Source organism: Pseudophryne corroboree, chromosome 5 (genome assembly GCF_028390025.1).
Source record: "Pseudophryne corroboree isolate aPseCor3 chromosome 5, aPseCor3.hap2, whole genome shotgun sequence".
NCBI lineage: Eukaryota > Metazoa > Chordata > Amphibia > Anura > Myobatrachidae > Pseudophryne > Pseudophryne corroboree.
The window spans coordinates 443750569-443822657 of record NC_086448.1 but is presented as its reverse complement, the minus strand read 5'-3'; the positions used below and the strand labels follow the sequence as shown (position 1 = coordinate 443822657).

The 72089-nt window shown below is 44.7% G+C and overlaps 1 long non-coding RNA gene across 1 annotated transcript; it reads left to right on the top strand.

Moving 5' to 3' along the window:
- Positions 1-31938: 31938 nt before the first annotated feature.
- Positions 31939-66845, top strand: LOC134929116 (uncharacterized). The gene is made up of 3 exons (XR_010178294.1): positions 31939-32059; positions 50313-50350; positions 66765-66845. It is a non-coding gene; the product is annotated as an uncharacterized LOC134929116 (long non-coding RNA).
- Positions 66846-72089: the final 5244 nt, after the last annotated feature.

Here is a 72089-nt window from a genome sequence, read left to right as displayed (position 1 = left end):
TCCTTAGCAAAAACCAAGTTCCTACAGTTCTGAAAAGGATCCGACGAGTGGTACTTCCCGTAATCCCTCTCCAGAGCCAAGGAATCATACCGGTTGTATTGTAACTCTTTCATCTTCGCTTTCACCCGGGAGATTTCCCCACCATCTCCCTGCCCAGAAATCAGGAAGTCCACTTTCTTTCTCAAGACTTGGTAGGTACGCTGTTTTAACAAGTTACGCTTGGCTACGAGGTTGCGGAAAAAAACCCGGGTCCGCTTCTTACATACCTCCCACCACTCGGACCTACTCCAGCCTGCCTCCAACAGTGACTCCTGACATTCAAAGAAGTCTCTGAAAGACTGTCTGTTCCCCTCCTCCAAGAGCCGAGAATTCAAACGCCACAGGCCCCGTCCCTTCTGAGGGGACTCTGAGGCATTCAAGGATACATACAGACAAACGTCGTCAGATAATTCTACTGGCCTCAACACAGGTGCCAAGGTTTTCAAATTCTCCTTAACAAAAAAACTATCTATCCTAGACCTACACCTATCTCTATAAAAATGGAAACCCGTGAGGTCTGGTGAATGTCTAATGTGCACATCCACCATCCCCGCCTGTCTAACCATGCTATTTCAAAAAACTGAGTCATAGCCCAGGGTCGTCTTTGAGCCTCCCCTGTCCTTTGGCCTAGTAATGGTGTTAAAATCACCACCAAAGATGACTTGCCGAGCTGAAAAAAAGATATGGTTTTATCTCTCTGAAAAGGCACTTCCTGTCCCACTTGGACTGGGGATCATAAATGTTAATTAGGCGCAGGTCGTGCCCCCTCAGATTGACATCCAAAACCATACATCTGCCTACCTGGAGATCAATAACCCGCTGGACAGTTACCATGCTGGTAAAAAGAACTGTCAACCCACCGTACGGCTCAGCCGCAAGAGACCAATAGGGGCCACGTCTCCACTCTTAGCCTTAGCCTTGTGAAGATCCGTGAGCCTGCCTACCCTAGTCTCCTGCAAAAATAAAAAATCAACCTCAAGCGTGTTGAAAAAAATCAAAGGCCAAATAACGAGCTCGTTCGGACAGAATTGATGCCACATTAATGTTGGCACCCCTAATAGGCTGGAGAGCCATCCTTCAGGGTTCTAGTAGGCACACTATTATTGGCCCTCATTCCGAGTTGTTCGCTCGCTTGCTGCTTTTAGCAGCATTGCACACGCTAAGCCGCCGCCCTCTGGGAGTGTATCTTAGCTTAGCAGAATTGCGAACGAAAGATTAGCAAAATAGCGAATAGAAATTTCTTAGCAGGTTCTGAGTAGTTCGACACTTACTCTGCCACTGCGATCAGTTCAGTCAGTTTTGTTCCTGGTTTGACGTCACAAACACACCCAGCGTTCGCCCAGGCACTCCCCCGTTTCTCCAGCCACTCCCGCGTTTTTCCCAGAAACGGCAGCGTTTTTTCACACACACCCATAAAACGTCCAGTTTCCGCCCAGAAACACCCACTTCCTGTCAATCACACTCCGATCACCAGAACGAAGAAAAATCCTCGTAATGCCGTGAGTAAAATACCTAACTTTTGAGTAAAATAAATAAGCGCATGCGCTCTGCGAACACTGCGCATGCGCAGTAAGCGACTAATCGCAATATAGCGAAATTCGGCAATGAGCGAACAACTCGGAATGAGGGCCATTGTTCCAAACACTCACTTATGTGTTACTTACTCATATGCACACACCATCACCAACAATGACAGCAACAGATGCCTCCCCAGAACCACCGCCCCCTGACATGGGCGAGATAGAAGGTGGATTTAAACAAACTAGACCTGTACTCCCATCCCCTATATCGGGAGGGATTGGGACCACTACCAGGGCAGAACCCCCAAAGGGAACCGATCCAGATGGGGGGCCCAGGATTGGACCAAGAAGGGGAGAAGGGTCAGACCCACACACCCCGGGAGCCATCGAAAGCTCAGGCAGCTGGTCATCCTGGGCCTGAACCCCCTCCACCCGAACAACCTCCCAAGGCATAGGCACCTGAGCCTCCACCAAACCCCGTCTACGACCCCTATATCCACTCTCAACTAGAAAATCCTCCATGGCCACAGCTGGAACACCTACACTACTCATCCCCTTAGATTTGTCCTTTGACTTGAGCGACACCTTTAATTGTCCCAAAGATGGGGACACAGCCCTAGATTTTTTCTTTTTCCTTTGCTCTTTAGGCCTAAGGACCAATTCTCCATTATCTTGCCGGATAATATCCACTTTATCCTCATCCATCTCCTCAAGATCAAAAAAACTATTGGTGAAGGTTATGGGCCGGCTCTCTATATTTTTCTCTTTCATCCTCCTCTTCCCTCCTTTACCCCCTACTACTATAAAGGGATCTTCTACACACCCAGGTACCTGTACCGACTCCAGACCTTGAGCACCCTCCCTACTGGGCCCTGGAACACATAACTCAGGCCCCTGGGGAACCTCCTTAACCACCCCATCTCCCAATACCTCAACCTCCACTCTAGCCGCCACCCTTACCATGTCTTCATCTAAGCTTTTATTGTGGAATGCTTCTGGGCACTTATAATTGGGATGACCCTCCACCACACAGAGGTTACATTTGATGGTATTACATTCTCTTGAACATGACCCACTTTATCACACCTGGTACACTTAACTATTGTACAATCACGGCTTACATGGCGAAAATCGCCGCACTTGTGGCACATTTGGGGCTGACCGGGGTAAAAGCACTGTATCCTGTCAGCCCCAATATATGCTGCAGAAGGAATATGCACATTGTGCCTCAATTTAACAACTGCTGACCAGGCTCCAGCCCATACCCCCATTGACCCAGGAACCTTGGTCAATGGCGTTTCCATTGACTGTACAAACCTCTGAAGCCAAAAGGAGATATCAGCCGGGTCCAGAGATTAATTCCTTACCAGGACATTTATTTTAACAGTCTCCTTACACGTGATGGCTAAGGCTTTATAATTAGCCCAAGGACCCTGGGTCTTTGCTGACCCCCATACAGACCAAAACGCCTGCAAACCATTGTATGAAATAAAACTGATGTCATATTCAGGGGAATTAACCGGATGAATACAGGCATAGAGGTCTGAGGCAACACACCCCAAACTGAGAAACTGCATTAAAAAATCTTCCCTAGAAGGGGGAGGGTCACTGCTCTGCCACTTTAACTGTACCGCATTCCTTCTCTTAACAGGCTGCGCCCCCATCATCCAACCTCCACCAGGGGCTCTGCTGTTACCTCCTGAACCACCTGCCAACACGGTAGATGCTAGAATCAAGTGGGCTAAGGGACCTTTTCCGTCTGGGGGAGGAGTCACGACACAAGGGGGAGGAGCTAGGCCAGCGGGATAGTTCCTCTACTATCCACGCCACCAACTATTACCTTTAGTAATAAGGTGGTGAGCGAAGCGAGCCACCGAGCCCGCGAGCGTACTTTTCGGGTACCCTGTTCGCCCGTAGCTCCTCCCCCTGGTGACGTGTCTCCTCCCCTAGATACGTCACAAGGTCCCTTTTGCCACTCCGATATAGACTCAACCCTGCCAACACCCTGGAATAAGAGGTCACACCCGAGTGCACAGGAAGCGAACCTACTGCACAAGGGACAACTGCAGCACCTCCTGCTGGCCCAGGAGCAGACCCGCCAGATACCTGAGTGATATTTTTAGCTGTTGCTTGCCTAATAACTTCAGTTAGCTCATCAATTAAAGCATCAGTTTCTTTACCCTCTTTACTAGGTGTTTTTTTTTTCTCTTTCTTTGCCTCTCTAGCAGCATATCTTTGCCACATTCCTAATTCAAAGGCTTTATTAGTCAGAGACTCTTTCCACTTGCACACTTGTCCCAACTACAGCCTCAGCTGAATAAGAGGCCACCTGTCTTTTATCAGTGTTATTAGAGACACCTGAGGGCAGTTCCACAATAGCATCTTGAACAACACTGCATGATCCAGGCCCTTCATCCTCTTCTAGTGTGCGAATGTGTTTCAAAACAGGGTTAGAATCACCAGAAACATCACTGCAATTAACCAGAGGATTTGATGGAAGCTGGCATTCATTCATCAACTCCTCTCCCTCAGGTATTAATGCTGCATTTTAGCTTGCAAACCAGCCTGTAAAAACTGTTTTTCTTCCAACTCTCTCTCCAATTGCTCCAATTCCATTTTCAACTGTGGCCTTTGGCTGCTAAAGGCTCTATTGCGCTTCTGCCTTTTAGCTACCACACTTTTTTTTTTTGCCTTATATCTCTTTTTCAACCTGCAGCAATTCCTCAGAGAAGTTCATAGGAACACTGCAGCTACTGCAGAACCTCCCACAAGTGTGCATCCCATTTCAGCAACCAGATCACCATTACTAGGAAATGCAGTTTGCAAATTCATAGATGACACCTGGGTTCTGCTCTCCTATTTTATTCATGCCAGCCGCAGCAGGCTCACCAATACACATTAAGTTAGTAGAACACTGCAGATCAGTAGAAAGGTGCTCACAGTCACTAACTACAGGCTTTATTTCGCTTGTCACTGTAGTTTCCAAACATTATCCACCGTTATAGGCAGCTCTTCCACCTCCATAGAGACACTCGCCGGGATTACAGGCTCCACACTCCCTGTAGCTTCCACAATGCTTATAGTGGGCTCAACAGGCATCCCCAACTTGCTAGGGAAAATCAGCGGCCGCTCTCCCGACAGAGCCACAGGAGTTTCACAAACATTTGCTTCTTTATCCACTTACTGAGCATGATTTCCCACAGTCACTGACCTTTCTCCTGCAGTTATTGTTTCTTCCACGTCTAGCAGTGCTTCCAATAAATCTGCAGCTGGTATAGTACTTTCCATATCACTACTACACGATTTTCCCCTTCTGCCGCTGCCTTCAGGGGAAAGGCCAGGGCCAGGCCCGGAAGGCAGGGGACTCTCCTGGAAAGCAGCCCCAGGAGGCTCCATATTTCTGGGTAAATTCCCCTAGGAAAGTCCCAGGCTTTGGCCTAGTCACGGATCTCTGCAGAACAGCAAACACTCTCCTCACACTGTGGCTGCTGGCACCAGACTTGCCCTCCAATTGGTCTTCGATAAAGGATTTAAAGTGTACTCATTCCAATTACAGGGCCTCTAAAGAGTCCTGTATTGTTATTTTTCGTCACTACCTCCTCGAGTCGGGAGTGGGTAATTTGCGCGCCTGCTGCCTTCTTCAGATGTGGTAGCCGTTTCTCAGGCTCCCTCTCCGGAATCGAACTCTGATTCCCCGGAATCGAACTGTCAAAGTCAAAAATATTACATAGAGAGAACATACAAACTGCACACATTTAAGTCGCTATACTTGCAAATATGCGCAGCGAGCACAGCAATATATAGTAACACACGCATTTGCTCAGACATGGCACGGAGATGGATTCGGCGCTTGTTTCATACAGTACATGGTTATAATAATGTCGGGCACCAGACATCATGGAGATTTAGAATTGGCTGATGAATTGATGTCATGAATGTGTATTATTTGAACAGAACCAGATGCGCCCGTCATGTTTGGTATTGAAGCAAGCAGAATGATGTGTGGGTTAGTTTGATGCTTGTTGTGAAGTTGTGGGACATTGCAGCAGATAGATATGTTTATATGCATAAAAGCTAAGATCACTTAGTTAGAACAATGAATGATCAAGCCAACCATTTACTAAGTTTTCAGGGCTGAACCTGATCAGCATATACAAAGAGAATAGTGACTCAATCATAAAGGAGAGAGACCCCTCCCCCAGGAACAGACACACAGGAGAATAGTTCCTGTCGGGGTCAGTTGTGGGGGCCTCTGAGGACAGATATACTGTAACTCACTCACACAGCTACCTTACACACAGCAAGCATGGCTGGATCATCACCAGGCTCCTTACGAAAGGCTAAGTATCATAATCTCAATATCTCATGGCTGATTGGCATAGATTAGTTAGTTTGGAGATACAAATGGCTTAAGGTTAACGAGGTTTGGGCAGTTGTGTGATTGTTGGGTGTTTCTGTTGATACTCTGTGAAGTCTGTGATGAATTGGAACAGTAGACAATCTGTAGCATAGTATTTGTGGTATTTGTTTGCCTATGGTGATTTAAAATAGATTGTGCTGGTTTGTTATAATATATCTTGTTAATCATGAATAAGACCATGCAGTACTCTTGAATATGTGCTTGTAGCAATGGCAGGCTGATACTTGTGGGTACCTGGTGGTCTGGTCTTGTGATAGCTCATATGCTCTGGTTATTGAGATACTGTGTTTGCTTGAAATTGTGAAAGGTGATTTAGATGGTTTGGAATTGTAAAATCAGAACATATGCATTGTTTTGAGGCTTGGACATTTTGGAATAAAATGGAGTCTTGTGTCTTCTGCTATGTGATTGTGGTGTAGCAGAGAGTGCCATGTGTTTGGACCTGCAAATCTACAAATGGCTGCTGCCGGGGGTTTTCCCCTCCCCCTTTCAACCATGTGTTGCAGTCTTTGGAATCATGGGAGTTTTCTCAAAATGGAGTCTAGCTTCCATCCCATGCGGTATTCAGCATTGACTAACTGCGCAGCGATTGTCTCTCACATGTGTAGTTTTATCTGCAACCATATTGTCTTATTGTTATTGTTAGCCATTCTCTCTCTCTCTCTCTCTCTTCTCCCCTTTTCTCTCTCTTTTCCTCTTAAAGTATTATTGTACCATTATTGTATTTTATGTGTAGTAATCTGGTTAGTTAGTCTATGTTATATTGTAGTGTATGACTTGTATTGTATTAATTCTTTTGCAAGTATAACATTCATAATATATATTGTCAAAGTCTGAAAAATATCTCTACACACACTGCCATATTTGCACCTCATACTGGTCCGCGCTGCGCATGCGTACGCTCTCCCGTACGTGCACATACTCACAGTCGCGGGCACCCGCAGGCGCACGGTATGCGTATTTATGGTAGAGTTTATGTAATCGTAGCGTGCGACTCATTCGTTACATATTTTCACTAATAATGTATTTTGTAGATCATGGTCCCTTTGATAGATTCTGAAAGTTTAGTTAACATAGCATGTTCCTGAACAGAGAGATCCCTCTTTGTATTGTACGAAGGGTCTAACAGGGGTCATACAGTAGTGTTTGGTACCCATCGGAAGAGTATTTAAATAGCAATATTCCGGTGTTGGTTTGGAGCGGATTAGTCGCTCGTGCGAATAGTTATGGACATAAGAAGTTTATGTCCATTTACTATTATTTGTTCTTACTTAGTCATGCGGCGGGAAACCCAGTATCCCACCCACCTGAACAGTTGGAAACAGTCACAGCCCACCTGTATGAATCAACCTATGACCTTTTGTTATAATGCGAAGCCGAATTCCTGTGTCCAATGAACAATGAGATTGTAGGGACCATTGAATTGTATTGTGTGTGGGGCATAAATAGGCAGGCCGACCATATCCAGTTCACTCTCTTCAACGGTTCTCATTGCTGATAATCGGGAGCTGGATATCGAGGCGCATGCGATCGTTTCCCCTTGTGCGTAAGTTTTCTCCGCAGTCATATTGTCTTGATGTTATTATGAGCCATCTCTCTCTCCTCTCTTTTTCCCTTATTTTCCCTTGATTATATTGTATTGTATTGTATGGTATTTCCTGTGTAATTATCTGGTTAGTTAGTCTATGTTATATTGTAGTGTATGCTTTGTACTGTGATTCTTTTGCAAGTATAATAGTCATAATACATATAATAGGTTTTGGACCCTAAGCCCAGGTATCTGTGTATTTCTTATAGTGTTAAGTATTCCCTGAGCGTCGGTGACGCCCAAGCAGCTTTGTAGTTAATCAGGTTACACCAGGTTGCATTTACACTCTATCACCACACTAAGGTTTACTGTATATTTCGTTGTTAATGGTATAGATATAAAGGTTTAACGTCGTAAGCGTCTGCACAGCTGGAGATCTCCTCGTGGTCCCAAGCGTCCGCTACGCTATAGCGAATCATTACGTTAGTCGGCAGCCAATAGCGTGCCTGCCTGTGATCTCTGGGCCGTAAGCGAACGTGACGCTTGAGCGTCTCGACTACGGTTGAGCGATCGTTACGCAACTGGCGTACCCTTACGGTATTTCTTACATAGATAGCGTACAGTGTTCTTAGACCTCTTAAAGTGTTTTATATACGATAAATATTTAGCTTTATCAATTGGGGGCCGTCCAGTCCTTCACATATCTGCACTAGGTAATATCAGCAGACCTTATCCATCAGCAAAGGGCGGGAGGTTGTATCCCTCGTAGTGCTGACGGGATAAGCGTCTGCTTCGCTTAGGTAAAGGGTGCTGAAGGAATCCGGGAACCGGAGGTAAGAGCAAAACGCTAGTGTCTTTTAAAACTGTTTATTTTTCTGTCTTGCGTACACACGCACACACACATATATATCTGCATTTCTTTTTCATTTATGTATTTTCGTATATCACTCTCCTGTCTGCCAGTTTTTTAGTTGATAAACGTGCTGAGAGAGATTTGCCGCTATTTCAATAGTTTGAGTAAAGGTAATATAGTTAAAGTGTAGACAAACACACAGTTTTTGCCTGGGAGATAAGGCGAAGTCAGTGTGGTGTGTGGTAGATGATCAAGGATCATCTACATTGATAAAAGTATAAATTGTGTTACGGTGGATCTTTGCTTTGCGTACACGTGTCTCTGACAAAGACTTGCGTACGCAATCCAAAGGCCGACGCACGCAGCGTATATTACGCAACGGAGCGTCTGGGTACGCCCACGTAACTCAAACAACAGGCGATAAGTAGCGCAACGCGGTAAATAACGCAAAGCGATAAATAGCACAAATTGATTTCAGCTTTCCAAAACTTAGTTTAAATACCTTACTTTACTGCAACACCTCTGGGGAGAGCTATCAGACTACGGGAAATGATTTTTTTCTGATCAGAAAACTATAAGAATGATAGTGGGTTGAAAACGGTATGAGTGTATTGAATCCCGCTTTGTGAACTGAGTGATCTGGGTGATCTTTGGTGGAACGTGATGAGCACGGTCTGAGTGAAAACGTGCAACAGAGTGTGATAAAGTTTTCGTTGTATTACGCTCTGGCTGTTTTGGAGCACAGTAGGGAGACTCCAATGATCCTACCATTTATGGGCAACAAGTGTCTATAAGTGGTACGATTGGACCGCACGGTTGTATGTGTGACCAATAACGCAACGTGATATGAGGTAGTATATCCATGCGTAAATCTTGCCCTCATACGTGTTGTAGGGAGCACATGCAAGCGTGATTTGTGTAAAGAAAAAGGAAGGGAATTTTCTCAGGAAAATCTCTAAAGATAGGGCCTGCAACGGCTACACGTGTCTGCTAGAAGGCGGACCGGAGATACCCGGAGCAGAAGAAGTTCAGTGGAAGAGCTTTAAGGATTTCCAACGTAAATTTCTGTGTTTGGTGCATTTTAGGAAGTTTTTTCTGTGTAAGGTCCACAATGGCAGCCAAGTGCACAACACAGAGACGTTCAGCAGTCAGGATTCAGACTCCAGAGGCTTGCAGACCCCGAGGGTCTGCTCGGTTAGTAATGTGGGGGAAATATGGTCCCCACACTGAGACCTTTTGTGATGAATGGACACGAATGACTGCGGGGGATAAGGCACCATTTCCCGGGATAGGTAGTTTTGACTCAGAGGTGTTGCATAATTTAAGGAGAAGGATATGTCTCATTAAATCAGCAAAGAGACGAATCAAGCATTATGATTGTTTACAGTTATGGCAACAGGAGGGTGAAATGCAAAGAAATGTAACTCACATACCTAACTTTCATCTTGAGAGGAGAGACATGGCAATGGAGGGGATTATGGTTGCGGAGAAAAGCACAAGGGTGAACAATAAAAACGCTCTTAGCAACTGTAGTATAGATGATAAGAATAAGTGTAATAAATGTAACAAAGATAATTGTAATACTGTTGAATGTACAACTATTAACCCATGCAAGTCGCACCCCATGTTAAACTTTCCTCAGGAACACCAACAAGAAAGTGAGCCCAGAACGATGTCGGCACCTCTTCCAGAAGCCATCACACAAGACATCCAGGTGGACGCGACCCAATCGGTAAAGACTGTAATCAAACCCCCTAATGGAGGGTCAGGTGAGGTCGTGTCCACAGGTACGTATGGTATTATACATTACGCACAAACAAATGTACCTCATATTGTAGAATCAATTCAGAATGACGTTACTGGACTTAATCCTGTCAGGGTAATTGCAGTACCAAATGGGAAAACTGACTCTTCAGGAGTCACCCCCGTCAGGAAAATCGCCATGTACTGCCCCTTTTCCCGAACAGAATTAAGAACAATTCTGTCTGAATTTCCTGATCCCAGGAAAGACTTAGTTGCTTGTCAAAGATACATTAGAGTGCTAGGACATACTGCAGAGCCAAATAACAAAGATTGGAGGACAGTTTTGAGGGCATGTTTACCCCCCGATGTTGATTCATTGAAATTTATCGCTGATTGTAAGCTAGATGAGGAAGTACCACTAACAGACAAGTATAACCAAGATAATGTAAAAAGAATCAATCTACAGTTAGGAGTATATTTTCCTACAGTAGTAAAGTGGAATAAAATCTTTACAATAAAACAAAAAGAAGGTGAATCCGCATCAGAGTATTTTCACCGGGCTCTGCAGGATATGGCTAGGTACACTGGTATAGATGACATTGAAACTAACGTACACCACAGAGAGGTAGTTGTGTCTGTATTAATGGACAGCTTAAAAGACACACTAAAAATTAGGGTACAAACCTCTATACCTCATTGGAGAGGTATCTCGGTGGCTGCATTAAGAGAGTCCGCTATCGAGCATGACCAAAATATCCAAAGAACCAGGGAAGCACAGGGAGAGCGGTTGATGGTACTGAGCATCCAAGCACTAGAGGAGGCATCAAGTCGACCGGAACCCCAGGCCCCTAGCACATGGAGAAAGCCAAGGATTTGTTATCATTGTAGAAGAGAAGGGCATTATGCCAGCAACTGTAATAACCCACATAAAGTTAGACCCCCTAGACCAAGAAATGAGCAAAGTTATAACACACAAAATTATAATCAGGGATCATATAGGAAAAATTTTGGCCCACACCCATAATGTGCAGTCAGGAAAGGTGATCATTAGGACTGATGGTAAGCCTGAGGTTATAGTTAATAAATTGGGAGGTCATTCCCTGAAAACACAGGAATGACCGGGTGAAACGTTGTAAATGTATCTGTGAAATGTTTCGTTTTCTCTCTCCCCATCTCTGACGATTATTGGTAGGATTCAAACATTGCATACATACTTGGTCTTTGCAGAAGTCTACCAAACCCCAGCATGACCTATCCGCACCAATGTATTCTGGCCAGATACAGACAGTGGAGTAATGGAAGTGCTGGGGGGAGGGACTGCGCAAGGAAACCATTGGACATGTAGATATGACAGCCTGATGATCTGACAGTGTTTTGAAATGTTTGAAAAATGTTTTTTTTTTTTTTTTTTTTTCTCTTTTCCTATTGATGGCTATTGTTGATTTAAGTAATATACACATGCACATAAATTGTTCTCTCTCTTTGTTTTTTTTGCTGTTGTTGTTTTTTCTCTCTTCTCACTCATGCTTTCATGTTTTAAAGATGGTATGTCACCCCTCAGTTGGACCAATGGTAATGCCAGATTTTTGCTCCTTACAGAAAGATCGCTGGTTAGGAAGGAATATTGCATCACCAGAATGTTCGTTTGGAAGACTGAGAGATAGCACCTTTTGAGAGGACAGCAGAACAAGAAGAACAACAAGACGAGAGAACTTATTATCGTAACAAGTTCTCTCCCCCACAAACTGTTTTCTTATACCCCCATTACAAATTTCTTCTTTTCTCCTCCTGTAAGATGGACTTGCCCCAAGAGACTGTGATCTGGATTTTCATGTTGACCCTGATGTTGACCAGAGCAGTCTGTTTCGGTGAGAGTACCAGTGAGGTCGAGAAAGGATCCAGAAAGGTTCTGATGACTGAGACGGAGGTGTAAATTTCCAATAGCAACCCAATCACCAAGCAAAGGCGAGTACCGGACACGATCTAACAACCTTGTTATTTGTAAACATTTTGAAGGATTGTTAGCTGAAAAGAAAACTGTATCTGTAGGCTCTGTAACAATGTCATTGAGGATGGGTGCATTAAGAAATGCCAATCCAGTTTTAATATCCATATGGACCGGCATCCATTGAGTGACTATCACTCCTTAGTGGGTAATGTGTTAAATAAAACAGATTGTTGGGTATGCTCTCAAGTACCTCAAGGTCACAGAAAATCAGGGCTAGTACCATTTCCTTTAACGTTAGGGGAGGTACTTGAGTTAAATGGTGGGAGACCGGTGGACCGGAGGTTTAATATCTCCAGCCCTCCTAGTTTGAAGCTCCACCAATACCATGTGGATAGGTCCCTATTATGTTTCAACATCTCCAATCCCCGAAAGCCGGGAAATTGGGAAGTGTCATGGAGTAACCACACCATGACCTTTTCGCATAGAGCAGATAGAATGCCTACAGATACAGAGCTTGTACGCCACATAGCCAGTAGAGGAAAATCTTTCCGGTATAGGTACACCTTAGGAAATAGAATTACTAGAGTTGGAGAAGTATCACCAGGATACTGTGCACATATCGTACAACCTGATACGTGTACTAAGCAGATGGAAGAATTAGGGTCAGGAGATTTCACATGGAAGGTGTGTAATATGGTTATGTCCTACTCCGTCCCATATGTTCTCCCCGATGATGCATATTTCATATGCGGGAGAAAGGCGTACAAGTGGCTTGCCCCAAACTCTGAAGGATTGTGTTATATTGGAAAAGTATTGCCTGAAGTAATGACTGTGTCACATGACAAAATGAGAGACATACACCGTGGTGCCCAAGCTCCTTATACTCACACCCATTACGAGCACGTTGTTAAAAGGCACCTGATAGAGAAGACAGAGCATCCGGCCTCTGATCTGATAAGTGAATCCATCGGGATTCAATTCTTAATCGCGTTAGATTTCACCCGCACCGCTAGAGGAGTGCTGAATTATAAATACATATCGGCGCTCGCAAATTTGTTAGATAATATCACTGAAATGTATGATGACACGTTTAGATATACTGGAAGGGAACTTCAAGCTTATAAAACAGAACTGGTGCAGCATAGAATGGTTCTTAATTACCTCACAGCAGTGACAGGTGGATATTGTGTTACATTGGCAACACAGTACGGCGTGAAATGTTGCACATATATTACGAATAGCACCGAGGATCCGGTCGAGGTCATAGACCAAAAGATGGACGATATTCTCCAATTGAAGTGGGAATTTCGCAGGAGACACAATCTCACTCTTGCTGCTGTAGGTAATGAGCTGACTGGTTGGGTGTCATGGTTGAACCCGCGAAATTGGTTTTCTGGTTTAGGAGACTGGGCTCAAGGAGTCATAATGGATGTTGGGAAGTTTCTCCTATGTATCTTAGGTGTTGTCATATCAATTGGCTTGATATTTAGATGCGGTCAGGCTTTAATGAAGTGCAAACAAAGTACAAGAGTAATGAGTTTGAGGAGTGAGGAAACTGTAATTAACCTGGATTTGATTTATGACCCAACAATAGAAACAATGATGTAATGAAAATGCGATTATACGGTCCGTTTCTTTCACCTGTTTTTCTGGGTTTTTTTTTCTCCAAGATAAAAAGACCCACTTGGACAAGGAAGTTGACGAGACGCTATACAGACAACGGATTGACCAAAGAAGAAGTTTTGACCACTGTAGATACGGACATTTGATGAACTTTGCCATGGATCCCCAGTTTCCCTAGAATTCTTAAACTTACGCTAGCCCAACATTTTTTTTTGTAAATCTAATGGCATTGACAAAGCTTTTTGCTCGCACCTAATGGGCAAAACAGCGCAAAGAAGACGACTTTCAACTGATACCGAACAAAACTTCAACCGACAGATGTACATTAACCTGACATAGAATACCACTGCATTTTCCATAAGTGTTCTTTATCTTCATCTCTACAACCCTCAGGTAATAACACACATAGTCGATAGGGAATACAGGCACAGATATCAGCAACCACATACCTCCCCTATTCATGTATCATCAACTAAAATGTGCTTCCCCATTTTGTTACAACTGAAAGCCGAAATGAGCTCGGTAGAGTTTGACAGCCCATCCACAGACCCTTAATACGGGATAAGAAGGAATTCAAATGTATACTTCGCAATACCTCGAAGCTTGATTTACAACACGTACGGCACGATGATACATGACCCCCCAAACATGGACTCATACACACATGCTTCTGCTATCTCACTAGGTCATACCCTCTTCCCACCTACTCCTCTCTCCTCCCTTACCCAACCATGGAAATGAATTAACCCCTGACATATATTTTTCTCTTTTTGAAATGTTTTAGAAGGTGGCAGTTATTATTGACTGCCAAAGGGCGGACTGTCAAAGTCAGAAAAATATCTCTACACACACTGCCATATTTGCACCTCATACTGGTCCGCGCTGCGCATGCGTACGCTCTCCCGTACGTGCACATACTCACAGTCGCGGGCACCCGCAGGCGCACGGTATGCGTATTTACGATAGAGTTTATGTAATCGTAGCGTGCGACTCATTCGTTACATATTTTCACTAATAATGTATTTTGTAGATCATGGTCCCTTTGATAGATTCTGAAAGTTTAGTTAACATAGCATGTTCCTGAACAGAGAGATCCCTCTTTGTATTGTACGAAGGGTCTAACAGGGGTCATACAGTAGTGTTTGGTACCCATCGGAAGAGTATTTAAATAGCAATATTCCGGTGTTGGTTTGGAGCGGATTAGTCACTCGTGCGAATAGTTATGGACATAAGAAGTTTATGTCCATTTACTATTATTTGTTCTTACTTAGTCATGCGGCGGGAAACCCAGTATCCCACCCACCTGAACAGTTGGAAACAGTCACAGCCCACCTGTATGAATCAACCTATGACCTTTTGTTATAATGCGAAGCCGAATTCCTGTGTCCAATGAACAATGAGATTGTAGGGACCATTGAATTGTATTGTGTGTGGGGCATAAATAGGCAGGCCGACCATATCCAGTTCACTCTCTTCAACGGTTCTCATTGCTGATAATTGGGAGCTGGATATCGAGGCGCATGCGATCGTTTCCCCTTGTGCGTAAGTTTTCTCCGCAGTCATATTGTCTTGATGTTATTATGAGCCATCTCTCTCTCCTCTCTTTTTCCCTTATTTTCCCTTGATTATATTGTATTGTATTGTATGGTATTTCCTGTGTAATTATCTGGTTAGTTAGTCTATGTTATATTGTAGTGTATGCTTTGTACTGTGATTCTTTTGCAAGTATAATAGTCATAATACATATAATAGGTTTTGGACCCTAAGCCCAGGTATCTGTGTATTTCTTATAGTGTTAAGTATTCCCTGAGCGTCGGTGACGCCCAAGCAGCTTTGTAGTTAATCAGGTTACACCAGGTTGCATTTACACTCTATCACCACACTAAGGTTTACTGTATATTTCGTTGTTAATGGTATAGATATAAAGGTTTAACGTCGTAAGCGTCTGCACCGCTGGAGATCTCCTCGTGGTCCCAAGCGTCCGCTACGCTATAGCGAATCATTACGTTAGTCGGCAGCCAATAGCGTGCCTGCCTGTGATCTCTGGGCCGTAAGCGAACGTGACGCTTGAGCGTCTCGACTACGGTTGAGCGATCGTTACGCAACTGGCGTACCCTTACGGTATTTCTTACGTAGATAGCGTACAGTGTTCTTAGACCTCTTAAAGTGTTTTATATACGATAAATATTTAGCTTTATCAATATATAAGGCGTTAGACCCTAAGCACGGTATCTGTGTATTTCTTATAGTGTTAAGTATTCTCAGAGCGTCGGTGACGCTCGAACAGCATTCGAGTTAATAAGGTTATACTGTGTTGCATTTACACTCTATCACTACACTAAGGTTTTACTGCATAATATACTGTTTATGGTTTAGATATAAAGGTTTAACATTGTGAGCGTCGGCGCCGCTGGTGATCTCCTCGTGGTCCCGAGCGTCCGCTACGCTATAGCGAATCATTACGTTAGACGGCAGCCAATAGCGTGCCTGCCTGTGATCTCTTGGCCGTGAGCGAACGTGACGCTTGAGCGTCTCGACTACGGCTAAGCGATTGCTACGCAACGAGCGTACCCTTACGGTACTCCATACGTGAATAGCGTACAGTGTTCTTAGACCTCATAAAGGGTTTTATATAAGATAAATATTTAGCTTTATCAATTGGCGGCTCGCCCGTCCTTCACATATCTGCACTAGGTAATTTCAGCAGACATTATCCAGCAGCAAAGGGCGGGAGGTCATATTCCTCGTAGTGCTGTTTGGATAAGCGTCTGCTTCGCTTAGTAAAGGGTGCTGAAGGAATCCGGGACCGGAGGTAAGAACAAAACGATAGTGTCTTTTTAAAACTGTTTATTTCTGTCTTGCGTACACACGCACGCATATCTGCATTTCTTTTCATTCGTGTATTTTCATATATCACTCTCCTGTTTGCCATTGTATAATTGATAAACGTACTAAGAGAGATTTGCCGCTATTTCATAGTTAAAGAGTAAAGGTAATACAGTTAAGGTATAGAAATACACACAGCTCTACCTAAAGGTAAAAGGAGAGATTGGTGTGGTGTGCGGTAGATGATCGAGGATCATCTACATTGATAAAACGTGTTAGTTGTGTTACGGTGGACAAAGACTGGTGTACACGTGTCTCTAACAAAGGGCTGAGACTCGCGTACGCAAAGGCCGACGCACGCAGCGTAAATTACGCAACGGAGCGTCTGAGTACGCCCACGTAACTCAAGTCACACGATAGTGTTGATTTTTAAGTAATGCAACGGGTGATAAATAGCGCAAACAGGCGATAAGTAGCCTAGAATACAGTTACAATTTGCAAAAGTGCGCACCCTCTGAGGTATAAAATAGTCCACAGTCTAAATATCCAGTTAATATCCAATTAGTTTCTGGTGAATGTTCTGTAATTCTTTCACTTTTTCCTTAGGAGTCACACGGACAACCTCTTCATCCCTCCAAAATAAATCAGGAAAAAGGAATATAGTGAAGTACAGTTTTTTTATTTTTATATATAGCAACTAAGATAAATTCATAAAATAAACTCCACCAACATTAGTGGGGTAGTTCTGCGTACCAAAATGAGTGGGGCGACCAGTGAAGGCTACCCTAAAGCGCTTAAGAGTACACAGGTACCTCCCGGGAAATCAGCACCGTATTCCCTCTGGCTTCAGGCTTCCTGGATGCTTCCACAGATTCCTTGGTTGCTGCAGTCTGTCCCCCAACACCAACGCGTTTCTGCTCACACAGGAGCCTTTCTCAAGGTGTGTAGTGGAGTGGGATGGCTGGGCTTTTTAAACCCAATGTTCTGATGTGATAGGCTCAGACTGTGCAACCATGGATTGTATATTTACAGACAGTTAAAATCCAGCTGATATCTTTCTTAGGGTTTCACTGGACTTCCCTAACATCATCATATACAAGAACGATTTAAAACAAAGATTTATAGACATAAAACAAATAAAATTATAGATGCGTTCCACCTCCGTGGAACGCACCACGTGTTTCCGCTTCCGCCCTTTATGTGTGTAATCTTGGCGGGGAGAGTTGTGGCGGCTAGTTCCGGCGTAGCGTTCATGCGTTCCACGCTGTACGGAGTGTGTCCATGCTTCCGCTTCCGGTTTTCAGTATAACTGTACAGGCTGGCTGTACGGAGCGCAACCGCATTTCCGCTTCCGGTTTTTAGTCTTCAGTGACCGCATCCAAGGTTCCGTCTATGCTAACTTAGTACACTTCCTGGTTTATATAAAAAAGAGTATGGAACGCATGCATCCTGAATGCGTGTCACACATAATAAAATGCACTGTTGCTGATAGACCATTTTTGGTAAAATAAGTAGCGCAAATCTATTTTAAATTCGAAATTTAAATTAACAGATCCTTCTCCTAATTTGTAACACATCTGGTCTAAAGAGAAATTTCTGCGCAGAAATAGAAATAGAAACAAAAGTGTATATGTGGTGAGTGAGTGTGTTTTTACAATTTTGAGGATTGAACCAAAAGAAATCATCGAGTTCTCGTGAAGGTACATACGTGTGACATGCACGGTGGCTAGGGAGGCATCCTTGGTTAAACATAAAATGTGAGCATTAGAGTATAGCAGACCAGGAGGTCATACTGTAGCAGACCAGGAGGTCTAGGTACAGCAGACAAGGAAGTCCGCTATAGAGTTCACAGGCACAACACCAAAAAAAGGGTTGGTGCAACACCCATATAGGCCATACAAGCTCTTGCTGAAGGAATTCGCAGCCGCAATTTTCGATTCCGCTGGTCGCTCCGTACATAAGATTAGTTGCTTATGTGCTGAACGATTGTACCGCACGTAATTGTGTGCATTAGTAAACCTGACCGGTACTATTTGTGTACGAAGGTCATAAACGCTATTTGTACATTCTAACGTGATTTGTGTCATTTTTTATTTTTTCAAAAAGGGAAGTTCGCTGGTCACTCAGGAACTATCTGACAACCACACCTTTACTGGAAAGGGTTAATGCTCTGCGGATCACACTCACATGTTCCAGTAAACAAAGGTTAATAGGGGCCCTGGGTCGAGTACGCCAGCACTATATCAGTGTGAACAGGTCGTATTGGTCGGCGTGGGCGAGTGAGTGAGGTGCTCGGTAAACTTCACCGTCAACCTATCGTGAATATCTTGGTTTTTTGTAAGGGTCCGTAACACCTGCAAATTATGGGGGCCAGTTGTTCAGGAAGGGGGCGATCAACCTCGGTTCGGGTTGATTCTATAAACCGACCAGTCGGGTCGGCAAGGTACGTAATGTGTGAAAAATACGGAAGGCACACAGAAATTTTATGTGATGAATGGGAAAGAATGACAATGCATGACGGGGAGAAATTCCCAAGAATAGGTAGCTTCAGCCCAGAAGTGTTAATGAATTTAAGGAGAAGGATAGGTCTTATTAAACCAGCAAAGAGACGAATCAAACATTTGATTATTTGCAGTTATGGCAACAGGAAAGTGAATTGCAAAGAGATTTAATTGACTTATCTGACTCTTATCTTGAGAGGAGAGACATGGCAATGGAGAGGATTATGGTTGCGGAGAAAAGCACAAGGTTGAACAATAAAAACGCTCTTAGCAACTGTAGTATAGATGATAAGAATAAGTGTAATAAATGTAACAATGATAATTGTAATACTGTTAAATGTACAACTATTAACCTATGCAAGTTGCACCCCATGTCAAACTTCCCTCAGGAATACAAACAAGAAAGTGAGCCCAGAACAATGTCGGCACCTCTTCCAGAAGCCATCCTACAAGACATCCAGGTGGACGCGACCAAATCGGTAAAGGCAATAATCAAACCCCCTAACGGAGGGTCAGGTGAGGTCGTGTCCACAGGTACGTACAATGTTTTATATCACGCACAAACAGATGTACCCCATATTGTAAGATCAACACAAAATGATGTAGTTGAGTTTGATCCGGTCAGGGTGATCGCAGTCCCCAATGGGAAGACTGACGATCAGGGAATCATTCCCGTCAAGGACAGTGCAATGCGCTGTCTCTGGTCCCGGACCGAATTGAGATCAATTATGTCTGAATTTCCTGATCCTAGGAAAAATCTAGTAGCATGTCAAAGGTTTGTTAAAGAACTAGGAAACTCAACAGAACTCACCAACAAAGAGTGGCGAGCAGTGCTGAGGACATGTTTGCCCTCCAGTGTTGACCCTGAAAAATTCATTGCTGATTGTAAATTAGACACGGAGGCACCTTGTACGGCGGAACACAATCAGGAATGTATTAAGCAGATCAACCGACAGTTAGAAATATATTTCCCCGCCATTGTCGAGTGGAACAAAATCTTCTCCATAAGACAAAACGAAGGGGAAAGTATTTCCAATTATTTCAATCGAGCACTGCAAGTAATGGCTAGGAACACTGGGATCACAGACATCAAAACAAGTGCACCGCACAGAGAAGTAGCAGTATCTGTGCTAATGGATGGTTTAAAGGAAGTGTTGAGAGCAAAGATACAGATCACCAATCCATACTGGAGAGATAAATCAGTAACTGCATTAAGGGACTCTGCTGTTGGGCATGAGCAAACCAGCATCAAGCGAAGGGAAACAAAGAAGCCTCAGATCCCTGTGGTTAAGCCAAAGGTGACAAGGTGTTATAACTGCCAAAAGGAAGGTCATTTTGCAAGAGATTGCAGATCAGGAAGTAGACAAAATTCACATAAACCCCCTAGACAAAGATATGAGCAGGGTTATGACACACAAAATTATAAACAGGGATCATATAGAAAAAATTTTGAGCCACACCCATAATGTGCAATCAGGAAAGGTGATCATTAGAACTGATGGTAAGCCTGAGGTTATAGTTAATAAATTGGGAGGTCATTCCCTGAAGACACAGGAATGACCGGGTGAAACGTTGTAAATGTATCTGTGAAATGTTTCTTTTTTCTCTCTCCCCATCTCTGACGATTATTGGTAGGATTCAAACATTGCATATATACTTGGTCTTTGCAGAAGTCTACCAAACCCCAGCATGACCTATCCGCACCAATGTATTCTGGCCAGATACAGACAATGGAATATGGAAGTGCTGGGGGGAGGGACTGCGCAAGGAAACCATTGGACATGTAGATATGACAGCCTGATGATCTGACAATGTTTTAGAAAATGTTTATGTTTGAAAAATGTTTCTTTTTTTTTTTTTTTCTTTTCTGTTGTTTATTGATGTGTTATGTTATATATACATATATGAATTGTTCTCTCTCTCTTTTGTTTTTTTTTCCTCTCCCTCTTCTCACTCATGTTTTATGTTTTAAAGACGGTATGTCACACCTCAGTTAGACAAATGGTAATGCAAGATTTTTTTTGCTCCTTACAGAAAGATCGCTGGTTTGGAGGGAATATTGCATCACCGGAATGTTCGTTTGGAAGACTGAGAGACAGCACCTTTTTGAGATGACAGCAGAACAAGAAGAACAACAAGACTAGAGAACTTAATTATCGTAACAAGTTTCTCTCCCCCTCAAACTGTTTTTCTGTACCCCCATTACAAATTTCTTCTTTTCTCCTCCTGTAAGATGGACTTGCCCCAAGAGACTGTGATATGGATTTTCCTGTTGACCATGATGTTGACCAGAGCAGTCTGTTCCGGCGAGAGTACCAGTGAGGTCGAGAAAGGATCCAGAAAGGTCCCGATGACTGAGAGACGGAGGTGTAAATTTCCAATAGCAATACAACCACCAAGCAAAAGGCGAGTACCAGAAACGATCTAGCCATGTTATTTGTAAACATTTTTCTTTTAAGGATTGTTAGCTGAAGAAAACTGTATCTGTAGGCTCTGTAACAACGTAGTGGAGGATGGGTGCATTAAGAAATGCCAATCCAGTTTTAATATCCATATGGACCGGCATCCATTGAGTGACTATCACTCCTTAGTGGGTAGTGTGTTAAATAAAACAGATTGTTGGGTATGCTCTCAAGTACCTCAAGGTCATAGCAAATCAGGGCTAGTACCATTTCCTTTAACGTTAGGGGAGGTACTTGAGTTAAGTGGTGGGAGACCGGTGGACAGGAGGTTTAATATCTCCAGCCCTCCTAGTTTGAAGCTCCACCAATACCATGTGGATAGGTCCCTATTATGTTTTAACATCTCCAATCCCCGAAAGCCGGGAAATTGGGAAGTGTCATGGAGTAACCAAACCATGACCTTTTCGCATAGAGCAGATAGAATGCCTACAGATACAGAGCTTATACGCCACATAGCCAGTAGAGGAAAATCTTTCCGGTATAGGTATACCTTAGGAAATAGGATTACGAGAGTTGGAGAGGTATCACCAGGATACTGTGCACATATCGTACAACCTGATACGTGTACTAAGCAGATGGAAGAATTAGGGTTAGGAGATTTCACATGGAAGGTGTGTAATATGGTTATGTCCTACTCCGTCCCATATGTTCTCCCCGATGATGCATATTTCATATGCGGGAGAAAGGCGTATAAGTGGCTTGCCCCAAACTCTGAAGGATTGTGTTATATTGGAAAAGTACTACCTGAGGTAATGAGTCTAAGGAGTGAGGAAATTGTAATTCCAATAGATTTGATTTATGACCCAACTGTAGAAACAATGATGTGATGAAAATGCGATTATACGGTCCGTTTCTTTCACCTGTTTTTCCGTTTCCTCCAAGGTAAAAAGACCCACTTGGACGAGGAATTTGATGAGCCGATATACAGACAACAGATGGATTAAAGAAGAAGTTTTGACAACCCGATACACAGATTTTTGATGAACTTTGCCATAGATCCCCAGTTTCCCTAGAAATTTTAAAATTACGCTAGCCCAACACTTTTGTAAATCTATGGACATTGACAAAGCTTTTGCTCGCACCTTATGGGCAAAAGCACAAAGAAGACTGCATTCAACAGACACCGAACAAGACTTCAACCGACAAATGTACATTAACCTGACATAGAATACCACTGCATTTACCATAAGTGTTCTTTATCTTCATCTCTACAACCTTCAGGTAATTACACACATAGTATAGGGAATACAGGCACAGATATCAGCAATCACATATTCCCCCATTCATGTATCATCAACTAAAATGTGCTCCCCATTTTGTTACAACCAAAATCCGAAAAGAGCTCGGTAAAGTTTGACAGCCCATCCACAGACCCGTACCACGGGATAAGAAGGAATTCAAATGTATACTTCGCAATACCTCGAAGCTTGATTTAAAACATGTACGGCACGATGATACATGACCCCCAAACATGGATTCATACACACATGCTTCTGCTATCTCACTAGGTCATACCCTCTTCACACCTTCTCTTCTCTCCTCCCTTACCCAATCATAGAAATGTATTTACATATGACATATATTTTTCTCTTTTTGAAATGTTTTAGGAAGTGGCAGTTATTGGTGACTGCCAAAGGGTGGACTGTCAAAGTCAAAAATATTACATAGAGAGAACATACAAACTGCACACATTTAAGTCGCTATACTTGCAAATATGCGCAGCGAGCACAGCAATATATAGTAACACACGCATTTGCTCAGACATGGCACGGAGATGGATTCGGCGCTTGTTTCATACAGTACATGGTTATAATAATGTCGGGCACCAGACATCATGGAGATTTAGAATTGGCTGATGAATTGATGTCATGAATGTGTATTATTTGAACAGAACCAGATGCGCCCGTCATGTTTGGTATTGAAGCAAGCAGAATGATGTGTGGGTTAGTTTGATGCTTGTTGTGAAGTTGTGGGACATTGCAGCGGATAGATATGATTATATGCATAAAAGCTAAGATCACTTAGTTAGAACAATGAATGATCAAGCCAACCATTTACTAAGTTTTCAGGGCTGAACCTGATCAGCATATACAAAGAGAATAGTGACTCAATCATAAAGGAGAGAGAGAGACCCCTCCCCCAGGAACAGACACACAGGAGAATAGTTCCTGTCGGGGGGGGGGGGGTCGGGGTCAGTTGTGGGGGCCTCTGAGGACAGATATACTGTAACTCACTCACACAGCTACCTTACACACAGCAAGCATGGCTGGATCATCACCAGGCTCCTTACGAAAGGCTAAGTATCATAATCTCAATATCTCATGGCTGATTGGCATAGATTAGTTAGTTTGGAGATACAAATGGCTTAAGGTTAACGAGGTTTGGGCAGTTGTGTGATTGTTGGGTGTTTCTGTTGATACTCTGTGAAGTCTGTGATGAATTGGAACAGTAGACAATCTGTAGCATAGTATTTGTGGTATTTGTTTGCCTATGGTGATTTAAAATAGATTGTGCTGGTTTGTTATAATATATCTTGTTAATCATGAATAAGACCATGCAGTACTTTTGAATATGTGCTTGTAGCAATGGCAGGCTGATACTTGTGGGTACCTGGTGGTCTGGTCTTGTGATAGCTCATATGCTCTGGTTATTGAGATACTGTGTTTGCTTGAAATTGTGAAAGGTGATTTAGATGGTTTGGAATTGTAAAATCAGAACATATGCATTGTTTTGAGGCTTGGACATTTTGGAATAAAATGGAGTCTTGTGTCTTCTGCTATGTGATTGTGGTGTAGCAGAGAGTGCCATGTGTTTGGACCTGCAAATCTACAAATGGCTGCTGCCGGGGGTTTTCCCCTCCCCCTTTCAACCATGTGTTGCAGTCTTTGGAATCATGGGAGTTTTCTCAAAATGGAGTCTAGCTTCCATCCCATGCGGTATTCAGCATTGACTAACTGCGCAGCGATTGTCTCTCACATGTGTAGTTTTATCTGCAACCATATTGTCTTATTGTTATTGTTAGCCATTCTCTCTCTCTCTCTCTTCTCCCCTTTTCTCTCTCTTTTCCTCTTAAAGTATTATTGTACCATTATTGTATTTTATGTGTAGTAATCTGGTTAGTTAGTCTATGTTATATTGTAGTGTATGACTTGTATTGTATTAATTCTTTTGCAAGTATAACATTCATAATATATATATATAAGGCGTTGGACCCTAAGCACGGTATCTGTGTATTTCTTATAGTGTTAAGTATTCTCAGAGCGTCGGTGACGCTCGAACAGCATTCGAGTTAATAAGGTTATACTGTGTTGCATTTACACTCTATCACTACACTAAGGTTTTACTGCATAATATACTGTTTATGGTTTAGATATAAAGGTTTAACATTGTGAGCGTCGGCGCCGCTGGTGATCTCCTCGTGGTCCCGAGCGTCCGCTACGCTATAGCGAATCATTACGTTAGACGGCAGCCAATAGCGTGCCTGCCTGTGATCTCTTGGCCGTGAGCGAACGTGACGCTTGAGCGTCTCGACTACGGCTAAGCGATTGCTACGCAACGAGCGTACCCTTACGGTACTCCATACGTGAATAGCGTACAGTGTTCTTAGACCTCATAAAGGGTTTTATATAAGATAAATATTTAGCTTTATCAGAACTCTGATTCCCCATTACCCGTGGTCACCATGGTAGGCGCAGAAAGTACCATCGAAAGTTGATAGGGCAGACATCCGAATGCGTTGTCGCCGTCACGGGGACAAGCGATCGGCCCGAGGTTGTCTAGAGTCACCAGAGGTCGGGGGCAGTGGGAGGCGTTGGGCAAACCAACGGGAACCCCCGGATTGGTCTTGGACTGATAAATGCACGCATCCCTGGGGGTCAGCGCTCGTCTGCATGTATTAGCTCTAGAATTACCACAGATATCCAAGTAACAGGGTCGAGTGATCAAAGGAACCATAACTAATTTAATGAGCCATTCGCAGTTTCACTGTACCGGCCGTGTGTACTTACACGTGTATGGCTTAATCTTTGAGACAAGCATATGCTACTGGCAGGATCAACCAGGTAGATCTCGGTATCGGCCGGCGCGCTCCCGACTGGAGCCGCGGTGCACCATCTCAAGAACGGTGGGTCCACCAGACCAGGCTACACCTCGGAAGGGACCAGGTGCCGGGGCGGGTCTCGAGCCGAGCAGGAGCTCGGGAGGGAGGAGGAGGACGGCCGTCCTGGTCGGGCCGAGGGGGAAGTTTGGAGTTAGAGTGGATGGCGGGGCCCGGCCGCCCCGCCCCGTCGGGCGGACACCCCGGGGAGGGGGACAATTTCACCTGTTTTCACCTCACCCGACAACCCGTTCGCTAGAAAACCGGTCTCTCCTGGACGGTCTCCTTCCGGCCTCACTCCGAGTCTGTACGTCTCTCTCGCCTTCAAGACTCGACTCCTCTCTCTCTCGCTCTAACCTCCGTCCCGTCTGGCCCTCCAGTCCGCAGTGGGGCCCGGATGGCAAACCCTTCTGTGCAGCCACCTAACCAGAGCGGACAGTGTGCAGGGCCCTCTCCTGGGGCTGCGAGGAGCAGCCATCGGCGAGCCTCATCCTTGGTCTCGATGCGATGCTCATTCGGTTCCTGGGAAATCATGTGCTCCGCCGGGGTCTGGGGGCAAGCATCCGACACTGGGCGAGGGGGACGCTTCCCCAGCACCCCTGGTGGCATCAGGCACCTGCGGGTGCTGACAGACTGAGCAGACCGTGCCACATGGGGTCGGGTGCGTGCCCACCCGGCTCCGGCCGGGAGCACTCGAGCGGACGCCTGGGGTCCGGACGCCCTCGCCAACGGAGGGGTTCCGGGTGGGCAGAGGGAGGGTCGGGTTCGCCTGAAGCCAGCCGAGACCCCTGGGTTCTGGCCGAGCAATCGTCCCTCCCCGCCGGGGCGTGGGGTGCCACATCGATCAGTTTGCAGAAAAAAAGAGTCCTTTTCTCTTTCATTCAGTTCACTGTTTCCATACCGTAATCCAGCCACCACCTGTAAATCTCGCTGAGGGGTTCTCTCGGACGTAGTGGGACGGGAGGCGCACGCGACGCTTTCATGGTTTGCTCTCCAATTTTCCCTGGGCTCTTGGAATGCCCGTCTGCACTCATCAGCAAGACTTCCACAAATTGCAATACCCGATTTGGTCCGCTGGGGGGTGCTGCCATCTGGGGGAGAGGGAGACGGGCCCGGGTCGTGTGGCGGGCTCCACCAGACGCCCGCTGTGGCCCCTTTCTCGGCCTCACAAGGGAGAAGGCCTTGCCTTCTGCTCTCTGAGCTCCGCAGCTCTCCTGTCACGGTTCCTTTCGCAGGAGCTCCAGGGAATTTGGCTTGTTGGACCCAGGTTCCTGGAGCCCTGCCTGGGCAGCCTGGGATGCAAGAAGGCCCTGCCCCTGCTGAACTCCGAGCTCTGCGCATCTTCTGTCACAGGTCCTTTCACAAATGCTCCAGGGAACCAGGCTTCTCGGTCCCTGCCCTCCGCTTGCCCCTAGAGATCTGCTGGAGGTGTGCTGTGGTGGGTAGCGACACGAGTGGCCGAGGACGCGCTCGACCCAGGCTTCCTCCTCTCCTCCCCGAACCCCTGGAAGCACCGGCTGACCGCGGACGCCCCAGTCCGCACTCATCCGCAAAACTTCCGCACGAGAGGCGGATGCTCGCCAGGCGCGTCCCCGGACCTGGGGGCGCCCGAGGAGAGTACCGGCATATGTGGGGGAGGCGATGGGTGGCGGGGCGTCCCAGCGCCACCTGCCGGTGCCCCCCGGTGGCCGGAGGCGGCTCCAACCGCGCAGCTGGGGGGAGGGGGAAACGATGGAGCGGACTGGGGGGAGGCGCTGGGCCTGTCCCCGGCAGATGCTGCGACGCCCCCCACTGGCCACCTGATGCCACTGCGGGGAGATTTCACGTGGTGTTTCAGGGGAAAAAAATAAATACTCCAGGCAGACGCAAGCAGGACAGAGGGCCCAGGACCTCGTATGTCGGACCCCGGGGCCCGTATCCCCACAGCAGCACCCCCGCTGGCCACCCGATGCCACTGCGGGGAGATTTCATGTATTCTCTTGGGGGGGGGAAATCCCCCGGGCCGAAAGTCTGGACTTGGCTCGCTGGTGAGGGAGGGAGAGGTAGGGCCTACCGCGCCCGTCGAGTCCACGCACCCCGGACAGACCGAGGCTTAAAGGCGGAGGAAGGGGATCTTCCGGTCCATTCTCCCCTCCCGGTGGACCCTCCCCTGACTATTAAGCCCAGCCAAGGAGTCGGCCCCCGGGCGGACTAGGGAAGGTCCCACCCTGCCGTACTCGGAGGCGCTGACGCGCCGGGCGGATGGGGTGCCTCCGGCCAAGTCCCCGGCTGGGACTTTGCTTGTTAGCGAGGGAGGGAGAGGTAGGGCCTCCCCCGCCCATCCGCGCCCGGTCCAAGTCCCCCGTGTGCGGAACAAGCAGGCCGCCCTGCCCTCCCCCCCCAGTGGCACTGCAGCACCGGAGATTATTCGGGGAATGCCCCCCAGCGCTGCTGTGGAACTGCTTGCTTTAAACACACTCTGCATTGCACACACCGACACCCATTGCACTCTTGTAAACGTGATTCTCTGAGACTTGCGAGAATTGTATGCTGGGTAGATGAGACATGACTCCCCTATCCCCTATCACCTCCCAGGGTCAGACTCGTGGGGACCTCATTTTAGGTCCCCACCATGTCGGAGGTCCCGCCAGTGTTGGTGGGCTGTCCGGCCCTTGTCCCCATTATGATAGATAAAAACACACACACACACACACACACACACACACACACACACACACACACACACACACACACACACACACACACACTCTTTGGCCTTTGGGGTAAAAGGTAAAAAAGTTACCTGACCCCTGTGTTAGAATTTCCCATAAGCACATACATTTACTTTCTCTGTCCCACCTTCCACGAGGGAGCCCCACTTAATCTTTTACTCTTGCCTTAATCAGGAAAGCCAGAAGGAACCCGTCAAAACAATGGACAAGGGTCCTGATTAAGAACCGCAGGCAATGCTGGTGTTTACGTAGTTGAGTGTTTATTTGCAATTGCACACGAATGAAAAATCTGAAAACCCCTATGCCTCATGTGTTACAAAGGGCCATATTCAATTAGCAGTGATAACGGACTTTTCACGTGAAAAGTCCGGTTTTCGGGTGAAAAACCGGACTTTTCACGTGAAATGCAATTACAGCCTATTCAATTATCCTGGAAAATTTATCGGTGATCATGTTTTCACTAATTTCACTTCACCTTCTCTGAAGCAGGTGAAAAGTTGGGAAAAGTCACTATTTTAAGGTAAAAATGTTTGGATATGGTACAGAACTCCTGGGACACCCCCCTTTATGACTAATTAGGCACGTTGAAGTTTTTAATTATTTTTAATTGGCCAATAATGACATGTCATTTTTGGGGTGAAAAAGTAAAAAGTGATGGAAATTGGGGTTCAAGGTATGGGACAGGTATATTGGGGTGCTTTATGAGTGGGACAGGTGTTTTTTAGGCTTGCAGATGGGAGTAATCGGTCTGTTTCCACTTTTTTTTAAAGTACCCTAAAATGACCCAAATATATACTTGTACCCCAAATTTAGTGAGAGCATTTATTTTGCTCAAAAAAACTTGCTTTCTATCATTTTTTTGCATTTAAAAAAAATGCATATAACCGCCATTTCACACAATTTAAGTCCCCAAAAACTCTCTAATGTGATCTCTAACACACTTCTCTTCTGTTTTCCTATGTTAGTTTAGCATTTTTTGGGGTACAGGCTGATTTCCCCATTTTCACCTGCACTGTTCACTGCAAGAATTTTCACGTGAAACCCGGTCGGAATTGAATAGGTCGAAAAATGGAGCGTTTTCGCGGCAATTTTCGGCCGATTGCAGGCGAAAAATTTTCGGGCGAAAAATGTCAGCGAATTTGCGAAAAATTTAAAAACTGTGCGTTTTCGCTGCAATTTTCGTCCGATTGCCGCGAAAAATTTTCGGGCGGATAATTGAATACCCTAGAAAGAGTTTACACACACCAGCGATAGGTCTAGTGCAGGTTTCAGTGGTGTTTGTAAAGGGATGCGGTTAGGAGACTGCCGGTCACAATACCAACGCTGGGATCTCGACCTCTTAATATCCCACCAGGCGTCATGCTGACCAACAGGAACTATTCCCACTCGTAGGTGTCCACGACACCTATAGCGTGGGAATAAAACCTGTGGCGAGCCACCAAGTTCACTCACAGGAACCTCCCTGGGCAGCTTTTGCACAGACATTGTCACATTTAACAGACCGTATGACACCTGCTACAGTACCAAGGATAGGGATCCCATTTAACCCTCACATGCAACATCCCACATGGGTCATGCCACATCCAGTGTTTGATTTAACCCAGTCGTCCGCAGCTTTTCAGCAAAATGTAGCTGATAGGCTCAAGGGGCTTTTCTGGCAGTAGCTTCCTGAATAGCAGCTTGCAGAGCTATTTGGCTACGTGCGTGAAAGGCTGACTCAGAATCCAAGAAGGTTCTGGAATCTTTGCCTTTTGTTGGAAATATTCTGTTTGGCACAGAATTAAATAATATTCTTGTGTCTAAAGCAGATACTAAAAAGGTGATGTTTCCCACTACATATAAGGCTAAACCCAGTTTTCCGGCTGTTGGGTCCAGGGTAAGGCTAAAGGACAGGCTTACAGCAAACAGTCTCAGCCAGACAGATCTGGTAAGACTAGGAACAGAAATGGACAAGGAAAACAGGCATGGTTAACCAGACGCCCAACTTCTAAACCAGAATACAAGCCACAAGTTTGATGGTGGGGGCCTCCACCTGGGGGAGCCCAGTGTGGGAGGCCGACTTCTTCTCTCTGCACAGGTTTGGAAGAATTCCACCACCGATACCTGGGTGGAAGAAGCGGTGTCTCAGGGTTACGCTTTTTCCTTCAGGAAGAATCTTCCTCAGATTCTTTTGTACCAGCCTATCTCCTATCATCAGGAAGGTACTCAGAGTTGAATAGCAGTGATGGAGGTAAGCTGCACAATAAAATGTGTGGAACTTTATCATCCAGCCATGTCAGCAGTTTTCATGCCAGGAGTCCTAAATTATGACATTCTGGCAAGCGAATGGGCCTTGCACCCAAAAGTCTTCCAAGTTCTGGTAAACAGATGGGTGCTGCCGAATATAGATATGATGGCCTCTCATCAGAACAACAAGGTACCTGTGTACGGGTCAAAAAGAAAAGATCCCGAAGCAATCTTCGTGGATGCTCTATCTGTGAGATGGAATTTTCATCTTGTGTATGTGTTTCCATCAATCTCTCTCTGACACCCAGAGTGATTCAAAAATTCAAACAGGAAAGGTGTGCCATGATATTAATAGCTCCGTCGTGGCCCAGTCGAAATTGGTACACAGATCAGCAGAGGGTTCCCACGAATGCTCTGTTCCTATTGCCTCAACATCCAGATCTGCTATTTCAGGGTCCTTGTCTTTACAAACATCTGGATCGACTGTCTTAGACGGCGTGGCTCTTGAAACATCCGTCTTAAAGGCTAAAGGGTTTTCACAAGAGGTAATCGAGACTCTGCTAAAAAAAAAAAGAAAGCCGCCTTCTGCTCGCATCTATTATTGGATATGGTATGCTTATTTTCAATGGTGCGCTGCCAAAAATTTAAGTCAGAGAAAGAGGGTTATCTAGGTATAAGCCGCCATAACCTCTGGGTATAGGTTTAACCCGCTATAACCCCACCATAACCTCTGCTTTTTTAGCCAGAAATCGCCTAGTGTGTACCCCCTTTAAGTAGTATCATGTCAACTGTTATATTTTATAATATTCGCATAGACCAATATAAACACATTTTACATTTTTTTGGGTTTTGTTAGTCCAAGAACAGTGTATAACTTGCATCTAAAAAAAATTGAGTATCTTAAAGTAATTTGCACACAAAGTAAAAGACTATTCGGGTTGGGTGTTATATGCCGGCTGCCGGGATCCTGGAGGTCAGCTTACCGACACCGGGATCCCGACAGTAGAATGCCGGCTGGGGCGAGCGCAGCAAAACCCCTTGCGGGCTCGTATGCTTGCATGCAGCGGGCTCGCTGCGCTCTTCACAGCTTCTATTTCCACTCTATGGGTGTTCTGGCTTTCAGCATATTTAGTGTTCGGGATCCCAGCGTCGGCATGCTGACCGCCAGTAACATAACCACATCCCGACTATTCACGTGGTGTATATTGGCATCAGTCATTACAGGATAATCAACCTTCTATAAAAATATAAGTATATAAAATAAATAATCTCATTACTTTCTTATGTTTTAAAGTGTTTTAAATAATTCTGTTAAATTAATTGACAGAATGATTTCTTTATAAGTAGTAAGTGATATAGCAAGAAGCATTTGTTTGTGTTGCGTTACAGAATAAGACGTGCAATGATTTTGACTGTTAATATTTACGTGTTTTGCAGAGTCTCAAGTACAGCTATCTGTTTCCTTTATATTAAAGAGACCTACCCTAGACGATCAAGCGAAGCATACTTCGAGAATATGCAGTTGATACTGAACTTTTAGAGAGAGAGCAAGTTGAACGCTGTGTAAGTCCTGTTATATACAGACCTTTGGACATGTAACACATACACTATATATGAGGTGTACTGTAAATGTATTACCAGAGAAACAGTGTTTATATAAAAAAAATCTCAACAGTGTTTATCTTGCATTTATGTAATATTAGTCAATTATAAAATAATAATAAAAACAAATAAGGTTTTCGTTACTTTACATTTGTAAAGAACAAACTGTGGGTGGCAGTAGATAAGGATGGAGCTGTCCAAATTTATGTAAAAAAGCAAAACTGGTAAATTGTTACTAAGTGATTGAATCAAAAGATACTTAGTGTAGTGTTCCTATATTATAATGTAGTAAGCAATCAGTAATTCTTAATCATACCTCACTTTATCAATAGTGTCGTGTTAAGTTCCTTATACTGTGCATGGCTGATTTTTTTTTTTTTTTTTTGCTATGGAGTGACTGTGAGGAAGTCGAGCCTTGGGGGGGTGGGGGGGTGGGGGGAGAAGCCCTGAGCCAATTTGAGGGCAGAGTGTGATCACTTCCCCCCACTACCCAAATAGGCATTGGCACAGCAGTAGCAGCAGCCTCACTGCAGCACAGCACACTGCAGCATGTGCTGTGCTGCCAAGATGAGTGCTTATGCTGCTGCACAGTAAGGAGGGAGTGCGGTGGACCAGGGCCCCACCGGGCCCTCCATCAGTCCGTGTCCCGAGTAATTAGTACCCGTTCCCTCCCTCTCGGCATAACTGCCGACATCTTACAAAGCCGCTGCTGCAGGGGTAACGGCACATCCGAGAGACATGAGGAGGAGAAGGCAGAGGAGGAGCAGCGCCGGAGTCGGGACCTCCTGCAGGTACTGGGGCAGTGCTGTGGAGGGAATGAGGGATGTACCTGGCATAATATGTATAATGGGCTCTACCTGGCCGCATAATGCGTATAAGGTGCTCTCCTGTGTGGGTACTACTGTGCAGTGTAATGTGACTAACGGACGCTAGTGTGCAGTGTAATGTGACTAACGGACGCTAGTGTGCAGTGTAATGTGACTAACGGATGCTACTGTGTGGTGTAATGTGAATAACGGATGGTACTGTGCGGTGTAATGTGAATAACAGACGGTACTGTGCAGTGTAATGTGACTAACGGATGCTACTGTGCGGTGTAATGTGAATAACGGATGGTACTGTACAATGTAATGTGACTAACGGACACTGCTGTGCAGTGTAATGTGACTAACGGACGCTACTGTGCAGTGTAATGTGACTAACGGACGCTACTGTGCAGTGTAATGTGACTCACGGACACTGCTGTGCAGTGTAATGTGACTAACGGACGCTACTGTGCGGTGTAATGTGACTAACAGATGCTACTGTGCGGTGTAATGTGAATAACAGATGCTACTGTGCGGTGTAATGTGAATAACGGATGCTACTATGCGGTGTAATGTGAATAACGGAGGCTACTGTGCGGTGTAATGTGAATAACGGATGCAACTGTGCGGTGTAATGTGAATAACAGATGGTACTGTGAGGTGTAATTTGAATAACAGACGGTACTGTGAGGTGTAATGTGAATAACGGACGGTACTGTGAGGTGTAATATGAATAACAGTCACTACTGTGCGGTGTAATGTGACTAACGGACACAACTGTGCGGTGTATTGTGAATTGGTACTATTCTGTGGCCCCTATATTTTTGCGCTCGCCTACGGCACGCACTGTCCCTATGTTTGGTGTGCCGGGCAGCAAATTAAATATTTGCCCTGAGCTCCTCAAGGTCTAGAACTGCCCCTGTCACCAATTTTAAAATATATTTTTCTTTTCAAATGTAATATGTCCCCAATTCAGTACAGAGGAGGTGGCACTGAAACATACCCTTGCTCCGGGCACCGTGACACCTAGCTACACCTCTGATAAGAGGCACTACTGTTGACATTGTGTATAAGGGATAGTACTGTGTGGCGTAACGTGAATACTATGTGGTGTAATATGAATTGTGGGTACCATTGTGGCCATGCCCCTCCCTTGTATTACCACACCCCTTTTTTCGGTGCGCATTGTTCCTTTTTTAAGGATGGGAGGGTGCCAATTTATCATTTGCAGGAGGGCGCCAAACACTCTAGTACCGGCCCTGAAGATCAGAACCGCAACTATATTAATACACAGATCATGATTTACAGTGCATCCGGAAAGTATTCACAGCGCTTCAGTTTTTCCACAATTTGTTATGTTACAGCCTTATTCCAAAATGGAATAAATACATTTTTTCCCCTCAAAATTCTACACACAATATCCCATAATGACACAGAGAAAAAAGTTTTTTCTGCAGTAGGGTACATTGTTTTCCACAAGTAAACATCAGGGTGTAGAGTGGATCTTGATCCAGAGGCATCAACAGGCTGAAGCTTTAGGTTGTCCCAGGATGCATTGGGGCCGCCTCTATAAACCCCACCTCCAGGCACTGGAGCTCAGTTTCGAGTTGGTGCCTGCAGCAGCAGGTCACTTAATAGGGGGGCTGCACTGGACAGCCCTTAAAAGTATTCTAAGAAGACTTCAAGGTCCACATTGCTGATATGTCAGTGTGACATTCTGTGCTGCGGCTCCATCACCTCCCAAGCGGCGTCTTATACTTCTGCGGCCTGTTCCCGGGTACTTGTAGCGGAGACGTTCCGGCATTAGGCACATGGTCGCAGACACTCTCCTGGTTTACATGGCTGCTACGGGGAGGAGGTAAGAGGGCCATTAAATCGTATTCATGTCGCGGTCTAGAAAGACGGACCGTGACGCTGGCGTGGACACCTTCACCTAGCAGGGACCCCACTAGACCGCCAGGGCATAGAAGTACAGTTCGGGTGTACTAATGCTCATTTTAATAAGACTCTGTAGTACCGGCGGCGAGGACCAGCATTAGAGATCCGGCACTTGTTTTGCAGAAAACGAGAGTTATGGTAGACTTACCATGGTTAACTCTCTTTCTGCGACGTACATTGGGTTCCACAGGGCACCCACCCTGACGCACCTAAATTCTAAGGGTTTGCATGGCATTAGCTGCTGGTACCTTATCCTGTTGTGAGAATGTGGTTCTATGTGACTAACATCTACCTTCTCTCTTGCCTGGTCCTGCATTTGACTGGTTAACGAAACTGAGCTCCAGTGCCTGGAGGCGGGGTTTATAGAGGAGGCCCCAATGCATCCTGGGAAAGCCTAAAGCTTTAGCCTCTTGGTAGCTCTGTATCAAGATCCACTCTGGACTCCGATGTTTCCCTGTGGAACCCAATGTACCTTGCAGAAAGAAAGTTAACCATGGTAAGTCTACCATAACTCTCCTTTTTGATATTTTTGCTACTTTTTTTTTAAATAAATAAGAAATTACATTTTCATAAGTATTCACAACCTTTGCTCAATACTTTGTTGATGCACCTTTGGCCGCAATTACAGCCTCAAGTCTTTTTGAATATGATGCTACAAGCTTGGCACACCTATCTTTGGGCAGTTTCGCCCATTCTTCTTTGCAGCACCTCTTAAGTTCCATCAGTTTGGATGGGAAGCGTTGGTGCACAGCCATTTTCAGATCTCTTGAGAGCTGTTCAATCTGATTCAAATCTGGGCTCTGGCTGGGCCACTCAAAGACATTCACAGAGTTGTCCTGAAGCCACTCCTTTGATATTTTGGCTGTGTGCTTAGGGTCATTGTCCTGCTGAAAGATGAACAGTCGCCCCAGACTAAGGTCAAGAGCACTCTGGAGCAGGTTTTCATCCAGGATGTCTCTGTACATTGCTGCATTCATCTTTATCTCTATCCTGACTAGTCTCCCAGTTGCTGCCACTGAAAAACATCCCCACAGTATGATGCTGCCACCAGCATGCTTCACTGTAGGGATGGTATTGGCCTGTTGATGAGCAGTGCCTGGTTTCCTCCAAACGTGACGCCTGGCATTCACGCCAAAGAGTTAAATTTTGTTTCTCATGGTCTGAGAGTCCTTCAGGTGCATTTTGGCTAACTCCAGGCAGGCTGCCATGTGCTTTTTACTAAGGAGTGGCTTTTGTCTGGCCACTCTACCATACAGTGCCTTGATAAAGACCCGCTGAGGGTAGAAACGCATCGGCAGCAGCAGGTGAACCTGGTCACTATCCGTATCTAGCGGGGAGCAATCCAGACGGGGGAGAGCGGAGAAGTTTGGCGGTGTCTGCAGCGCCTGGAGGTTCCGTGATCTAAGGACGGCCAGCGGTGTCCGAATAACATCCACGGGGAGAGCAAATCCCGTAGTGGTGAACACCGCAATAATAACGGCATCCCGAGGATCTGGTGAGCTCCACTGAGTATATCTATAGAACCAAACGAATGTACTGTTGTTTTCTCCTGCCGGAATTGCCCCGCTTAGATTGAGAAACTTTCATTTAACGTTTGAAATAAAAGGACTTCTTGTTTTTACCTACATTGAGACGATAAAGTGGATTTCCTTTATGTGATAAAATCGGACATTATTTATCTTATCATATTTCATCTGATTTCTCTGACGTCCTAGTGGATGCTGGGGACTCCGTAAGGACCATGGGGAATAGACGGGCTCCGCAGGAGACTGGGCACACTATAAGAAAGATTTGGTACTACCTGGTGTGCACTGGCTCCTCCCTCTATGCCCCTCCTCCAGACCTCAGTTAGATTTCTGTGCCCGGCCGAGCTGGATGCACACTAGGGGCTCTCCTGAGCTCCTAGAAAGAAAGTATATGTTAGGTTTTTTATTTTACAGTGAGACCTGCTGGCAACAGGCTCACTGCAACGAGGGACTAAGGGGAGAAGAAGCGAACCTACCTGCTTGCAGCTAGCTTGGGCTTCTTAGGCTACTGGACACCATTAGCTCCAGAGGGATCGACCGCAGGACCCGTCCTTGGTGTTCGTTCCCGGAGCCGCGCCGCCGTCCCCCTTACAGAGCCAGAAGCATGAAGATGGTCCGGAAAGTCGGCGGCAGAAGACTTCAGTCTTCACCAAGGTAGCGCACAGCACTGCAGCTGTGCGCCATTGCTCCTCATACACACTTCACACTCCGGTCACTGAGGGTGCAGGGCGCTGGGGGGGGGCGCCCTGAGCAGCAATAATATCACCTTGGCTGGCAAAATAACCACAATATATAGCCCCAGAGGCTATATATGTGGTAATTACCCCTGCCAGAATACAGAAAAAAGCGGGAGAAAAGTCAGCCGAAAAAGGGGCGGAGCCATCTCCCTCAGCACACTGGCGCCATTTCTCCCTCACAGTTCCGCTGGAAGGAAGCTCCCTGACTCTCCCCTGCAGTCTACACTACAGAAAAGGGTAAAAAAGAGAGGGGGGGCACAAAATTGAGGCGCAGTAAATATTATAGCAGCTATAGGGGACATAATTCAGTTAGTCCCTGCATTATATAGCGCTCTGGTGTGTGCTGGCATACTCTCTCTCTGTCTCCCCAAAGGGCTTTTGTGGGGTCCTGTCTCCTTTAAAAGCATTCCCTGTGTGTGTGTGCGGTGTGTCGGTACGGCTGTGTCGACATGTTTGATGAGGAGACTTATGTGGAGGCGGAGCAGATGCCTATAAATGTGATGTCACCCCCTGCGGGGCAGACACCTGAGTGGATGGACTTATGGAAGGAATTACGTGCAAGTGTCGACTCCTTACATAAAAAATTTGACGTCATGCCAAATGCGGGACAGCCGGCTTCTCAGCTCGTGCCTGCCCAGGCAATTCAAAGGCCATCAGGGGCTCTAAAACGCCCACTACCTCAGATGGCAGACACAGATGTCGACACGGATACTGATACCAGTGTCGACGACGATGAGTCAAATTTAATGTCCACTAGGGCCATTCGTTGCATGATTGAGGCAATGAAAGAGGTTTTACACCTTTCTGATATAAACCCAGGTACCTCAAAAAAGGGTATTATGTTTGGGGAGAAAAAACTGGCAATAGTTTTTCCCCCATCTGAAGAATTAAATGAAGTGTGTGAAGAAGCGTGGGCTTTTCCTGATAAAAAAATTGGTGATTTCAAAAAAATTACTAATGGCGTTCCCTTTCTCGCCAGAGGATAGGTCACGTTGGGAAACTCCACCTAGGGTGGATAAAGCGCTCACACGTTTGTCTAAAAAGGTGGCACTACCGTCTCCGGATACGGCCGCCCTAAAGGAACCTGCTGATAGAAAGCAGGAGGCTATCCTAAAGTCTATATATACACACACTGGTGTTATACTGAGACCAGCTATTGCTTCAGCCTGGATGTGCAGTGCTGCTGCTGCTTGGTCAGATTCCCTGTCAGAAAATATTGACACCCTGGACAGGGACACTATATTGCTAACCGTAGAGCATATAAAAGACTCAGTCTTGTACATGAGAGATGCACAGAGGGAGATCTGCCGGCTGGCATCTAGAATAAGTGCATTGTCCATTTCTGCTAGGAGAGGCTTATGGACTCGGCAGTGGACAGGGGATGCAGATTCTAAAAGGCACATGGAAGTTTTGCCTTATAAGGGTGAGGAGTTATTTGGGGATGGTCTCTCAGACCTTGTTTCCACAGCAACAGCTGGGAAGTCAGCATTTTTGCCCCATGTCCCCTCACAGCCTAAGAAAGCACCGTATTATCAGGTACAGTCCTTTCGACCCCAGAAAAACAGGCGGGGAAAAGGCGGGTCCTTTCTGTCTAGAGGCAGAGGAAGGGGAAAAAGGCTGCACCACGCAACAGGTTCCCAGGAACAAAAGTCCTCCCCCGCTTCTTCCAAATCCGCCGCATGACGGTGGGGCTCCACAGGCGGAGCCAGGTACGGTGGGGGGCCGCCTCAAAAATTTCAGCGATCAGTGGGTTCGCTCACGGGTGGATCCCTGGATCCTTCAAGTAGTATCTCAGGGGTACAAGCTGGAATTCGAGGCGCCTCCCCCCCGCCGTTTCCTCAAATCGGCCTTACCGACAACTCCCTCAGGCAGGGAGGCTGTACTAGAGGCAATTCACAAGCTGTATTCCCAGCAGGTGATCGTCAAAGTACCCCTACTTCAACAAGTCCGGGGTTACTATTCCACACTGTTTGTGGTACCGAAACCGGACGGTTCGGTGAGACCCATTTTAAATTTGAAATCCTTGAACACATACATAAAAAGATTCAAGTTCAAGATGGAATTGCTCAGGGCGGTTATTGCAAGCCTGGACGAGGGGGATTACATGGTATCCCTGGACATCAAGGATGCTTACCTGCATGTCCCAATTTACCTTCCTCACCAGGAGTACCTCAGATTTGTGGTACAGGATTGCCATTACCAATTCCAGACACTACCATTTGGACTGTCCACGGCACCGAGGGTGTTTACCAAGGTAATGGCAGGAATGATGATACTCCTTCGAAAAAAGGGAGTTTTAATTATCCCGTACTTGGACGATCTCCTAATAAAGGCGAGGTCCAGGGAGCAGTTACTGGTCGGAGTAGCACTATCTCGGGAAGTGCTACAACAGCATGGCTGGATTCTAAACATTCCAAAGTCACAACTGGTTCCTTCCACACGCTTACTGTTCCTGGGGATGATTCTGGACACAGAACAGAAAAAAGTGTTTCTCCCGCAGGAGAAAGCCAAGGAGCTGTCATCTCTAGTCAGAGACCTCCTAAAACCAAAACGGGTATCGGTGCATCACTGCACACGAGTCCTGGGAAAAATGGTGGCTTCATACGAAGCAATTCCATTCGGCAGGTTCCATGCAAGGACCTTCCAGTGGGACCTCTTGGACAAGTGGTCGGGATCACATCTTCAGATGCATCAACTGATAACCCTGTCTCCAAGGACCAGGGTGTCTCTACTGTGGTGGCTGCAGAGTGCTCATCTTCTAGAGGGCCGCAGATTCGGCATACAGGACTGGGTCCTGGTGACCACGGATGCCAGCCTTCGGGGCTGGGGCGCAGTCACACAGGGAAGAAATTTCCAGGGACTTTGGTCAAGTCAGGAGTCGTCCCTACACATAAACATTCTGGAACTGAGGGCCATTTACAATGCCCTAAGTCAGGCAAGGCCCCTGCTTCAAAACCAGCCGGTTCTGATCCAATCAGACAACATCACGGCAGTCGCCCATGTAAACCGACAGGGCGGCACAAGAAGCAGGGTGGCGATGGCAGAAGCCACAAGGATTCTCCGATGGGCGGAAAATCACGTACTAGCACTGTCAGCAGTGTTCATTCCGGGAGTGGACAACTGGGAAGCAGACTTCCTCAGCAGACACGACCTACACACGGGAGAGTGGGGACTTCATCCAGAAGTCTTCCTACTGTTAGTAAACCGTTGGGAAAGGCCACAGGTGGACATGATGGCGTCCCGCCTCAACAAAAAACTAAAGAGATATTGCGCCAGGTCAAGGGACCCTCAGGCGATAGCTGTGGACGCTCTAGTGACACCGTGGGTGTACCAGTCGGTTTATGTGTTCCCTCCTCTGCCTCTCATACCAAAGGTACTGAGAATAATAAGAAGGCGAGGAGTAAGAACGATACTCGTGGTTCCGGATTGGCCAAGAAGAGCTTGGTACCCGGAACTTCAAGAAATGTTAACAGAGGACCCATGGCCTCTACCGCTCAGACAGGATCTGCTACAGCAGGGGCCCTGTCTGTTCCAAGACTTACCGCGGCTGCGTTTGATGGCATGGCGGTTGAATTCCGGATCCTAAAGGAAAAGGGCATTCCGGAGGAAGTCATTCCTACGCTGATAAAAGCCAGGAAAGAAGTAACCGCAAACCATTATCACCGCATTTGGCGGAAATATGTTGCGTGGTGTGAGGCCAGGAAGGCCCCTACAGAGGAATTTCAGCTGGGTCGTTTTCTGCACTTCCTACAGTCAGGAGTGACTATGGGCCTAAAATTGGGTTCCATTAAGGTCCAGATTTCGGCTCTGTCGATTTTCTTCCAGAAAGAACTGGCTTCACTGCCTGAAGTTCAGACTTTTGTAAAGGGAGTGCTTCATATTCAGCCCCCTTTTGTGCCTCCTGTGGCACCTTGGGATCTCAATGTGGTATTGAGTTTCCTAAAATCACATTGGTTTGAACCACTTAAAACCGTGGATCTGAAATATCTCACGTGGAAAGTGGTCAGGTTATTGGCCTTGGCTTCGGCTAGGCGTGTGTCAGAATTGGCGGCTTTGTCATGTAAAAGCCCTTATCTGATTTTCCATATGGATAGGGCAGAATTGAGGACTCGTCCCCAGTTTCTCCCTAAGGTGGTATCCGCTTTTCACTTGAACCAACCTATTGTGGTGCCTGCGGCTACTAGGGACTTGGAGGATTCCAAGTTACTGGACGTAGTCAGGGCCTTGAAAATTTATGTTTCCAGGACGGCTGGAGTCAGGAAAACTGACTCGCTTTTTATCCTGTATGCACCCAACAAAATAGGTGCTCCTGCTTCTAAGCAGACTATTGCTCGCTGGATTTGTAGCACAATTCAGCTGGCGCATTCTGCGGCTGGATTGCCGCATCCTAAATCAGTGAAAGCCCATTCCACGAGGAAGGTGGGCTCATCTTGGGCGGCTGCCCGAGGGGTCTCGGCTTTACAACTTTGCCGAGCTGCAACTTGGTCAGGGGCAAACACGTTTGCTAAATTCTACAAATTTGATACCCTGGCTGAGGAGGACCTTGAGTTCTCTCATTCGGTGCTGCAGAGTCATCCGCACTCTCCCGCCCGTTTGGGAGCTTTGGTATAATCCCCATGGTCCTTACGGAGTCCCCAGCATCCACTAGGACGTCAGAGAAAATAAGAATTTACTCACCGGTAATTCTATTTCTCGTAGTCCGTAGTGGATGCTGGGCGCCCATCCCAAGTGCGGATTGTCTGCAATACTTGTATATAGTTATTGCCTAACTAAAGGGTTATTGTTGAGCCATTTGTTGAGAGGCTCAGTTATATTTCATACTGTTAACTGGGTTTAATATCACGAGTTATACGGTGTGATTGGTGTGGCTGGTATGAGTCTTACCCGGGATTCAAAATCCTTCCTTATTGTGTCAGCTCTTCCGGGCACTGTATCCTAACTGAGGTCTGGAGGAGGGGCATAGTGGGAGGAGCCAGTGCACACCAGGTAGTACCAAAACTTTCTTATAGTGTGCCCAGTCTCCTGCGGAGCCCGTCTATTCCCCATGGTCCTTACAGAGTCGCCAGCATCCACTACGGACTACGAGAAATAGAATTACCGGTGAGTAAATTCTTATTTTCTGTGAGACATATTTAGGAATAGTGCTGTTATATACCTTGGTTTGACTTTCTTCCTTTGTACTCTACCATACAGGCCTAGTGGTTCCAAACTTCTTCCATTTTTGGATGATGGAGGCCACTGTGTTCATTGGGACCTTCAAAGCAGCAGATATTTTTCTGTATCCTTCCCCAGATTTGTGCCTCGAGACAATCCTGTCTTGGAAGTCTACAGACAATTCCTTTGACTTCGTGCTTGGTTTGTGCTCAGACATGCACTGTCAAGTGTGCGATCTTATATAGACAGGTGTGTGCCTTTCCAAATCATGTCCAATCAACTGAATTTACTACAGGTGGACTTCAATTAAGCTTTTGGAACATCTCAAGGATGATCAGTGGAAACAAGATGCACCTGAGCTCAAGGCTGTGAATACTTATGTACATGTGATTTTCTTTTTTCCTTTTTTTTCATGTTGTCATCATGGGGTATATTGTGTGTAGGATTTTGAGGTAAAAAATAAATTTATTCCATTTTGGAATAAAGCTGTAACATAACAAAATGTGCCAAAAGTGAAGCGCTGTGTATACTTTCCGGAAGCACTGTATATTTGGAATTTGGGACAATTAAAAACATTCTGTCCTTGTATTATAAGTCAGATTCCATGTACTCAAGAAGGACCTTATCGTTAACAGGATTTGCAATTGTCACTTTACTACATGAACTAGGAATACACTTGGACATTACTTAGTTGCTATTGATTTGCTAAGGCGTACTGTGTCGGTATCCTAGGAAGTACCAGTTTGCTTTATATTTTTTTCCTATGTAAAAGTTTGGGGTACCTCTTAATTGGAGCTGCTAGGGGTATACATTTTCTAGCAGGCTATACCTTTGTATTTTGAAGCAATATTTAGATATATTGGTTTAAATGTAATAGCCTGCGAAATTCTGCACTGATGCAAATTCGGCGAGCCTGTCCTTTTTTTAAAGCGTCAATATTTTAAAATGTAGAAGCAGTTTGATTGTTCCATTTTATGTTTTTGCAGTTTAAAAATAAATAAATAAATGGACAGAATTACGGCAGTGCAGAATCTCACAAGCTTCTACATTTCCAACATGGTGTTTTTTTGACCTGTTGATGTGAATTTTAATGTATCCCAGGGGTAAGGTACCACACCATAATTTGAAACTACAGTCCCTGTTACCCACACTGCCACAAAATATCCCTCCACAGCCACATTATACAGCAACCAGGTTGCCAAATCGTTTTCTCCAACCAATCCGTGGCCATAGACCCTCTCACCGGACGGAGAGCTGTAGATGGGGATGGACAGGAGGAGTCGGCGCAGGCTGGGACAGACTGTCACATTATTTATTTATTTATTTATATATGATAAAGCTGCATTACGGCTGCACTCATCAGACTTATATATATATATATATATATATATATATATATATATACTGTGTGTGTATGTATATATATATATATATATATATATATATATATATATATATATATATATATATATACAAGGAATAGGTATGGATCGGCACTCCGTTTTCAATGTCCAAAAAGTGCGCTGGTGCCCTCACAGCAGCAGTGGATAAACAAGCAGGAAAAAATGAGCGGCACTCAGCGTCTTAATCAAAATGGAAAAGTGTATTCACATCACCATCAAAGCCAACGTTTCGGGACACGCAGGTCCCTCTGTACACCTTGACAAAGGGACCTGCGTGTCCCGAAACGTTGGTTTTGATGGTGATGTGAATACACTTTTCCATTCTGATTAAGACGCTGAGTGCCGCTTATTTTTTCATGCTTGTTTATATATATATATATATATATATATATATATATATAGAGGATATGTACTCGGATCGGCACTCACCCTGCACATTTAATGGTGCTCCGGTGCCATCTGGAAGAGGTATGCAGACATTTTTCCAATAGGACAATCAGCGGCACTCAGGGACTGCAGAAGCCAAAGTTAAAGTGCAAGTGCTTTTAATCCATAACAGCAAAAGAGGGGTGATCCAACGTTTCGGGGCGCAAACGCCCCTTTGTCAAGGTGAACAAACAGAGTGAGTGTACAATGTAATTAGGTGTTACCTTTATGGTGAAGAAGACCCGGAAGGCGGGAGTGACAGCGGTGACCGGGGAAGCGTGGAGCTTCCGTCCTGGTGCGGGTGACGTGCGGCCGCCTCAGTCACATGGTTCCGGCGCGTCACGGGATTCCGACAGTGCCTAGGCAACCAGGGAAGCTGTAGTCATGGTTACCCGGCATTCTGTGGCTTCCCGTTCGCGGAGGTCCAGTGGCGAGGCTGTGTATAAACAAAGCTGGAACATAGTCAGTGAAATATGTAGAACATTTAAACAAACATTCATGACATTGTATAAAAATAATGTATACTGCCTTAGTTGTTGAAGAAATATACATTGATACAGCGGCTGATATATAATGCTACTGTCCTTGTCTGTGCCATAAAGTCCAGTTCATGCCATGTAGACTAACGGCTGGTTGGCAGGGATACCTTTGCATGGAATGTACATAATTCCTCATAGGGGGGCGGTGTTTGATGTTGATGGAAGTCTTGTCTCATAGCCAGATGGTGCAATTAAAAGATGCTCCATTGTATTCTTTCGTTAAGACCGTTGGGTCACACGGTGTTTAATTTAAACATCCAGCTCGCCTCTCTTTGGAGCAGGGTGCCTGCCCTGTCACCTCCTCGCAGGCTATTGGGAATATGGTCAATAATTTGAAAACGGAGATCGTTGAGAGAGTGCTGCTTTTCAGCGTAATGTCTGGCCACCGGCTGTTCTGATTTCTTTTGGGTCAGAGCAGCCCTTGACAGCAGATCTATGTAAGGCAAAGCGTTCTCTGGCATTACGTATGGTTTTGCCTACATGTTGATATTTACACGGGCAAGTTATAAGGTAAATGATGTGGGTAGTTGTGCAATTCAGCACATGCCTTATCTTGTAGGATTTGCCAGTGGAGCTAGAGGTAAAGGTGGATCCTGGATTCATATATTTGCATGTCTCACAGCCCAGGCATTTGTAGCATCCGGCTGTTTTAGTCAAAAAATTGCTGGCCGGCATCTGATCGAAGCCTGTAATATCGGTGTGGACAACATAATTTTTTATGCTCTTGCCCCTTGTATGGCACATCATGGGCTGTTTGTTCCGCAATGTGCTAAGTTTGTCGTCCGTAGTTATGATAGGCCAAAGTGCATTAAGTGCTCGTGGGACGACTGGGCTGGAGGTGTTATACCGAGAGACGAACGGTATTATCTGTTGGTCACTCTTGGTTTTCTGTTTAAGAAGATCACTTCTGTTCATATTGGGCACTAGTCGTTCCTGTTGTTGAAGGGGGTGGTCTTCTGTTTGCCGGCGGTCGGGCTCCCGGCGCTCAGTATACCGGCGCCGGGAGCCCGACAGCCGGCATACCGACACTTATTTTCCCTCGTGGGGGTCCACGACCCCCATAGAGGGAGAATAAAATAGTGTAGCGCGCCACTGTGCCCGTAGCGTGGCGAGCGCAGCGAGCCCGCAAGGGGCTCATTTGCGCTCGCCAAGCTGTCGGTAAGCCGGCGGTCGGGCTCCCGGCGCCGGGATGCTGGTCGCCGGGAGCCCGACCGCCGGCCAGCCGTAGTGAACCCGTTGAAGGGATCCATTCTTATATCCTCTGCTCTGAAAACGCTTAGTTACTTTGTTTAGTGCACCTTTGAGTTGGTCCGGGTCGCTAGTAATTCTTGCTGCCCTAATGTATTGTGACTTGGGTAGGCCTGTTTTAAGGGCTGCTGGGTGGTGGCTGTTGTAGCGAAGTAGGGTGTTTTTATTGGTAGGCTTGTGATATACTTCTGCTTATCATATTAGCCATTTACAGGCCCCTTTTGTGGAGGAAACAGACCCGTCGGAGTCACCCACAGCACGCACAAGGCACCTTCTGTATTCACTGTTAATGCACTTCACATAAAGTCTGGACTACCACAGTTCATTTGCGGCATACAAGCATTCTGCACTGTTCTCATTGTAGCAAGTGCCACATATCTTCATGGCCATGTCACAACATACAGAAAGTACGGCCACCCAGGCTAACCTCTACAGCTTCACCGACGCTGATGCGGAGCGCTTATTATTCACAGAAGACCTCACTGAAGCAGATGAACAGCTCAATATGGATGACATCTATCATCAACTCGTCAAATTGAAAAAAAGAGAATTAGATTTTCTCATGCACGGCATATCTTTGTCTAACTACCATCATGACAAAATGATCCCTAGAGGCTTCCGCATCCGCAATGTCCCCACCATAGACCGGTTCAACACAGATTTTTGTAACCGGTGGATTGGCATTTTAAACAAGTGTAGTATGGACTTGATGCTACTAGTTGTGGAGGAAGCCGGGAAAGAATTGAAGAACACACGAGACAAAATTAAGGCCGTCGAACACGAGCATCGCGTGTTACTTACCAAAGAAGAAAATCAGACCATTATACAGAAAATCCAGACACTATGTGATAACCATAAAAAAGAGCTCATCAAATTCAAGCGGACCAAATTACACATAGTCCAAGACGATTATGAAACCAACCGCGTCTATCGGTGGCTCTCTGGCGGTGAACCTGGTAATCACAAACCGTATAATTATCGCTCTAAACACACTTGGCGCAATCGCAGAGAAGAAAGAGCTAGGGACAATGTTACATCCAACAGTGACAGTGATTTTATGCTGGCGGACTCAGAGGGCCCAACTGAAGCTAATGACCCCCCTTTAGGGGCTACGCCTGCCGCAGGGGCAGGCTTAAAAACAAAAGGACGCCCACCCGCAGGGGCCAACAGAACTCGCGGCTCCAGAAACACAACTTTAAGGAAGAAACTGTAATCTACAACCTCTCCGACCGCCATCTCAACAATCTAGAAACCAAGGTGCTTAACTATGGTTTATCTTTCGTTCCAACCAGCCAGTTCAATGAATTCACTTGGCAAATCGAATTAAACAAATTTGCTCGCAAGCTTCGCCTACAAGAATTTTGTCATGATCACCCTCCCACAGCCAGGCCAGAGACACATCAGATGTTTATCAACTCCACACGTAAGTCAAAATTTGATCCCATTTCATCCAACTCGTCCATAAAAACGTTCACCCGACTGTTGGACCAGTCCATTACCAAATATACAGCAGCCAAGCACAACGTACACCATAATCTTTCACGTTCTGAATTCCAAGCCCTCAAGAACTTGGGGTCCTACAAGGACATCATTATACGCCCCGCCGACAAGGGGGGGGGGGCATTGTTATAATGAATTTATCCGACTACAGGACGGAGGCATATCGCCAATTGGCAAACGATACGGTATACGAAGCGCTGGCTGGCGATCCCACCAAACAGTACAAAGCGGAAGTAGACAACATACTGGAAGCAGCCAGTACTACCGGTTTGATTTCCACCAAGTTATGCAGCTCCTTAAAACAAGAATTTCCCACAGTACCGTTGCTGTTTCTGGTACCCAAAATCCACAAGAGCATGGATTGTCCACCCGGCAGACCTATCATTTCTGCACACAATGCACTGTTTCAGCCCATCTCTATATTTCTGGACAGCATTCTACAGCCTTTAATTAGTCAACAACCCAATTATACGAAGGACACCACCAGTTTCCTCAATCAACTCAATACCATCGACACTGTACCGGCTGGGACCATCATCTGTACAGTAGACATTTGCAGCCTTTTCACAAGCATTCAACACGACCAAGGCCTAAAAGCCATGCAAGCGTTTCTAACCGACACACAGATGTCCAGTCTGGATCATAAATTATTTCTCCAACTATTGGAATTAACGCTAACCCGCAACTATTTCCTATTCGATGGGAAATTTTACCGCCAGGCCAGTGGGTGCTCCATGGGGAGTAATGTGTCCCCTTCTTTCGCAAATGTCTATATGTTCTTTGAAGAACGCGCCATGTTCTTCAACAATGAAGAGTTCAAACAACACATTGCGTTTTATTCCAGATATATAGATGACGTCTTTATATTATGGACTGGAGGCAAGGCAGCATTTGACACTCTGATTGCCACCATCAACAACAGGAGTTCACCCATCAAAGTTACAGCACAATGGGACTCAAACAAACTGAATTACTTGGACGTGAACGTCATCATTAAAAATCAGGTGATATATACAGAAGTATATCACAAGCCTACCGATAAAAACACCCTACTTCGCTACAACAGCCACCACCCAGCAGCCCTTAAAACAGGCCTACCCAAGTCACAATACATTAGGGCAGCAAGAATTACTAGCGACCCGGACCAACTCAAAGGTGCACTAAACAAAGTAACCAAGCGTTTTCAGAGCAGAGGATATAAGAATGGATCCCTTCAACAACAGGAACGACTAGTGGCCAATATGAACAGAAGTGATCTTCTTAAACTGAAAACCAAGAGTGACCAACAGATAATACCGTTCGTCTCTCGGTATAACACCTCCAGCCCAGTCGTCCCACGAGCACTTAATGCACTTTGGCCTATCATAACTACGGACGACAAACTTAGCACATTGCGGAACAAACGGCCCATGATGTGCCATACAAGGGGCAAGAGCATAAAAAATTATGTTGTCCACACCGATATTACAGGCTTCGATCACATGCCGGCCAGCAATTTTTTGACTAAAACAGCCGGATGCTACAAATGCCTGGGCTGTGAGACATGCAAATATATGAATCCAGGATCCACCTTTACCTCTAGCTCCACTGGCAAATCCTACAAGATAAGGCATGTGCTGAATTGCACAACTACCCACATCATTTACCTTATAACTTGCCCGTGTAAATATCAATATGTAGGCAAAACCATACGTAATGCCAGAGAACGCTTTGCCTTACATAGATCTGCTGTCAAGGGCTGCTCTGACCCAAAAGAAATCAGAACAGCCGGTGGCCAGACATTACGCTGAAAAGCAGCACTCTCTCAACGATCTCCGTTTTCAAATTATTGACCATATTCCCAATAGCCTGCGAGGAGGTGACAGGGCAGGCACCCTGCTCCAAAGAGAGGCGAGCTGGATGTTTAAATTAAACACCGTGCGACCCAACGGTCTTAACGAAAGAATACAATGGAGCATCTTTTAATTGCACCATCTGGCTATGAGACAAGACTTCCATCAGCATCAAGCACCGCCCCCCTATGAGGAATTATGTACATTCCATGCAAAGGTATCCCTGCCAACCAGCCGTTAGTCTACATGGCATGAACTGGACTTTATGGCACAGACAAGGACAGTAGCATTATATATCAGCCGCTGTATCAATGTATATTTCTTCAACAACTAAGGCAGTATACATTATTTTTATACAATGTCATGAATGTTTGTTTAAATGTTCTACATATTTCACTGACTATGTTCCAGCTTTGTTTATACACAGCCTCGCCACTGGACCTCCGCGAACGGGAAGCCACAGAATGCCGGGTAACCATGACTACAGCTTCCCTGGTTGCCTAGGCACTGTCGGAATCCCGTGACGCGCCGGAACCACGTGACTGAGGCGGCCGCACGTCACCCGCACCAGGACGGAAGCTCCACGCTTCCCCGGTCACCGCTGTCACTCCCGCCTTCCGGGTCTTCTTCACCATAAAGGTAACACCTAATTACATTGTACACTCACTCTGTTTGTTCACCTTGACAAAGGGGCGTTTGCGCCCCGAAACGTTGGATCACCCCTCTTTTGCTGTTATGGATTAAAAGCACTTGCACTTTAACTTTGGCTTCTGCAGTCTCTGAGTGCCGCTGATTGTCCTATTGGAAAAATGTCTATATATATATATATATATATATATATATATATATATATGTAGCCCTACCTCCCCGGTCGAGCCTTCTATTTCTGTAGGCGTGCCTCCACCCAAGCAGATAGTTACACTCTGGCTTGCTTGGGAAAGCCGTTCCACTTGACAAGTGTGAGTGTATATAATTATAATGTTCTAAAACACTTCACCCCGGATTTATATTTGTATAGAATTAGTATAATATTGATAATTTTGCTCTCTCACCTGACGCATTGGGTTAAATGAGGTTATCCTCTGTCCTTTTGTCTTCTCTATAGTTTTCCCTTCCAGGACCAGAAACGACTCAATTCAACAGGTAAGTAAAATTTCTTTATATAGGAATTATCAATTATATCTGAAATGACTAAATCACCTTTGCAATATACCTTTTTGTATATATCATACATATACACTATTATATTCACTAGGACTGTAATTTACAATATATCTGCATGCAATACAAAAAAACATATGCATTTGACCATCGTCACTAGGACAATGGACCCGGGATTTAGAAAATTACCTTCTGCGCAGACTACCACTGAAAATAATTGAATAACAGTAACCGGTATTTTGTTAATGGTGTACACCCTAGCCAGAGATGATTATATATCAAATATCTATATATACTTGAGCAGATGAGGTAATTATCTGTCAACTTGGGAAACCAGTGCTGTAAAAGGTCCTATACTTCCTTCTTGTAGAGAACAGCAAGTTCCGTACCCTTAGGTTATCCTTTACACCCTCAGTGGTGCCATCTTGGTTATATAGCGCTGGATCATACTATCCGGGCTCATACCCTCTCTTGCTCTCTAGACTAATAGTCTGTAATCGGGCAAATATAAATTGGATACCGTAGCCGTAGTAGGAGCACAGTTACATGGGACTCCCGGTGTCTAGTATCCCCCACAGTGCTTTGGAATAACTCATCTCTGTACTCGACAAGTATGTTAAGTAATGGGGTGTCACACTGTAACTACTGTCCTGTGACACAATATCACCCTCCCCCACACCTTTCTGTGAAATCTTTAGTATATTGGTATGTAGTTTCCACTAAGAAACCCTTTTCAGTCTTTAAGGATTTATAACTTCATCGCTCCATCAATGTATCTAAGCAGGTAGGCTTGTGTAGACGATAGGGTAATATATATATATATATATATATAGGCAGATTTTCCTCTCATGCCTATAGTATCCGGTTACTGACTGCTGGCCCCATACAATTTCAGTCAGAGGTAATGATGAGGTGAAAGGGGCAATCGTAGCAGCTAATATTATATCCCTATGACGGGTAGCAGAGTTTTCAACTGAATAGTCTATTTTTGTTTGGTGTACCATATATGACTTATTGGCTTCCTGCCGCCTCGGAACAGCTTCTTACTGCTGAATCAGTCACTAACAACCACGCTTTCTGAGCAGCTGAGCGGCTGGAATGGGGGACGTACGGATAACAACCACTCCCTGGGCCCTCCTTCTGTTCACCTGCGTCAGACGGTGACAACTCTCCTACCGCTCGGTCGGCTTCACCTTCCTCTCTCACTTGACTCCACTGGTAATATTGATCTGCCACTCGATACCGCAGCCTTTTCCTCAGTACCTTGCTCCAGTCACTTTCCCGGACTCAGGTACGGTAAGCGACCTGTCACGATCTCCGTCTCATCCCCTGCCATCCGCCAGAGTCTCTTCTTTCCCCGCTCTCCTCAGCCGTTGTTCATATCTCGCGCACTGCTCCCCCGTGGCCGCATGACAGTCCCGCGCTCCCTCTCCTCTCCTTCTAGAGCCTTCGGCACCATCACTGTCCACCAATGTGTATACCCACTATATCACTACCAGGCTCATAATAATATACAATACATGGCAAGATGGGCATATATATACCCTCACATTGTATATAACTAACAAATACCATTACATATACATTCAATATATATTTTATAATAAATACACAAGTTCAACTTCAGCCTACAGGGCTACACATATATATATATAAAAAATCTCCAAGGGGTGATATTCGGCACGTAGGAAACCTTCCTCCAGGCAATTTGCAGGATTAGTAGCGTATAAGTTTAATTCGGAGCACTTTCCCTATAATTCCCAGGGTGGCTGCCTATTTTTCCAAATGGCCCGCTGTTCTTCAGACAGGTCTTCTTAAAATCTACAAAACAAAGTGAAAAAAGGCGCCTCCTAGTGCAATACTGATAGTATGATCAACCTCCACCAATAAGAAAAACACCCTATAAGTGGGAGGTGTACCGTAATCAGTGGTCTTAAACCACCTTTAAGCAGCGTATAGAGATCCAAAACTTTCCCCGATTCTGATAATTCATTTTCTGGATACAACGGTCGCTCAAATGTCCAAAGGCTCAATTCTCATAATCGCCCAAATGCAAAAAATGAGAAGCAAAACGACCATAGTGTAGTAAAGTTTAAAAAACACACAATAAACTTTCTGTCGAATAAAAAGAAACTGTAGTAAGTTGGAGGACTGTGAGGAACAAGTTACATTGTATGGTGAAAGATTCTTGGAAAGAGGTTACCCAAAAGATCTGGTTGAAGAAGCAATAAACACAACACAGACCACAGACCGTAATTTATTATTGACATATAAAAATAAGATTCCAAAAGAAAAAGGTTTTAATTTCATCACACGGTTCAACTGCCAAGAGAAACAAATGCGTGCTATTCTAAACAAACACTGGGAGATATTGAAGATGGACACAGTTTTAAATACCATTTTACCAGAAAGGCCCAATGCGGTTTTTAGGAAAGCAAAAAGCCTGAAAGACCATTTGGCACCGAGTATGATACCACCAGTAAGATCTGAAGTAAAGACTCAATGGGACATGAAAGGTCTTTTCAAATGCCAACACTGTAATGTCTGTCAATTTGTCCATCCTCGATCAAAAACTTTTACTAATTCAGAGGGAACAAAATCATATACAACAAAAGACCGAACAACGTGCAACACCTCCGGATTCAAGAACATATCAGAAGCATAAGAAACAAACTAGAACACCACATTATTCCAAGACATTTTAAAACCTGTCATGGCTCCGAGGTAAAAGATCTAACAGTGAGGACTCTGGAAAATGTTAAACTGGGGCCAAGAGGTGGAGATAGAGAGAAAAAACTATCCCAAAGGGAAATGTTTTGGATCTATGAATTGAAAACATTGGCCCCAAAAGGACTTAATGACAGTTATGAGATTGCTCCTTTCCTCTAGAAATCCATGATTTTATATCTTAAAATATGTTTTAAAATATGTATATATATTCTGATATAATTTTTTTAGATATATTTTTATATATATATATTTTATTATACATATATTCTTTTATATATATATATATATGAATTTTTTATATATATATATATATATATATATATATATACAGTATGTTTTATTGATGTGTATAATGTATTTTATGATTTCATGATTTTTATTATCATTTGAAATTTGCATCATCATCTGTTGATAGTTTACTCCCATAATCCTTCCCATTATTATCCTTATTTTTAATATATCTTTATTATTGTTAGGCGCCGCGGTCCGTGGCGTCGATCGGTCCGTTTCCGAGCGACGACCGCGGCCGCTGCACCCTCCTGCTCGCCCGCCCGGCACCTAGCAACTAGGGACGCCGTGCGCGCTGAGCCGCCGGGTCCCTAGCAACGCTAGGACGCCGTGCGCGCCGAGCCGCCGGGACCATAGCAACGGGGACGCCACAGGCGGACCGCGTTCCCCGTTGCAGGGATTGTTCAATTAGTGTCACACATGTTTCCCTGGTCGTGCAGCAAGGCAGCTGCACAACATTTATTGTAATTGGGCTCTGTGCTCTTATTGGAGGGTTCCCTGTTAAATGCCTCCTCAGTGCCTCACACAGACGCCGGCGATAGCTTCCTGCATGCTGCTCATGTTTGGTGAACGTCTGTTCCTGGTCTGCTGTTCCCAGTCCCTTCAGTTCTCTGAGTTCCAGAATCTAGGAGTTACTCACCTGGTCCCAAGGAGTTCTTCTGGTCCTCGTTTACCTGTGGCAGTCGTGTGAGATTCTCACTTGGTTTCGTGAGTGGCGGCCCTGCCGCGTGTTGTGGCCTAGGCCGCTTTACTATTGTTTTTCTTGTATTGGAGCATTGCGGAGGTTTCCGCTTCCATAGTCCTCTCCGGTACTCGGCGGTGCCGTGTAGGAGAGTGGACAAGTGGAATATTTTGGTTGTTCTTTTCCCTGGTGGTAAGCCGCGCATACTTTTAGTTTCAGGTTAGCCAGTAGCCCCTGGCTTTGTTGTTTAGTTAGAGGGCCCCTTGTTATTACCCTGTCTCAGTTCACTCTTTGTCTCTCATTAAGACCTGAGGGGGCATCGGAGTTGGGCAGACGTAATCCGCCCTTCAAACGCAGCTGCCATGGGCCCAAGAAACCATAGTCTCGCAAGAGTAAACTGACAGCACGGATAAGACAACCGAGGTAGGGTGCCAGGGGCTATTCTCATTCCGTTTCCCCCTTCCCAGCATTACGTCCTGGTACTCAGGTCCCACCGTATAAGATCTCCCCTGACCTGAGTGTCAGGATCATAACATTATCACCGGCCCAAAAAAAAAAAGGGGTTTAATTTTTTCCATTTTTGTTTTGGGTAGTCTAAAAATTTGGCTTCATGAATCCGGCAGGTTTAGGGCCAAATCCCGGTCAGCTTTTGGTTAACCAAATTCAAGAACTTACTCAGATGGTTCAGGACCTTACTCTTCGGGTGAAATCGCAGGAAGATCTTTTGCGAGCCTCCCCGAGTGTGGTCCCAGAACCAAAAATGCATTTACCTGACCGTTTTTTGGGTAACCGAAAAGATTTTTTTAATTTTAAGGAAGCTTGTAAGCTTTATTTTCGTTTAAGGCCTCGTTCCTCTGGTACTGAGTCTCAGCGGGTTGGGATTGTTATGTCATTACTCCAGGGTGATCCACAGACCTGGGCATTTGGGTTAAGAACAGATGATCCCGCTTTGTTATCAGTAGACGCCTTTTTTAAATCTTTAGGCCTGTTATATGATGACCCAGATAGAGAGGCGTCAGCTGAGAGTCACTTGCGTGCCCTTAAACAAGGTAAAAATCCAGCAGAGATGTATTGTACTGAATTTCGCCGTTGGTCGAACGACTGTGGCTGGAATGACCCGGCCCTGCGCAGTCAGTTTCGCCTCGGTTTATCTGAACTTATTAAAGACAGTCTCCTTCAGTACCCCGCTCCTGAGACTCTCGACAAACTCATGGAGCTTGCTATTAAAATAGATCGTCGTCTCCGAGAGCGGAGGGCTGAAAGAGGAACAACTTTTAGGCCTAATCCTTGTGTTTATACCTTTCCTGAGGACGTCGAGGAGCCCATGCAGATGGGTATCTCCCGGCTGTCCCCAGAGGAAAGAACCAGAAAATTAAGTTCTGGTCTTTGTTTGTATTGTGGTGGTAAGGGACATATTGCTCGCAACTGCCCGAATAAGTCTGGAAACGCTCTGACCCAGTGAATTGTGAGGGGGTTCACTTGGGTCTGCAGCTAATCTCCTCTAATGATTCTCTATTAGTTCCTGTTAAGGTTTCCTTTGGCAGCCTTAGTTCTTTGGTGTCGGCCTTCGTCGACAGTGGAGCTGCAGGAAATTTTATGGACTTAACTTGGGCTAAGGCTTTAGGCATTCCACAGATACCATTGGATAAACGTATCACCATGCACGGCTTGGATGGGGGTCCGCTTTCCAATGGAATAATTACTCACCGCACACCTCCAGTATTACTGACAGTGGGGGCCTTACATTCAGAAGACATAGAATTTTACCTTACACATTGTCCGGCAGTTCCTGTAGTTTTGGGTCACCCCTGGCTTGCCTTTCATAATCCCACCATAGATTGGCGGTCTGGGGAGATTTCCCAATGGGGTCCTTTTTGTGTTAAGGAATGTATTTCTCATCCAGTCCGGGTTGCGGCAGTCATCCCAGAACTCATTCCTGTGGAATATCAGGATTTTGCCGATGTGTTCTCCAAAGGCAATGCGGACATTCTGCCTCCCCATCGGTCCTATGACTGTGCGATAGAGTTAGTACCAGGTGCCACTTTGCCTAAAGGGAGATTATATGCCCTGTCCGGGCCAGAAACCATGGCCATGAATAATTACATTCAGGAAAGCCTGAAAAAAGGCTTTATTAGGCCTTCAAAATCTCCGTTGAGTGCAGGTTTTTTCTTTGTGGAGAAAAAAGATGGGTCGCTCAGACCATGTATTGATTTTCGGGCTCTGAATAAAATTTCTGTTAAAAACACCTATCCTTTGCCATTGATTTCAGTGCTTTTTGATCAGTTACGCTCCGCCGTGATCTTTTCAAAAATCGATCTTAGGGGAGCTTACAACCTCATCCGAATAAGATCTGGGGATGAGTGGAAGACGGCTTTCAGCACTCAGTCGGGTCACTATGAATACCTGGTGATGCCGTTTGGCCTGTCAAATGCTCCTGCCTTATTTCAGGACCTCATCAACGATGTTCTCCGTGACTTCCTTGGGAAGTTCGTGGTCGTTTATTTAGACGACATTTTGATATACTCTGAGTCTATGGAACAACATGTTACCCAGGTGCGTTTGGTTCTTCAAAAACTACGAGAGAATCATTTATACGCTAAGCTTGAGAAGTGTGATTTTCACATCACAGAAGTGTCCTTCTTGGGGTACATTATTTCTCCCCAGGGATTTTTTATGGAACCAAAAAAACTTCAGGCCATCCTTAATTGGGCGCAACCCACTAATTTAAAAGCAATTCAGCGCTTTTTAGGGTTTGCAAATTATTATAGGCGGTTCATTCATACCTTTTCTGACCTGGTCGCTCCTATAGTAGCTTTGACTAAAAAAGGAGCGGATCCTTCCAATTGGTCGCCTGAAGCTGAGTCTGCCTTTCGGGCCTTGAAGCAGGCCTTTGTCTCGGCTCCTGTCCTCAGACACCCTAATCCGGAGCTCCCCTTTATTGTTGAGGTTGATGCCTCAGAGGTTGGAGTGGGGGCTATCCTTTCTCAGGAAGATCCGGAGTCTCAGGAATTACATCCTTGTGCCTTCATGTCCAGGAAATTCTCCTCTGCAGAATCCAACTATGATGTTGGTAATCGAGAATTACTGGCAGTAAAATGGGCTTTCGAGGAGTGGAGGCATTGGCTGGAGGGAGCTAGGCATACTATTACAGTATTTACTGACCATAAGAACCTGCAATATATTGAGTCAGCTAAACGGCTTAATGCTCGGCAGGCACGTTGGGCATTGTTTTTTACTCGTTTCAGGTTTATGATCACCTTCAGGCCTGGTTCCAAGAATACGAAAGCTGATGCCCTGTCACGTTGCTTTCTTCCGGTTCACAATACTAATCCTGTTACTACCCCCATAGTTCCATCATCAGTCATCTGGGCAGGCCTCACACAGGATTTATTTACTCAGTTAAACCAGCTTCAACAGCAGGCTCCTAGACTTACTCCTGCTGGTCGTCTTTTTGTCCCTGAATTTTTGAGAGGCACTGTTTTAGCTGAGTTTCATGACAACAAAGTCTCGGGTCATCCAGGTATCACTAAGACCTTGGAGTTAGTCTCTCGCTCGGTGTGGTGGCCTAGTCTTTCTAAAGACGTAAGGGAATTTGTCCATTCCTGTCAGGTTTGTGCACAGCATAAGGTCCCTCGTTCATTGCCTATCGGGCAACTCTTACCTTTAGCCGTTCCTCTCAGGCCATGGTCTCATATATCCATGGATTTCGTGGTGGACCTTCCACTTTCAGCCGGATTTCAAGTCATTTGGGTGGTAGTGGACCGTTTTAGTAAAATGGCTCATTTCATTGCTCTTCCCCGATTACCCTCTGCTCAAGGGTTGGCAGTTTTGTTCCTCCGCCATGTGTTCAGGCTCCATGGTTTGCCCACTGATATTGTCTCTGATCAGGGTCCGCAATTCATCGCACGATTCTGGAAAAAAATTTGTGCCTCATTGAATATGAAACTGTTTTTAACATCTGGGTACCATCCACAATCTAACGGGCAAACCGAACGAGTCAACCAGTCATTAAAACAATATTTACGCCTGTATTCGGCCAAACTCCAGAATGATTGGTCTGAATTTCTTCCTTTAGCCGAATTTGCTTATAATAACTCTTGTCATTCTTCCACCAAGGAGTCCCCATTCTTTGCAGTCTTTGGTTTTCATCCTAGAGCCAACTCTTTTTTCCATCATTCTCCAGTCTCCTCGTTGACCTTAACCTCCCATCTCAGAACAATTTGGAGAAAAGTGCACCTTGCCCTGAAAAAAGCTGCCTTCCGAGAAAAGAAATTTTCTGATAGGCTCCGACGTCCTTGCACCTTTAAGGTGGGAGATAAGGTGTGGTTGTCAACTCGCAACATCAAGCTCCGACAACCCTCGGCTAGATTGGGACCCAAATTTATTGGACCATTTCTTATCATTAAGAGGGTCAACCCAGTTGCTTTTCGGCTACGCTTGCCAAGATCTCTCAGAATTGGAAATACTTTCCACTGTTCCCTTTTGAAACAGTATTTTTCTTCCAGGAGATTTCCTCGGAGGACTTCCCAAGGTAGATCTCCGGTGGATGTTCAGGGGCAACAGGAATTCTTGGTAGAGAAGCTTTTAGATTCAAAAATTTCCCGGGGCCGGCTTTATTTTTTGTTCACTGGAAAGGCTATGGTCCAGAGGAAAGGTCTTGGGTCCTGGATAAAGATCTACATGCCCCTAAACTCAAGAGATTATTCTTTCAGGAATTTCCTCAGAAACCTGGCTTTAGGGGTTCTTTAACCCCTCCTCAAGGGGGGGGGGTACTGTTAGGCGCCGTGGTCCGTGGCGTCGCTCGGTCCGTTTCCGGGCGACGACCACTGCCGCTGCACCCTCCTGCTCCCCCGCCCGGCGCCTAGCAACTAGGGACGCCGTGCGCGCTGAGCCGCCGGGTCCCTAGCAACGCTAGGACGCCGTGCGCGCCGAGCCGCCGGGACCATAGCAACGGGGACGCCACAGGCGGACCGCGTTCCCCGTTGCAGGGATTGATCAATTAGTGTCACACATGTTTCCCTGGTCGTGCAGCAAGGCAGCTGCACGACATTTATTGTAATTGGGCTCTGTGCTCTTATTGGAGGGTTCCCTGTTAAATGCCTCCTCAGTGCCTCACACAGACGCCGGTGATAGCTTCCTGCATGCTGCTCATGTTTGGTGAACGTCTGTTCCTGCTCTGCTGTGCCCGGTCCCTTCAGTTCTCTGAGTTCCAGAATCTAGGAGTTAGTCACCTGGTCCCAAGGAGTTCTTCTGGTCCTCGTTTACCTGTAGCAGTCGATTGAGATTCTCACTTGGTTTCGTGAGTGGCGGCCCTGCTGCGTGTTGTGGCCTAGGCCGCTTTACTATTGTTTTTCTTGTATTGGAGCATTGCGGAGGTTTCCGCTTCCATAGTCCTCTCCGGTACTCGGCGGTGCCGTGTAGGAGAGTGGACAAGTGGAATATTTTGGTTGTTCTTTTCCATGGCGGTAAGCCGCGCATACTTTTAGTTTCAGGTTAGCCAGTAGCCCCTGGCTTTGTTGTTTAGTTAGAGGGCCCCTTGTTATTACCCTGTCTCAGTTCACTCTTTGTCTCTCGTTATGACCTGAGGGGGCATCGGAGTTGGGCAGAAGTAATCCGCCCTTCAAACGCGGCTGCCATGGGCCCAAGAAACCATAGTCTCGCAAGAGTGAACTGGCAGCACGGGTAAGACAACGGAGGTAGGGTGCCAGGGGCTATTCTCATTCCGTTTCCCCCTTCCCAGCATTACGTCCTGGTACTCAGGTCCCACCGTATAAGATCTCCCCTGACCTGAGTGTCAGGATCATAACAATTATCAATATACCATCTTATTTACAAAAGAATTTGACAGTAATTACTATTACAACTTCCACGGAATTAACTGGCTTTACATTTAACAAATATTGCATGAGCTCCTTTAAAATGGCGCTGAGGTGCGTGGACAAAAGATCATTACATCCCTCACAGAGGGCGCACACAAGAGCGGCGAGGATGGGCGGCACTGTGTCCGGCCTAGTCCTGCGCATGCTCTGTAGATGCGCCTGACGCTGGAGCAACTGAGGGCGGAAGTGCTGCCCGGCCTGCTCGCGACTTCCGGCGGGCAGCGGGAGCGGGGATGCCTCCCAGTGGATGTAATTTTTAAATAGTCTGCACCTTGAGGCACTGTTGTGGGGGCTTTTTAATCTATAAATATTATTATTATTACAGCATTATAATGACTAGTAAGTTTTTAATCGGGACCGGGCCGGAAGTGATGTCACTTCCGGTAATCTCGTGAACAATTTGAAGCAATCTTCCCCATTAAGAGGGGTATAAATAGAGGTCCTAGGGGGCCTTTCTGTATACACTCCTGAGGAAGTCCTGCAGTAAGCAACGGACGAAACGCATTGAGTGACAGACCGATGGACTGACATATATGATATCAGATAAGCTGTTTTTATTTTTTATGGTATGGGCAACTATTTACTTTATGTGTTATACCAAATAAATGTGTGTTTTTTAAACTTTACTACACTATGGTCGTTTTGCTTCTCATTTTTTGCATTTGGGCGATTATGAGAATTAAGCCTTTGGACATCTGAGCGACCGTTGTATCCAGAAAATTAATTATCAGAATCGGGGAAAAGTTTTGGATCTCTATACGCTGCTTAAAGGTGGTTTAAGACCACTGATTACGTTACACCTCCCACTTATAGGGTGTTTTTCTTATTGGTGGAGGTTTATCGTACTATCAGTATTGCACTAGGAGGCGCCTTTTTTCACTTTGTTTTGTAGATTTTAAGAAGACCTGTCTGAACAGCGGGCCATTTGGAAAAATAGGCAGCCACCCTGGGAATTATAGGGATAATGCTCTGAATTAAACTTATACGCTACTAATCCTGCAAATTGCCTGGAGGAAGGTTTCCTACGCGCCGAATATCACCCCTTGGAGATTATATTACTATTGTTCATTTGGATATAGGGCTGCAACCTTCCATCTCCTTATATAATGGCTTCCCTCAGGGCACAACTGGGAGGACCAAGGAGAGGGGACATTTGTCAATTTTTTTTTAACGAGAATGAAGATCCATCACCTTGTAAATATGATAGTCTGGACGACAAATTTTGGCATATTGAAAAACTCCTAGTAAAGGAAATGAAGATTTGGTGGGATATCACCAGTCTGGAACAATATATAAAAGTGAATAGAGTACCACGAGGCCTTAGGTTTCTCAAACAACCAACATTTAATATTCAAAATGAAGTCTCATAATAGAGGAGAAAAAAAGAGACTTAGTCATTATAGAAGAAGAAATTAGAAAAGATGAGAAGGTTTTGGAACCACTTAAAGGGAATAAAGATTATAAAGCCAACGAAGTTGTATTGGTGAAAAGATTGAAGGAGAAGTGATTTCTATTAAGGAAAGGAAGTATCAACAAGATAAGATTGATTATATAAATAAAAGGGTGAAGAAGTGGAATGGAGCAAGGAATCTTGATAATCAGATGAACTGGGAATATCCCAAACAGAGGAATCAGAATTGGAAGGAATACCCACAGAAACAGAAATACTATAAACAGAAGGAATACGGGAAACAACCAAGAACACCTAGGAAAGTGAATTTTGAGACAAGGACAGATTCGCGGCATTAGGAAGATTAAATTCTGAAACCGACGTGGATGATTTTTTATCACCAGCAGCCTCAGGCCAGTGGACTCAAGGAGATCGACAGATCCAGGAGGTAGTAAGGAGGGCCTCTCCTTTAAAAAGAAGACACGAAGAGGAAGAAGAGGGGGCATTAAGCGAATACAAAAGAAGAAGGAATCTGAGGTAGTACAGACACCAGCGATGGGGGAAAAGGGCATCTTTAATTTATCTGAATACAAGTTGACATCAGTAGAGAATACGCTCCTAACGAAAGGCCTTTCCTTCGCACCTATGTCCCAGATGGATGATTTTGATTTTTTTCCGGATTTAAATAAGTTTATGAGAAAACTCACTCTTAAAAGACATTTTCAGAAAAAAACTCTCGGAAAGAATGAAATTGGACAAAGTACCTCAAAATCAGGTTTGAAACCCCCTTCTAAGTTCTACCCCCTTGAATCCAAGAGTGGTCAAATAGATTTATTCTATGAATTGGTGAAAAAAGATTTGGAAAAACTTAAACCTGGATCTGAGAAAAACCTCACTAATTTTGAGAAGAAAGCACTTAAAAATTTAAAAGACAATAAGGAAATAGTAATACGCCAAGTGGACAAAGGAGGAGGACTACTAGTAATAAACCGTAAAGATTATGAAACCGAAGCATACCGACTACTAGGGGATACCACCTCTTATCAAAAATGACTGAAAAATCCCACACAGGATTTTGTGGATGAATTACGACCTATCCTGGTAAAGGCACTATATGAAGAGATCTTGATAAAAGAAGAATATCAATTTTTAATGATCAATTATCCTATAATACCAATTTTTTACTTCTTGCCAAAGATACACAAACGCTTGGAAAATCCTCCCGGAAGACCTATTGTTGCAGGAATTAATTCACTTACGGCAAACATCTCAGAATATGTGGAATTCTTTCTAAAGAAATATGTTCCAGATCTGAAATCATACGTAAAGGACACAACTTCGCTATTACAGACCCTGAGAGAATACGAATGGAAACCGGGTTACCTGTGGGTAATAATTGACGTTCAGTCATTGTACACATCTATAAATCATGAAAAAGGGATTAAGTCATGTTTGGAATTTTTAAATGATGATGCTGACCTTGATGTCAAACATAAAGAGTTGATCTGCACTCTAATTTTATACTGAAACATAATTATTTTAAATTTTTAGAAGATTTTTTACCTTCAGACTTGCGGAACTGCAATGGGCACGGTTTTCGCACCCAGCTTCGCTAATCTGCACATGGGAAGCTGGGAGAAGAAATGTGTCTATACCAATAATCCCTTTTTGGAAAATATAATTTTATATAAGAGGATATTGATTACATACTTTTAGTTTGGAATGGTACCATGGAAACCTTTTATAATTTTATGACACACATTGAGAGAAATGATTACAATTTGTCCTTTACCTACAAAACAGACACTACACAGATTGAATACCTGGATCTGGTTTTAATGGCGGAAGATAAAAATATTGTGACGAAGAACTATGTGAAAACAGTCAACACAACTCCTATGTACATTTTGAAAGCAACCATGCAATGAAATGCAAGACAAACACACCGTACTCTCAATTCTGTCGAATAAAAATAAACTGTAGTAAGTTGGAGGACTGTGAGGAACAAGTTACATTGTATGGTGAAAGATTCTTGGAAAGAGGTTACCCAAAAGATCTGGTTGAAGAAGCAATAAACAGAACACAGACCACAGACCGTAATTTATTATTGACATATAAAAATAAGATTCCAAAAGAAAAGTTTTAATTTCATCACACGGTTCAACTGCCAAGAGAAACAAATTCGTGCTATTCTAAACAAACACTGGGAGATATTGAAGATGGACACAGTTTTAAATACCATTTTACCAGAAAGGCCGAATGTGGTTTTTAGGAAAGCAAAAAGCCTGAAAGACCATTTGGCACCGAGTATGATACCACCAGTTAGATCTGAAGTAAAGACTCAATGGGACGTGAAAGGTCTTTTCAAATGCCAACACTGTAATGTCTGTCAATTTGTCCATCCTCGATCAAAAACTTTTACTAATTCAGAGGGAACAAAATCATATACAACAAAAGACCGAACAACGTGCAACACCTCCTGGGTCATTTATATGTTAGAGTGCCCTTGTAAACTGAAATATATAGGGAAAACCAAACGTCCATTAAAAATCCGGATTCAAGAACATATCAGAAGCATAAGAAACAAACTAGAACACCACATTATTCCAAGACATTTTAAAACCTGTCATGGCTCCGAGGTTAAGGATCTAACAGTGAGGACTCTGGAAAATGTTAAACTGGGGCCAAGAGGTGGAGATAGAGAGAAAAAATTATCCCAAATGGAAATGTTTTGGATCTATGAATTGAAAACATTGGCCCCAAAAGGACTTAATGACAATTATGAGATTGCTCCTTTCCTCTAGAAATCCATGATTTTATATCTTAAAATATGTTTTAAAATATGTATATATATTCTGATAGAATTTTTTTTTATATATTTTCTTATATATTTATTATACATATATTCTTTTAGATATATATGAATTCCCTTTAGGGATGAAAACAAGAGCCAAACATCGTGCAGCAAACGCAAACATAACCGACGAGGAGGCCAGTGGAAGCGATGCACGCAGAAAACCACCCCTTCCAGCCAGGACCTAATATTCAATTTATCCACAGTCCCACTCACTGTTGAAGAAACAAATGTACTAATGAAAGGACTGAGTTTTGTACCGACTACGGCCTTTGATCCGTTTCTATGGAAAACCGAAGTCTTCAAGCTAAATCGTCAATTAAAGATACAGGAATTCTTTGGTTGACGACCACCGACAGGGGTAGAGAACCCTATACCGAGTGAACTCAAGAAACTAGTTCCAAGATCGAACTTTGATCCCAATTCGAATAATGCCTCTATTAAAAGCTTTATCAGGATGTTGGACTCTACTGTTGATACAAGATCTTATAAGGGACATTCTAATTTAACCAGAGCTGAATTTAAAGCTTTAAAATCACTAAGTGCTAGGAAGGACATAGTGATCCGCTCAGCGGATAAGGGCGGATCTGTTGTAGTGCAGAACTTAGTGGATTACCGACAAGAGATTTTACGTCAGTTGTCTGATCGTGCAGTTTACCGTCCTTTGACTGTCGATCCGACAAGTGAATATAAAAAATCTCTTGACCAATTATTGCAGGATGCTGTTGATATGAGGGTGGTAACTCATGATGTAATTAATTTATTGAAAATTGATTTTCCCATTAAGCCTTTACTCTACACGCTCCCGAAGGTGCACAAGGATTTAGTACACCCTCCTGGACGGCCGATTATTTCGGCCAGAGGATCCATCTTTCAGCCTGTGTCTATATATCTAGACACCTACCTCCAGCCGTGCGTTCAGAAATCAGCATATGACACTACTGATCTTCTGATTCAATTAGGCAATTTAACCAATATTCCATCTGAGTGCATATTATGCAGCATAGATGTAAGTTCACTATATACTTGTATTCCCCATGGGGAGGGGATTGCTGCAACTCGGAGGTTGATTACCGACAATATCTGGTATAAAGGGCCAGATGTGGAGTTTTTTTGTGCTCTGTTAGAGATGGTATTAAATAAGAATTATTTTTATTTTGATGGGAAATATTATCTCCAAGTATCTGGGTGTGCCATGGGGGCGTCAGTCGCCCCGGCATACGCTAATGCATATATGATTTCAGTGGAGAAAGATATATTTTTTTCTGACCCGGACTTTCAGCAGAATGTCGTCTATTATACTCGTTTTATAGACGACATGCTGCTGTTATGGAAAGGGGATTGTGAATCCCTGGAGAAACTCATGACGAACCACAATCGTAGTGACAGCCCTGTTAAACTAACTTACAAAATGGACAAATTATCCATTGACTTTTTGGATGTAAGGATTGAGCAGACACAAAGTGGGCTAAAAACCTCACTATTTGTGAAGCCGACAGACCGTAACACGCTGCTTAGTGCCCAGAGCCATCATCCTATTACCATCCAAAAAGGTTTGCCCTTTTCCCAATTTTTGCGCGTGAGACGCATATGCTCTGATGATTGTGATGTCTCTTTGCAATTAGACCTTATGATAGATAAGTTTGTGGCACGAGGATATGCCAAACAAACATTAGTACAACTTAAAAAGAAAGTAATGTCCATCCCCAGAGAAAGCACATTAAAGCCCAAGTCTAAGAAATCTGGTGTTAATAAGATTATTTGGCCAAATCGATACAATGTCGCAAGCAATAAAGTGAGGAAAGCTATCCGTTCGCATTGGCCCATTGTAGCCAGTGATAAGGATTTGCCTAGTCTAACTAATAAGCGCATTATGTGCAGTTTCTCTAGAGGTAGGAACATACGTGATTATGTTGTGCATAACGACATTACTAATTTTGACAAAAGGGTACCGATGACTTTTTTGGGTACACCCAAAAATGGTTGCTTTAAATGTACTGGGTGTGTCACATGTGGCTATATGCAGACAGGTGACACTATCAAAAATCCATTTACGGGTCAATCATTCAAAATTAGACATAGACTCTCTTGCACTTCCAAATTTATTGTGTATGTTCTCATTTGCCCGTGTGGCAAATACTACACGGGTAAGACAGAGTGCCCATTTAAAGTGAGAATGGGTCAACATAGGTATGCCATAAGAGAGGCCGTTTTGTCTGGACATAGTGATCAGCCAGTGGCAAGACACTTTGCCCTGGCTGGTCACTCTCCGACTGCTTTGAAACACATGATTATTGATCATGTGCCCCCATTGGTAAGGGGTGGAAATAGATCTAAAATGCTATTGCAATGCGAATCCCGTTGGATCTTTCGTTTAGATACATTGAGTCCACGGGGTCTTAATGAACAGACTGGGTTTAGTAGCTTTCTCTGATATATTATTATGCCTTTCTGCATCTAGTATGGACTATAAACCTTAAAAATTATTATAACATCTGTTATATGATATACTCAATGTAGTAGGTAACGCTGGTGTAATTATCATGCATGTTTACTTGGTTTCCTTGGTGAAGGGCGCACTTGGTGACGTCATATGGGATCGCCTGTATAGCGGAAATGAAGCCGGAGGCGCGGACTCTGACGGTGAGGGGGAGCACATTTAAGGGTGAGTGTTTTTACTATTTGTTATTGCCCTGACGAAAAAGCACTAGCTTTGAAACGTTGGCCTATACAAGTGGCTGTGTTTGTGTTTTATTTCCTGAGTGCCGCCGTTCAATCTCTCTCTCTCTCTCTCTCTATATATATATATAAAACCGAATGTGCATTCAAAACAAGGATGGCACAGCATCGGTATGCCATACGGGAGGCATATAAGACGGGGACTAGCGACCAACCGGTAGCTCGCCACTTCGTGACAGCTAAGCACGGTATGGCCACCCTGCGATACAAGATCATTGACCAGGTTCCTCCATCGTTACGTGGCGGTGATCGATCTAAGAAATTATTGCAGGTTGAGGCTAAATGGATCTCCATTCTCAATACAGTATATCCTAGGGGATTAAATGAGATAGTAAACCTGAAATGTTTCTTGTGAATTGGCTATTGTGAAGTATCAACCTGAGTAAATACAAGTATCCTTTGACTAAGAAGAAGTGGTAACAGAGGGTTTTGTATCAGTACATACGTTTGATAGAGGTTGTCCTTTAATGTTTTAATCTATAAGTGCTCGTTTAAAAAGCAGTATTTTTCATATATAGTAATTTTTTTTTCCCTTTACTTGAATGGGCAGCCTATCGTTTTTAAACTATTTTTATGAGCTGTATCATCAATGAACATTATTATTGTATTTTGTATAATTGATTGCACATATAGGTAACAATGACGACAAGTTTTGACCACTTTTTATTACTGCACTTTACATTTTGGTTTTATTTCACGATTGTAGTTGATGTTGTCATGGTTACTTATTTCCCACAGCCCGAGAACGCCGGCTAGACGGACCGGCGATGCGTCACTTCCTGAGAGGGGAGTGATGTTGGTGCCGGGATCTGGGCGGCGTGACGGCTGGGGGCGGTGAGTAAACTTTACCTGCACAGGTATTTAAGCACTGTATATTGTTGTATGTTGTATCCTGACGAAGGGGCTGCGTCCCCGAAACGTAGATTTCATTAAAAGCACTTTTCTTCATTCAACTTGCTTGTCACGTCTCCCAGTGCCGCTCTCATAGCAATCTATATATATATATATATATATATATATATATATATATATATATATGTTTTATTGATCTGTGTATAATGTATTTTATGATTTCATGATTTTTATTATCATTTGAAATTTGCATCATCTGTTGATAGTTTACTCCCATAATCCTTCCCATCCTTATTTTTAATATATCTTTATTATCAATATACCATCTTATTTACAAAAGAATTTGACAGTAATTACTATTACAACTTCCATGAAATTAACTGGCTTTACATTTAACAAATATTGCATGAGCTCCTTTAAAATGGCGCCGAGGTGCGTGGACAAAAGATCGTTACATCCCTCACAGCGGGCGCACACAATAGCGGCGAGGACGGGTGGCACTGTGTCCAGCCTAGTCCTGCGCATGCTCTGTAGATGCGCCTGACGCTGGAGCAACTGAGGGCGGAAGTGCTGCCCGGCCTGCTCGCGCCTTTCGGCGGTCACGGCCAGCGGGAGCGGGGATGCCTCCCAGTGGATGTCATTTTTAAATAGTCAGCACCTTGATGCACTGTTGTGGGGGCTTTTTAATCTATAAATATTATTATTACAGCATTATAATGACTAGTAAGTTTTTAATCGGGAACGAAAGTGATGTCACTTCCGGTAATCTCGTGAACAATTTGAAGCAATCTTCCCCATTAAGAGGGGTATAAATAGAGGTCCTATGGAGCCTTTCTGTATACACTCCTGAGGAAGTCCTGCAGTAAGCAACGGACGAAACGCGTTGAGTGACAGACCGATGGACTGACATATATGATATCGGATAAGCTGTTTTTATTCTTTTTTATGGTACGGGCAACTATTTACTTTATGTGTTATACCAAATAAATGTGTGTTTTTTAAACTTTACTACACTATGGTCGTTTTGCTTCTCATTTTTTGCATTTGGGCGATTATGAGAATTGAGCCTTTGGACATCTGAGCGACCGTTGTATCCAGAAAATTAATTATCAGAATCGGGGAAAAGTTTTGGATCTCTATACGCTGCTTAAAGGTGGTTTAAGACCACTGATTATGGTACACCTCCCACTTATAGGGTGTTTTTCTTATTGGTAGAGGTTGATCATACTATCAGTATTGCACTAGGAGGCGCCTTTTTTCACTTTGTTTTGTGTATATATATATATATATATATATATATATATATATACTGTGTGTATGTATGTATAAATATCTATCTATATCCCATTCGCTCCCAGTGGTGCACCTCGCCAGGCACATCTAGTCGCAGACGGAGCCTCGATTAGCGTTGCTCCATCTGTATAAGGTATTCATTTTAATCCAGTACACTTTGTGTGTGTTGCATGAATTGTGCACATAATGTTTCACTAGTCGTTTTTTTTTCTTCGCATTAGGCTCAAAGCAGAAGCTCTTCTCGTGATGGAGTTACGGATGGTATGCTATTCTAATTTTCGTGTCTATATAAAAACCTTGCTGAATTTGTCTTCATATTGAAATGCAATTGGTGAGATCTCTGTTCCCTCCCACCTGTGTCAGTGTTGTCCATTCCAGGGAGTTCTGGCATTACACAAATTCGTACAGAATCATGCAGTAATTTTGAAGGAAACCTAATGGTGATGGGTATCTGGGTAAATGCAGCTGCGTAATGGGTGTTTGCAAGATCCCCTAAAGTTTGATAATTGAATAGAGATCAAAGACAATGCAAATAGAAACAGAAACTTTCACTTAAAACAATAAAAGACTGCCTGGAGCAAAATAATATTTGAATTAAACATAATAGAACAAACCACAAAATTCTACGTGCAGCTAATTCAAGAAAATTTAGTACAAAATTGAAACAATCTCAGTGAGATAATTGCAGTGGTGTTTTTCAATACAACTATATTTATATATCTAGACATATTTATATTTCTGCAGCAGGTTACATTGGTTTCCACAGGGAAACATGGGGGTAGAGTGGATATTGATCCAGAGGCACCAACAGGATAAAGCTTTAGGCTGTCCCAGGATGCATTGGGGCCTCCTCTATAACCCTGCCTCCAGGCACTGTGAGCTCAGTTTCAGTTGGTGTCTGCAGCAGCAGGTCACTTAACAGGTGGGCTGCACTGGGCAGCCCTGAAAAAGCTTTTTCTGACAGAAAATTTCTTCAAAACTGGGCTGTCAGCGAATGTCTGTGTGACATTCAGCGCTGCGGCTCCATCACCTCACAAGCGGCGTTACATAATCCCGCGGCCTGTTCCCGGGTACTTGCGGCGGGGATGCTCCGGCTTTAGGCACACGATCGCAGTCGCTCTCCTGGTTCACATGGCTGCTACGAGGATGAGGTAAATAAATTGTGTTCCGTCCGCGACCTAGAGAGACTGGTCACGACGCTGGGGTGGACACTGTCGCTAAGCAGGGATTCCACTATACCACCAGGGCAGGAGAGCACAGGTCGGGTGTACTAACGCCCCATTTAATAAGGCTCGCAAGTACGTGAGGTGAAAGTCCAGTATAGCGGAGCCGGCGCTTGACCTGTAGCCAAGGGCGACATCTACTGTTGATTTTCCCGCACTTGAGCTGCCTTATTCTCCCTCACTCTGTGACTGAGATGCTAGGCGCCATTTTCTAAGCATAGTTGCTGCTGGTCTCTGGGACTGCAGGGCAAGGTCTCCCTTGTAAAGCCGCCTGTATACAGCGCTGTATCTTTATAAACACTTGGGTATTCTACATGTCTTTATAGAGACAGCGTTAGTTAAGAAAAAGTGCACCTATTACAGGATATATTGTACGAGTATTCTGATATATACCTCCGGTCTAGGACATAATATGTACAAATACTAGTCCAGTGTACTTTTATTGTCATAATAACTGTCCGCATTGCCTATGATTGTGTGTGCCTGTATCTGCTATGTGGTTTCACTTTTCAGTGTTTCCCAGATATACTGTACTTATCACTATATTCTGTACCCTAAGGGACTCTGTGAGTCAGGGTCATATACTGTATGTAGTGCGTCACAGTATTTACCCATTACGTGTATTCTACTGTATACTCTGTTACATAATACTGGATTTTATCGCTGGTGTTGTGTACTGTGTCTACAGTCACATACGGAAGGTTTTAATCGTAGGTATTGTACTTTGTCTGGCTTTTATCGTACGAAATTGCTCTGTTTTTCCATTTGTGTACAATGTCTAACAAGAACGGCAGTAAGTCTGTGGATGCTCCTGCATCATGCAGAGCATGCACCAAAGATTTACCAGAGGGGGGAAGGAGTGTATGATGGTCTGTGTGCTATGTGTCATACATCTGTCAGTCCGCAGCTCCTGTAACCAATCAGGAGCCACCCTGGGCTGCGTTCACAAACCAACTGGGTACTCTGGTGGAACTCCTTACGCCCCCTATGGGACCACCTGTGCCATTACAGCCACAAATTGTCCCTATGGTTAATCCGCCTTAGGCGGAAAATTTGTCTAACCAGTTGCAGCAATTAAATCATTCCTTGGTCAGGCAAAAATCTACACCAGGTCACTCTCGTGTCTCTGGGTCATCTAAGCGGCCTGCTTCCTCCTCATAATCCACTAGTTTATCAGATGTTTCATCTGAAGAGGAGGGGAAGCATACTGTCCTGTCAGACACTGAATCAGGTGTTTCTAACGAGTATTCTCCACTGCAAATTGATGTCCTTGCCCTTTTGTTTGCTAATAAGGAAAGCCTACAAATCACTAATGATGAGGATTCCATTACTGTGGCTAAGAAAACTGATATGTTCAAACGACAGAATGTGGTTAAAAATCTATTACCCCATTCTTCCATTTAGTGGAGAACAAGCAAGAACCCTGGTCTAATCCAGGGAAGAAATTCCATCTGTCTAAACGGGCCTTTGCTCACTATCCTCTACCTGCAGAGTTATGTAACAAGTGGGAAAATCCACCGCCGGTGGAGTCTCATGTCATCCACTTTGCCTGTCACCACTGTCACTTCACTGAAGGAACCGACAGATAAGCGTGTGGAGGGATGACTGAAGTCTATTTACTCCCTTACAGGTGCTGTACATAGACCCACTATTGTGGCCTCCTGGACTTCAAAAGGAATTGAAGCATGGGTTTAGGCATTAGAGGAAGTGCTGCCCAAGGATATATCTGACAGTGTCAGACAGTACCTGTCTCACATTACCACCGCTGCCTATTACATTCAGGGTGTGTTG